Below are 72,089 nucleotides of genomic sequence, written 5' to 3'. Positions count from 1 at the left end.
GGTCGATGTAGCGCACAGCTGTGATTCCGCCTCCTCTCCCTGGACCAAGGTTCTGGAACACCACAGGACCCACTCTCTGGTTCAGGCCTATTCCACCCCATACCATAATGCTTGCACCTCCCCATGAGTCTCTTTCCATAACACATTGGTCCGAGTAACGCTGGCCACGTCGTCGCAATATTCTTGTTCTGCCATCTGCAGTTGATACGCAGTACCGACTCTCATCTGTGAACAGAACAGTTCTCCATTGCCTGTAGCGCGAGTTTGGTGTTATAAGGCAAACTGTAGACGTTCACGCCGATGACGAGGGGTGAGGATAGGTCCACGGTAAGGTCTACGGCATTGGAGGTTCCCGCTGTTAAGACGTCGGCGTACTGTATCAGTACTGATTGGTCTTCCGTGTGTTCCCACTGTCTGGCGTGCTGTTTCGGATGCCTGCATGAAGGGATTCTGTACATGCTGTCGCACAACATGGCGGTCTTGTCTTCTTGTGGTCACCCTTGGTCTGCCAGTACGGGAGCGATCATTTGTAGTGTTGGTGGCCTGGAAACGTTGCTGCAGTCTGCAGATGGCCCGAACGTTGACCTGGAAGTGATTGGCAACGGCTTGTGCAGTGTGGCCAGCTTCAAGTCTTCCTAGCGCCTAGTTTTCAAGTCTTCCTCTCAGCTGTCGTGAGTCGCGGCGGCATCCTGCTGACGTTGTACATAATGTGAATGTTTCAACCAGGTTTTGGGGTGCATTTTATAGGACTGATCCTTGTGAAAAGCACGTGCAGCATGAGATGCATGAAAAACATGGAGAACACCGTACCATCTCCGAGATCAGGTTGCAGTTTTTGAGACCATTTCCTGGGTTCCATTCTGGGGAAGGAATGTCTTTGCTCAGGTAAGGTTGGAGATGTTGTCAAAAAAATACAAAAACATTAAATGAGTTTACAGTTATCCGTTTCTGCGAAGGGAAATTCCAAACTGACGTTTCTTTTGCTGCTTAGTATATCTATTATGAATAACCTATTGCATAAATCTGTCTGGTTTTTTACTAGGACACTCTACTGCCTTCCAATTGATTGAAGTATACAATGACATTGTCTCACCTGTTGATAACCAGGGATATTTCCGTACTGTATCACTAAGGACTCTTTCATAAACTTGAAATATATGGTATAACGGGTAAACTATTCGTACTATGGTTGGAAGAGTATATAAGAGATGGGAGACTAAAGGTATTTGTAGATGTGAGCTTGTCATCGGTTAAATTTACTAAAGCTGGTGTCCCACAGGGCTCAGTCTTAGGTCCTTCTTATTTTTGCTTAAAATTTCCATCAACGATGTAGAATATTCTCTTCGTCTTATTGCAGAAGATACTTCAATTGGCGTGTCATCCTTTCACATCCAAACGATGGAACATAGAACAGGCAATGTCCAGTTGAAATTTGATAACAGCTCATTTTCTACAGAGTTAGAAAACATATGTTGTAGACAGAAAGGTTTTAGCAACTCTTTATCATACTGAATATCACCCTGTCATCATTTTCTGTTTAAAACAAAACAAAACAAAACATATCCACATTAGGTTGCATGACTATATTTATACATATATTCGCGTGACTGCCTTTTTGTGTGCGTGCATGTATGCGTGACTATGTGTGTTTAATCATATGCAGATTTATATATATGTGTGTTCATGTATGTGAGCATGTATATATTTGTTGGTGCTCTTGTGCATTTATACATAAACGAGAATAATGTGTTAAAAAAGATTAGATAAAATAAGGGAATTTGTTTACATCTGAGTGAGCATTAATACATGTATATCAAATAAATACATGAAAACATGATCATAATAACATACAAATGTAAAAAAAAGCATGAGAATGGAGAACGGTTATTCGACCAAGAAATTGATAATGGTTCAAAAGACATTTTATAACGCTTGGATTTGCAGACGGCCAGAGGGTAAAAGTTCGTAATATTCATATAAAACCCGAGATGGATCAGTGATATTTTTGGTAGCTAAAATTAGAGCCTTTCTTCAATGACGTTCATTTATCCTCTAAAAGATACGATTAGTAATTTTCTCTGCTGGTTTTACAATCTTGGTTACAATATCTGATAGGGTTTGAACACTTTACAGTATTTGCTAAATCAATCAAGGATAACTGTTAATACCCCTAAGCTGCTGGGTGAACGGGAAGACCCCCAATTGTTTAGTTTGTTTTTATACCTGAGTGAAAGGGAGCCGAACTAACACTGAATAGAGAACACGAGGATGGATTGTACACAAGTTTTATAGAAAAGTTGAGTCAATGTGAAAAGATCGGAGTTTCCTGAGGAAATGAAGGTGAGATTGACAACTACTGTAAATGCAATCGTTTTTTCTAGAGAAATTTGATTTACTGAAAGTTAGTTCCAAGATACTTATAACAACTAACTACTTCGACGGCATCCCCATGGATAACGACGGGATGATTTGCTGGTCTATTTCTTCGAAAATCAATGATAAGTTCCTTTGTTTTTGACACATCAAGTCCGAAAAGGTTTTCATTACATCACTTCTATCTATGTGTACGCATTGGCAAAGAGTAGACTGCTGATGGCTCTATGCATCAGCGAAAGTAAATCTAGAACAGGTTTGTTACACAATCATTACTATACAAAGTGAAAGGTATTGGAGACAATAAACATCCTTGTGGGGCACTGGTATTAATAGATACAGCCTTTGTGTTTCGTTATAGAACATATATGAAATTTCATGATCTAACAGTATAATGAGCATAGTTTGAAATCTAAAAGGATGTCAGAACAGGGTTTTTTTAATGTACAATGTAACAGTGTGGATATGTTTCAACAGGAACAGTAGCAATCTGACTTACCCAGGAACAATGTGCTGAGCGACTGTGAGCTGGGTTGGTGACGAATACAGTTACATGCGTATCTATGTACAGCCCTGAAGCATGAACAGGTTGTATTCTTTCTGTTCCAGTGAACACCGAAAAGAATATAGTAATTATAAACTGTGAATGTGATATGGTAAAGTCATTGAACCCAACCACTATTAGATTGTGAGTTTAATTTACGCCGCACTCAGCAATATCAAGAAACTGTAAATATCGAGTCTGGACCAGACAATCCAGTGATCAACAGCATGAGCATCGATCTGCGCAATTGGGAACCGATGACATGTGTCAACCAAGTCAGAGAAATTGACCACCCGATCCCGTTAGTCGCCTCTTACGACAAGCATAGTTGCCTTTTATGGCAAGCTCATGGGTTGCTGAAGACCTGTTCTACCCCGGATCTTCACGGGTCACCACTATTAGAACAATCTAATGGGTTTTAATACTGCTTTGTTAATGACGTCGCGGTCCAATCATTAGAGAGGTACAAGAGAGATGTTTAAACTCTGATATAACTATTTTATTATAAATAATCTATTGCATAAATATGTGTGGTTTTGTACTAGGACACAATTCTACCTTCCAGTTAATTGAAATATACTATGACTTTGTCCATATAAATATGTCTGGTTTTGTACAGTTGACTAGCATATGTTTATGACGGGTGCCACCGGTGGGGCAAGATAAGAACACCAGGTATCATCGCTATTTCATAGTGATTCATAAACACATAATCTGTCATCGTATAGCATGGTGACAATCACTGGATTGTCTGGTCCGGACTCGATTTCTTTACATGCAGCTGCAATACTGCTGAAACAAATATATGCTCACGATATACCGTATTTCCTCCAATAAGAGCTTATTTTTTCAACGGACTTCGAGACTTATTAGTGGCCCGGCGCTTTTGCGCTTATCTCCCATTTGACAGACAGTCGATTGACGGACACTGAACTAAAAGGTTAATTGGGGTAACACCAACGGGTATGATGGAACAGTCCACTGTCTTGTGAGTAGATTAGGGTGAGCCTGAAACAGGTTCGTTACTGAGAAGTTTGATTGCGTGTAAATAGGACAGTTTATGTCTTTGAATAGTATACAATGGACACTCAAGGAAGCAATGAAAAACATTCTCACATCCATGGCCACATTGACATAATGCGTCATTTTTTTTAATTTATTCTAAATTAATCATAATTAAGTGTACTCATCATATATTTTAATCTTGTATGTAAAACAGTTAACTTCCTTATTCCATATGAATAACATTTAGGTGCTCATTTTCTTTCACGTGGATATAAGATTTAAATAATGCAACAGAGTCGCAATTTCTAATAGGAATGGGAATATCATTCCACATTTTAACTGCCGATGGAATAAAAGATGATGATGAGTAGCTCTGTCTTGTACATAGTTGGCTTACATTATTGGAGTTTCTTAACTCATAGCTTGTCCAGTTGCCTACTACAGGTGGGAGTAAATCCTGAAGAAAAACTTGTGTTGTTCTATTTAGTAGGAACTTTAATTTCTGAAATGCTCCAATCATTTTAGATGTCTTTATGACAATGTTTTCAATATGATGCCACCAACTCCCGTTAGACGAGATGGTTAAACCCAAATGTGTATGAAAATCAACTATTTTTATATTGCAGCAATCAATATTCAATTTTAAGTCTTTAAGGCCATCCTTCAAAGTAAATAATATAGCTCCAGTTTTTTTTCTTGTGTATTTATTTGGACTATTCCATTATAATGTGTAGGTAACCGGTAGTAGCTAATCTGTTCATTGAACCGTAAATGTTGTTGTTTTAAGGCGTCTGCGAACTGCCTGTCTGCAGGACACAGGGTGAAAATGTTAGTGAGCTGCTTTACCCAAACCCCCATCCCACCCCAAGTCACCCCACCCCTACCCCTACCCCCCCCACCCCGGCGATTATTAGAGGAAATACGGTACTCACAGATTTGATGCAGTGACAAAAATGATTGCGGTGTCAAAAAACACATACACATGATACAGTGAGAATTGTACCATCCACTCTTACGGAGATTTTTTACGGGTGTGAAAAGGGTTTTGTCGTTTCCATTAAAAAACTACTGTAACTCAATTATATGACAAATGTTGGTGCAATGCTCGAATAAATTGCATCAGAAACCATTATTAGGAATATAATATCCCTAATATTGTTTTATGTTAGTTTTTAGCATTTGTTGTGTATATTTGATCATAATGTAATCATGTAAATGTAATCATTAATGGAAACAATATGGAATGATATTTTGGCTTTAAACTAATATAATAGATTTTAAACATTAGTCGTGATGAATATTTTTATGCAGGCCTGTATAGTGGTATGATTAAATAGACACATGTTACCAATCACTAATTTGATGTGGAATGCTAAAACAAACGTGTTGCTGCTGAAAGTGGGGCACAATACTGTGTATATGCACTGTTGCTAATTACAAATCACTGTCCAGATTCGGAAACCTGATTCCCGGATAAATGAAGCTATTTATGTTGTACACTCTTCAAAAAAAGAAACGCATAAGTCATTTTGAGAACGATTTGTGTTAGGTTTAGAGAAATTATTTCATGTAATTTCAGTGGTTAAAAGATGACCACCATTGGCAGCAATTACTGCTCGGTACCGTCTCGGCACAGACTTGATAAGTCGACGAAGTCGCTCTTGTGGAATTCTTCCCCACTCTTCCTGCCATCCGATGGCCAGTTGTTGAAGTGTCTGAGTTGTGTTTTAGCGTTGACGTGCACGTCGGTCGAGTTCATCCCATAGGTGTTCTATCGGGTTTAGATCTGCTGATCGGGAAGGCCTTTGCAAGACATTGACGTTAGTATTGGCAAGGTAGCGGACCGTGACGCGTGCTGTATGTGAAGTAGCGTCGTCATGCTGGAACAGCTCCCTCTGTCGGCCCATAATCGGAAGCATGTGACGTGCAAGGACTTCGTTGACAAAAACGAATGACAAAAGTAACACAACATTTGCCTTTTTATAGTGATCGATACCGCATGGTTTTCCGCTTACTTGCACATACATTTTGCTTTGCATGTTTTCTTGGTGACGTTTTTGTTAATATTTCTTCAAACGCTTCTAAAACCATGGAAAAGTTAACATTACCGCGTTTTGGCGCTGAAGTTGTTTACAATCACACACAAAGATGACGTTTGGAAAGAAATAGAATATTTGTATTGTTTCTTGCCGCAGATGGATGAGTCCAATATTTTCAAAATCACCTATGCGTTTCTTTTTTTTAAAGAGTGTATGTATTTCTTTTCACGTAAGTACCTTTATATATATAGTTGTTCATATAAGTGTGTTTCCATAAACATACACGTGGACACCATGATGCCATACCAAACAAAACCACGAGGACATTAACATTCTCTTATTCCTGATTCAGGATCAGGGTGTCCCACAAGGCGGTATTTTGCTTGTGACCTTATTTAGCATTAAGTTAAACAGTTTATCCAAGGTTTTACATGATTCAATCGATGGATCACATTTTGTGGATGATTTTGATATTTCTTGTCGCAGTAAAAATATGCATATTATTGAACGGATATGCGTCGGCGTTACATTCCGAAAACGGTCCATGGATATTATTATTCACTCCGCAGCATATGTACATCATCCGACAATAACATCATAAATAATTTGGTCAAGTTCTTAGAACATGTTTATTCTGCTCCTGTTAGCGTTGTTGTATGAAAATGGTAACCAAAATCACTATTGTACCACCTTGTACGATGGGTCGTATGGCCTTTATACAAAATAGACCCTTCTTCTTCTTCTTCTTCTAACTGCAGGTGTGTTTAAATAAAATAAAGATATGGTGTTTTGAAAACGGCTTTAAATTTTCTGAGTCGAAAACTAATTGTATGCACTTCTGTAGTAAATATAAACCGCATAAAGACCCAGAACTGTGTTTAAATGGCACTCCCATCAAAGATGTCAAGGAGGCCAAGTTCTTGGGTCTAATTTTCGACTCCCATTAAACTTTCCTTCCGCATATCAAATCTCTAAAAACTAAATGCCTGAAGGCACTCGATTTATTAAAAGTCGTTTCTAATTCAAAGTAGGGAGGGATCAAGCAACCCTCCTACGCCTATATACATGTAGATCACTGGTCCGCTCGAAACTTGATTATGGCTCCATCGTATATGGTGGAGCCTGCAAAACTACTTGATTCTGTCCACCACCAAAGTCTGAGACTTTGTCTTGGGTCCTTCAGCACTTATCCTGTTGACAGTCTCTACATCGAGGCAGATGAGCCACCTCTTACACAACCCCGTATAAAATTATCTTTACAATATATTACAAAACTATATTCTAACGAATCTAACCCTGCATTTAACTGCGCCTTCAATCCCCTCTAAGATGATTTATACAACAAGAAACCTTCTCTTGTTCCGCCTCTTGGGCTCAGAATTAAACCCTTCATTTCTGCTGCAGGCATTGAGATGGAGAATATATCTCCCTCCCGTCTTCTTTCTTCTCCTCCTTCGCAATTGGTTAGGCCACAAGTTGACATAATATTAACCACATTTAAAAAATCAGAAAATAATGAACTACAGTATAAACAAGAATTTAGTCAATTAAGAAATAAATATAATACATAGAAATCATTATTTACAGATTGGTCCAAGGATGGTGGCGCAGTGGCTTGTGCCACTGTCATTGGATCCAGAACAATATCTTCTTGATTGCCTGATAACAGCTCTATTTTCACAGCAGAAGCTAACTCCATATTAACAGCCTCAAAATATATTTAATAAACACTCTAAATATTAACAATATATAATCTTTTCAGACTCTCTTTCGTGTCGTCAGGCTATTAAAACTCTTTCTTGCAAACATCCACTTTAAATTGAAATCATTGAATTATATAATGATCTTGCTACTGGCTAATACGACATCATCCTCTGTTGGATACCCAGTCACGTTGGCATTTCTGGTAACACAATGGCCGATCTTCCTACCAAGGCATCACTCAACAAATCTGTGACACCACTTCTTATTCCATACTCTGATTATAAAGCTACCATTAGATCTTATATCCGTGATCTGATGCAGAAGAAGTGGGACACCCAATTAGGTATAAATAAATTACATGCAATAAAAACTTATATTGGTTATACCTACTTGGGTTGTCAGTTTAAAGAAGGTCATCATGCGACGATGTCGTATTGGCCACACAAGATGAATACCTATTGAAAGGTGTGAATCCTCCGTTTTGCATCCCTTGTGATGAAAGAATCACGATCAAGCATGTTTTGCTTGACTGTGTCGAAGATTCCATCACAAGGGATAACTATTTCAAATCACGAACTATGAAGGATATTTTTAATAATATTAGTTCTCATTTAGTTATTGCATTTAAAAAGAAATGGATTTGTTAAATGAGTTGTAAATAGATAAATATTTTATGATTGGAAGTTTAAATTAGTAACTTCGATTGTTAGTGGCTGTATCCTCAAAGGAGGCTAAAGTACTGTAAAATTATTGTCCTCCTGAGAGGTTCGTAAGTCCCGAAACATCCAAAGTAAATTAAAACTTTCCACTTTATTAATCGTAGAATATGTGTCTTTTTAATATATGGCTAGATTGGCTAAATTGCTGACGGCTGAAGGGATGGTGTAAATCCGACTAGGGTCCATGCAGGTAGCAAAAGCAATGTAAGTCCCCATGGTCCCTGGTATGGTGATCTACCTTGTTGTTGGCGATTTATAGCCCATCTTTATACTGTTTTGTCATAATTTAGAATCCAATTTTAGAGAGAGATGCTCGTTTTATTTCTTGATACTATGATATTCTAGTCGGTTTTACTGTCCTTCGATGACAGGTTTTCATACTTTACATGTATTTATGGTGAATTCTAAACTTGTTTTAGTCACGATATGGCTGAAATATTGCCGATCTTACTTTAAATATTAACTCACTAACTCAATCTGATACGATAGTAGTTGAACAGTAATTTACCCAATATATTCAAGGTCACTGAAGATGAAGGTCTTGTCAAGGTCAAATCCACAAGCGATGATTTCTTTGGCGTTCTCATGCGCAAGGCGGTGTGCCTCCTCCAGTTCCAGGTCCCTCCACAGGAACTTCTCGTCATCTGTCATCTGGATCACCAACGGAACTTCGAACGTATCCTGCAGCCATCTGGAATATTGTCCAGTCAGCTATTTAATTTATCTCTCAGTTTAGCAACATCATTATACCATCCATTTGACATATATAAACCTAATAGTACATACACACAACAAACAAACTTACTCAAATTTGTTAGTTCTCTTTCTGGGCTTTCTGGAGTAAGCCCACAGAAATGCTTCCAGTGATAATCAACGGTGAATGTGTTGAGACAGTGTCATGCGTAAACTGATGACTTTTAATGAAAACCCATCTGTGATGTCATCATTTTATGCAGCATTTATTTGGAGTATTTTAACATTTTCCTTCCATTGTTGGTACGGGTCTCTCTCAGTTCAATTCATCTCAAATCTAAAATATACAAAACTGTTAACATTGCAAGTAAAATCGCTGGAGTCAGATTTGAATGTTTATCATCAATATATGAGCTGCAAATCGTGAATCAAGCTGTTGAAATTATATCTGACCGTACTCACTATTTAAATTCGGAATACAACCTCCTCCCTTCAGGCCGCCGCTACAAAGTTCCAAGTGTGAAAACTAAGAGAGCCCGTACATCCTTTATTCCAAGTACCATATCTCTCTTAAACAAATGTGAAGATACCTAAATCAATGAATTTATGTAAATATGTTTTGTATCTCTCTGATGTGTCAGTAGCTCTGCTGATGTAACACAAATTCCTGGAAAGACATTAAAGTATTATTCTATTCTATTCTATTCTATTCAACCAGTGACGAATGTATGACTTATTATTCATCCCACAAATATAACCTATCATAAAATAAATATGAGTGATACATTGATAAAAGCTGATATATGTCATGGTGATGTAACATACTTAAGTACAAACTCACACAGTGGAGAAAAATAGCGTAAAAGTCATCAAGGGCTGATATAGGATTTTACTGGTTGCAGAGGTGCTGACATCTACGATTCACCAAGGACATTTCTGGTTGAACAACATCACTAACCTGAGACGCAGAGATCCTACTGATGACTCATTCGTTCTATGTGTCATGTATTATTGACTCACTCTCGTGAAGATGAAGGGAATAAGTTGTCCCAGGTCCATGCCTGTGGGATGAAGGTCCTAATTGTTGACAACTACAGGTGATGGGCTGCTTCTTCATTACTGCCCCAGCTCTCTGTGTGTGGATAGAGGACGTTACTTGTTGATTTGTTGACAACTCTGTGTGTGGATATAGGACGTTACTTGTTGACAACTTTCTGTGTTGAGATATAGGACATTACTTGTTGACAACTCTCTGTGTGGGATATAGGACGTTACTTGTTGACAACTCTCTGTGTGGGATAGAGGACGTTACTTTGTTGACAAACTCTGTGTGTGGGATATAGGACGTTACTTGTTGACAACTCTCTTTGTTGGATATAGGACGTTAGTGGTTGACAACTCTCTCTGTGTGGATAGAGGACGTTACTTGTTGACAACTCTCTGTGTGGGATATAGGACGTTAGTTGTTGACAACACTCTATCTGTGGGATATAGGACGTTACTTGTTGACAACTCTCTGGATATATGTGGGATATAGGACGTTACTGGTTGACAACTCTCTGTGGGATATAGGACGTTACTTGTTGACAACTCTCTGTGTGGGATAGAGGACGTTACTTTGTTGACAAACTGACAACTCTGTGTGGGATAAAGGACGTTACTTGTTGACAACTCTCTGTGTGGATATAGGACGTTACTTGTTGACAACTCTCTCTGTGGGATAGAGGACGTTACTTGTTGACAACTCTCTGTGTGGGATAGAGGACGTTACTTGTTGACAATTTGTCTGTGTGGATATAGGACGTTACTTGTTGACAACTCTCTGTTGTTGGATATAGGACGTTACTTGTTGACAACTCTCTGTGTGGATATAGGACGTTACTTGTTGACAACTCTCTGTGTGTGGGATATAGGACGTTACTTGTTGACAACTCTCTGTGTGGGATATAGGACGTTACTTGTTGACAACTCTCTGTGTTGGATATAGGACGTTACTTGGTTGACAACTCTCTCTGATGGGATACTTGAGGACGTTACTTGTTGACAACTGACTCTGTGTGGGATATAGGACATTACTGGTTGACAACTCTCTGTGTGGGATATAGGACGTTACTTGTTGACAACTCTCTGTGTGGGATATAGGACGTTACTTGTTGACAACTCTCTGTGTGGATATAGGACGTTACTTGTTGACAACTCTCTGTGTGGGATATAGGACGTTACTTGTTGACAACTCTCTCTGTGGGATATAGGACGTTACTTGTTGACAACTCTCTGTGTGGGATATAGGACGTTACTTGTTGACAACTCTCTGTGTGGGATATAGGACGTTACTTGTTGACAACTCTCTGTGTGGGATATAGGACATTACTTGTTGACAACTCTCTGAGAGTGGTAAGATATAGGACGTTACTTGTTGACAACTCTCTGTGTGGGATATAGGACATTACTGGTTGACAACTCTCTGTGTGGGATATAGGATTACTTTACTCTCTTGGGATATAGGACATTGTTGACAACTCTCTGTGTGGGATATAGGACGTTACTTGTTGACAACTCTCTGTGTGGGATATAGGACATTACTGGTTGACAACTCTCTGTGTGGGATATAGGACGTTACTTGTTGACAACTCTCTGTGTGGGATATAGGACGTTACTTGTTGACAACTCTCTGTGTGAGATATAGGACGTTACTTGTTGACAACTCTCTGTGTGGGATATAGGACGTTACTTGTTGACAACTCTCTGTGTGGGATATAGGACGTTACTTGTTGACAACTCTCTGTGTGGGATATAGGACGTTACTTGTTGACAACTCTGTGTGTGAGATATAGGACGTTACTTGTTGACAACTCTCTCGGTAAGATAGAGGATTTTAGTTGTTGACAACTCTCTGTGTGGGTAGGATATAGGAAATTAAATCTCTGTGTGGGATATTGGACATTAGTGGTTGACACCTCTATGTGTGGGATATTGGACATTAGTGGTTGACACCCCTATGTGTGGGATGTAGGACATTACTGGTTGACAGCTCTTCATGTGGGACATTGAACCTTGCATTTTGTCTTTCAAACCTTAGCCATCCCGTCGAGGCCAATCCATAATCCGATATTTTCATAGATAATCACCATACACTTGACTTAAAAGCTGTATTGTTTGCTGGCCTTTGAGAAACTTATTATTTTGTATCCTAATTCATTCGCCCGATGCTCGAAGTAACAAAGTGTCTTTTTCAATAGCTAAAAAGTATAGAAACATAAAAGGTGTTTTGTGGTGATGTATTTTTAAAAAAGCCATACTGGTGTGAGAAGAATATATCCCTGGTGAAGAATCGATGCGGCTCTTCACTTTCGAGCGCTCAATTCTTTCGATGATGTCTTCTCCGATATTCTTACGCTGCCAAACTTGTCTGGTCAGATCGAAAACAACTTATTTGCATTATGGTAATTTCAAAATATATTCAGAACACATGGGTATCCATTATCGCCTAATTATAAATTCATAACCTTAACTCAACGATTCATATATAGTAAACTACGCTTATATCGAAGTCAAAGGGACCCCTAATTTTAGTTCGTGATAACCGTAGTTCGTTATACGCATTTTGACTAAAATATACAAATGGCCTGGGCCCCAAAATTCAGTTTGTTTTATATGTCAGTAAGCATGTTTGTTATAAAAGTAGTTTATTGTATATATGATCACGAAAAAGACACTATCAAGAAGAGAAATAATAATTCTACCATTACTTCAGTAAACACTGGATTGTGATTGGTTAATTAAAGTCATTCAGGGGTATATAATCACGTTATACAGGCCTCTGATTTTCCGTGCGCAATTATACATGGTTTACGGTAATGCACTATTTTTTGTCTGCCCACCAACATGGCGGACACCAAACAACCTTCCGATGCATCGATAAATTACGGCGATTTTGCTGTCAGAAATTACACATATATCTTAAAAGATGGATTTAGCGATAACGGGCTCGACTCACTACTTGCGTAAATCACGCGTTCGCGTTCGGTTTTAAATGAAATTTAGAGCTATTATAATTTCATTATATACCTCTGATTTTCCCACACAGTATGTTTATCTCCTAGCATCTGACAGAAAATAGAACGTCAACGTCAACGTCAGCGTCAACGCCACCGCTTTTGGCCATTCTGAAACTAGGCGAAGGACGAAACATGTAAAGCATTAACTGATCACCAATAATAAGCGATAACACCTGCAGGTGTTCGAGAAAAGTGTAAACATTTCCTTCCCTAACCGTTAGCTCACATAATTTACATAAAGAAGTACTAAGTGTTTATCTGACGCCTCATGCAGTTAAACCCACAAGGGGGCGACCTATGAACAAAACAATGGACTAGAAAGTCCAGTGATATGATGACACTTTAACTGACGCTGTTTAAACTAAAAAGGATTTTTAATTCTAAATTATTCTGTTGGTAAATGTCTGTATAAAAATTATCAATAATCCTCAATACAAGGAAGAACTTTCTTCATACCCACAGAACCTACGTTTAAGAGGAAAGCGGAATAAATTAAAAATTAAAAAAAATGCCCCATTATATTATATGTATTTTTATTTTTTCATTTTGTACAGCGCTATCCTAAACGACAAACATCAATCATTGATGCATGGGGCATTTGTTTCTAACCGTGGTGAACTCAGACAAAGTCAAATCTATATCTTCAGATGAATTTAAAATGTGTGTACAATGTGTTCAAGTTTATTGAGAAACCAGTGTGTAAAAAGGTAGACTTCCTCATGGATAGCGTGTACAAAAAAAAGAGGGATAAGACGTTCAGACAAGCTGTAATTCCCATGGACACCGACTGCCTGTTCTCGGGATAAGATAAGATATTCCCTTAATTGTATACATTACTCAATATACGGGCAAAAAATTAAAGGCATTTTATCCAGGAATTGTCACCCCCTTCAATTTTATTAATAGGCTGGGGGTGACAACCTTTATTGGTATGAGTATATTTGATACTGAGTGAGTGGGTGAGTCAGTGAGCGTGGGTGTAGAACATGTTACATGCCGCGTTTAGCAAGTATTCCTGAAGTATCACGGACATTTGATAGTAATTTTCACCAGTCAAACGTATATGAATGTTATTGATGCCACAGTCAAGTCATGACATTCCATTAAGGACAGGATAATGAAAGTGGCTCTTTTTTGTCCAACTGTGTTTTGCGACCGCCTCCGTGGTTTAGTGGTTAAAGCGTCCGACGGAGAGGGGAAGGTCGTTGGTTTGATCCCCGACCGCGTCATGCCAAAAGACGTTAAAATATGGTACTTGTTAGTCCCTGCCTGGCGCTCGGCATTAATGGGTACAACAAGGACTGGTCGGCTCGGAGTCAGTATTATGTGTCTGAGTGGGGTATTCATGCTTCACTGCGGCATGGTATCTCAGTGGGCTAGCACTATAAAACCAGCTTCAGTCTGGGCTAGTACAAGCAGCCGCACATACACATACACACGCATGCACGTCGTCATATGAGCGAAATATTCTCAAGTACGACGTAAAACCCAATTTCACCTCGCCTCACCAGCTGTGTTTTGCCTATAAAATATGAGTAAACCAACTAAATTTTAAATATTTCCCCGTCAATACACCTTGTTGCAGCATTCCAGGATCGACATAAAAATTACGCATTTTTTAAAAATAATTACTTTTATGAAAAATGTATAGTCTAGGAAGACCTGGTCGTTTCATTGGAAATTGTTCGTAAAGGAATGTTCAGGAAGCTTTCGTATAACTCATACAGCCAGCTTTGGAAAACGGTAACGAGGTGTCTAGATCACGAACAAAATATTAATCTATTTTCAACACTGTTCCGGAGGATTTGGGTCAAACTGCCAGTCTTTTCACAGGATGTAATATTATTTTTCATTATTGATAGGGTTAATGGGAATAGACACCTGGTTGGACCATAGACGATTTAGCACACGATTACAATAATAGGTGACCACAAGTGACATTACATTTCACACCCAGCCCTAGTCTGTCATACCAGAGACCATATAATAGAGGTCATACACACCCTGAAACAAATACATCCAAGAGACCCCATGCAAGTCTAGAAAATGTAGCAAGTCTAGATTACCACAGTTTCTGATAATGAAGAAAGTCTCTGGGCTATTTTTGTTATGTTTTATTATTATAATTTAATAACTTTTTTTCTGTAAAATATGTTTATGAGTAGATGTCAGTCTAACCCAGCCTGACAATACAATACAACAGAAGTTGAGCCGACATGGTATCTGTCCTACACAGCTGTACAATATACAGATTGCAAGCAACTTCGTAAGTACGATGTTTCTTACTATCGTGTCAAGTACCTCAAGGATCTGTGCTGGGTCCTGTGCTGTTTGTGCTTTATACAACTAGTCTTGGTAGTGTGATAGAAAATAATAAAATGGGCCATCAATCTTATGCTGATGACAGTCAACTGAGTAACAGCTTCAAACCCGAGATTGTTCAGGAGGCCGTACAACGTACTACTGATTGCTCAACTGATGTCAAGTCCTGGATGTCATCAAATATGTTGAAGCTAAATGGTGAAAAAACGGAGGTTTTGTTGATAGGCACTTAACATGATTTGCGTGACATTCCTGTCACCTCTGTTGAAGTTGGAAATACTTCAATCCCTTTTGCTGACCATGTAAGAAACCTTGGCGTCATCTTTGATTCTCAGCTTACTATGGAACTGCAAATAGATAAACTTTTTAAACTTGTAGACTTGTGCAAATGCTTGTTCATTCTAGACTTGACTATAGTAACAACTTACTGATAGGAATCAGTAAACGTCAGCTGTATAAACTCCAGAACACTGCTGCCAGGATAGTGACGAGAACACCAAAATCATCGCAAATAACGCCAGTTCTTAAGGATTTGCATTGGCTTCCCATAGAAGCGAGAATAAACTTAAAATTCTGTGTATGGTGTACAAATGTCAAAATGATATGGCACCACCATATCTTTCTAATATGCTATAGTTTGTTTGCAGTGAAAACGTACCGGTGAATTGCACTTTTAACAAAAATGTAAATCGAATAAAGTGAAATTAAGATTGCGAATCCTCATAATTCTACCTTGCCAATTGAACATTTAAATCTTAGATTTTTATTCAACGAGCGAACGCTTTAACCACTAGGCTAATTCACATATACTATTGCTCATAAGACATTAGGAGTTAACTACATTGTAACATTTTGGTACATTTTGTATAATCGTTAATTATAATTATTAAAATTAAATTTTAACATTTGCTTTCCCGTCTCTGCCATTATACACGATATACTGCATATTTTCTGTTGTCTCGGATATGTCACATTTATTTAAAAGATTAAAACGCATTCCATCATAAAGTCGCAGGTAAAGCATGACGTGACATATGTGCTATAGACCTGTTTTCGTTATCTTAATTATTAATAATTATCTGCTTCAGGGTAACAACCGTGAAGATCCGGGTTAGAATTGATCTCCAGCAACCCATGATTGTCGTAAGAGGCGACAGGGTCGGGTGGTCAGGTTCGCTGACTTGGTTGACACTTGTCTCAGTAGCGCAGATCGATGGTCATGCTGTGGATCACTGGATTGTCTAGTGGAGACTAGATTATTCATTACAGCTGGAATATTGCTGAATGCGGCTTTAAACAACAAAGGAAACTTCAACTTCACGACAGTGAAAGATAGAGCTGCATTTTACATGACGAAGGACATCAGGCAATCTAACCACAGATAATAACGCACAGTACAGTCCACTGTTTAAAGCGTCTTGGAAAAAGTATATTGTATTTCTCTATTCAGAAGGTAAGAGACAAGGGGTAACTTATAGGATAAGTCATAAGAATCACGGACCGTTAATCATGTTCTGTGGTCAGGGCAATTAAAATTGACACGGGCTGTAAAGTCAAACCTCCCTTTAAATGAAATTAGTGTTATTATGGTATTAGTTCACATGTACTCTAAGCCATAAGTGCGCAAGAATTGTAACCGATTGCCTAAATTCGCTTCAAGATATAGTTTATGCAGTGAAACTGGTTGGTTACCATTGAAAGTTAGACGAACACAAAGAAAACTCTGTACATTCTACAAAATTGTTAATATGCAAGCTCCTGATTACCTGATAGATTTCCTTCCTCCTTTTACTGAAACCATTTCCGGATACAACTTGCGTAACAAATCAGATTTGGCTATTCCTAAATTTCGCACCTCAGTTCTCCAAAAGTCATTTATTATGATTCTGCAAGTTTATGGAATGCTCTCTCCTCTACAACAAAATGTACAAATTCATTATCATTGTTTAAATCAAAGTTATCTGAAAGTTCCAAAATATTGTCTATTTGGTGAAATAAAGACAAATATACACTGGCCCAAAAAAGAAACGCAACTCGACCAGAGATCGTCCTAGGAGTGGGAGACCAAGGGTGACAACTCCAGCGCAAGACCGCTTCATCCGGGTGTTTCATCTGCGAAATCATCGGACCACATACAGGACCTGTTCTGCGACACCACCTTCGTCGTGCACGTCTTCAATGGAGCAGGAACGTTCGGCCATGGACCCTCTTGAACTGGAGGAGGATCTGGTTCAGCGACGAGTCGCAGTTTATGCTGTATCGACATGATGGCAGGATGCGGATTTACAGGCGTCGAAATGAAAGATATGCTCGACAGTGGTTCGTGAGGTCGACTGACACGGCGGCGAGGGTGTAATGATGTGGGCAGGCATATCTGTGAATGACAGAACAGAGCTGGTGCATGTCCAAGGGAATTCGTGATGAAATCCTGGTACGTCATGTTATTCCCGTAATTGACGCTAGAAGAGAAATTTTCCAGCATGACAACGCAAGACCGCATACAGCACGCATTACAACAGATTTCCTTGCCATCAACAACATAACAGTTCTTCCATGGCCTTCAAAATCTCCGGATCTTAACCCAATTGAACATTTGTGGGACCAATTGGATCAACGTGTACGACGCCGACAGCCGCAACCACAGACACGTCAACAGCTTGTCGGTGCGTTGCAGGATGAGTGGAGATGAATCCCACAACGGCGGATCCGACGTCTTATACAGTCTATGCCCAGGCGATGCAGAGCAGTGATTGAGGCTCGTGGTGGTCACACCAGATACTGACTTTGTGACCGTGCCATCAAAAACAGAGACTCTCAATACCACTGTGAATGACTGTATGTTTTTGGATACACATGTCCCAATACCTGTGTGAATTTTTATTGCTCTATTATCATTACTTTTTGTGTAATTTAAGTTATTAAAGCCTCACTGATAACGCTGGATTTTCACCTAGGCGTTTCTTTTTTGGGCCAGTGTACTACACACGAAGTTAAGACATTCTTGTAGTTCCTTACATGCAGATTTGTTTCGTGTTAATTTATCAGAGAGTAAAGCTTGCAAGTGTGGTGCTCCGGTGGAAGATGCTAACCATTTCTTTCTAAAATGTCAACAATTTGTCAGCTGCCGTTTTGATCTGAAGCAAGACTTTGAACAATCAAAAGTTCACTTAGCCATTGATACCATTCTTTACGGCAACCCTGCTCTGCCAAATACTATTAATGAAAATATCTTTAGACATGTGCATAAATAAATTGTACGGCGTGCTTCGATTAATGAATAATATGTCTTACTATTATTACGTCCATTCATTATTGTTCATGTTTCTGAGCGGTAATAAGTTACATAACTTGTGCCCAATCCCTTTCAACATTGAATAAAATATGTTCAAACAAACAAAAAATAAGAACTCTGACATTGATGGCTTATTAGAGGAAATTCCAGGTTGGATGTCGCATGGCAGGACCATTTAACTATCACTTTCGCCAAATATAAATACATTGTACTCTGGAATTGTGGTTAATCTGGCTGTGTGTACTGGAAAATGCACCAGATAATAACCATCCGAAACAGATGGCGTATGGTAAAATAGAAGTTAATTATGATTATTAAACTTAAAATTATTTTAAAATTGTAATCAAAATCATTAAATAGAAAGCTGTAAAATCAATGGTGGGATCGGGTATTTAAGAAGAAAGGGACATGGTGCATATTAAAACGTAGCAGTTACTTGGGAATATTAAAGGAACACATAATGATATATATTAAGCTTTTAATGCTTGACACTACCAGGTTCCAGAGAATGGCTGCGCTGTTGAGACCCGGGTACACATAAACACGTCATATAACACTAAAGATTGATTTCATTGTCCCATGCAGTGCAAGGGCACAGTGACATACGCAGCTGTTCCTCGAAAATCGCATAAAATTGATCCATTAATACCTAGTGCAGTGCCCGCGGATAGAAGCTGAAGCTGATTGATAGTATACTCTCCCCAAAAAGAAACGCATATAGGAATTTCAACTGTATTTTTATGTTTATTTTGAAACATCTTGTAGGCTTTATGAGTCAATGAAATATAGCGAAATTGCACACTGGGAGTGCAGACTTATCCGTCTTTGGCACCAACTCGAGGAAAGTCAGATTGAGTGTCACATGGAGACGTGTGGTGGCGCTGAAGTCAATACCTCGTGTGACCACCGTGGGCATCCAGAACTGCACGGCATCGCCTCGGCATCGAACGAATGAGTCTCAGAATCTCGTGTTGCCAAATCGCAGCCCACTCTGCCTGTAGTGCCTGTGCGAGTTGCTGAAGTGTCTTGGGCTGAGGTTACGGCGTCGCACCCGTCTGTCCAGGGCATCCCACAGATGTTCGATCGGGTTTAAGTCCAGTGATCTTGAGGGCCTGGGGAGCTCATTGATGTTGTGGTTCTGGAGGAAGTCTCAAGTGTGACGTGCTGAGTGGGGCCTGGCATTGTGCTGTTGAAACAACTCCCTCTGGCGATCAATGATTGGAAGGACGTGCGGGCATAGGATTTCGTCACAGTACCGTTGAGCTGTCAGGTTGCCCTGGATCATCACCAAATCACTTCTCCTACGGCAGGTGATCGCTCCCTACATCATAACACTTCCCCGGCCGAATCTGTCCACCTGGGGAACGCAAGCGTCGGCGAAACGCTCACGCCGACGTCTGTACACCCGCATTTTGTGCGTTTTGTTGTGATGTTTCAAAACATAAACACCATAAGACTCATAAACAGAGCAAAACCTTTTGTAAAATGAATCACGTTTTAATTCATTGCTACATGAAATTGCTATTTTCACGATGCGTTTCTTTTTTTGGGAGAGTATATGTGCTGCGGCCTTTCCAAACTGAGACAAACTTGTATTGACAGGGCCTAGGGCTTATGTGGTGATATTGGGGAGAACTTGTTATTTGTCATTGTTTGGATTTATTGATGGTGGTGATGATGATGACGACGACGACGACGGTGGTAGTGGTGGTGGTGATTATGGTTATGATGATGATGATGTGATGATGAGGACGACGACGACGATGATGACGACGACGACGGTGGTTGTGATAGTGATGATGATGATTATGGTTAAGATGAAGTCGACAACGACGATGATGATGATAATGATGATTTAGAGATTTAACTGCGCTTTCCGACATAATGCGTATTTCGCACAGGGGCCCGCTAGGACATTTAGTGTTTGATGGGAAAAGGGGTGATTTGACCAAAAGTTTGAATATTGAGATTTCACAGAAGTGTTTGGGGGGATGGTTTGGTTGGTTTGGGTTTACTTGTAACTGGGCATATGACAGACAGAGAGACTTTATTGAAATAGAACATGAAGGCCTCTGGTCATGCTCTGTAACATTTTACAATGATCAGTTATCAGGTGGTGAGGAATGGCATCTAGATGATTCGTTAACTGTAGTTTCTCACCTGGAATGATTCATAAATATACTTGCCTCATAGCCTTTGTTTTGTAGCATGTTTGGTTGAAATCAGCTGTACAAAGATATATATTTAGTGGGGTGTATTATAATACGGATTGATGTAATGGTGTCTTAAAAGGGAATATGGACATTGAATGACTTTGTGCATATCCTTGCTTCCTATCACTGACTGAGTTTAGTTTTACGCCGCTTTTAGCAATATTCCAGCAATATCACGGCGGGGGACACCAGAAATGGGCTTAACACATTGTGCCTATGTGGGGAATCGAACCCGGGTCTTCGGCGTGACGAGCCAACGCTTTAACCACTAGGCTACCCCACCGCCCGCTTCCTATCACTACCATGGCAGCAAGTATCAGTATATAGTGAGAGGAATGGCTTCATAATCTACTCATAGCACATCTATATTTATGATTTAGAATATTACTTTAATACGATTCGAAGCTTAAATTTACTTTCAATTGCTGATACAAAACATACGTGGTGGAAATTCTTAATTCCTGCATCCAGTGTTTGATATATTGATCCCGCAATCGTTGTTTTAAATTCAGGGACATGTAACGCAAAAATGTCATTAAAGTATATATTGTCAGTGAAGGGGCCTTAGTACTATCCTTCTATGCAGTGTTAAGATCCCTTCAGTGATAATATATACATTGATGTCAGTTGCTGTTTTTTATTGTTTGTTTTGTTTTGTTCGTGTGGTTTTTTTGCGCTACAATCCCCTGTGATTTAAATGTTATAACTAAATTGTTTGAAACACTCATGTGATAATGGTCCATAGAAAAAAAGCATCTTGTAGTAGAATATTAGATTTATTATATCTGAATATAACCACATTGGTTTTATAATTACTAACAGAAAGTCCCCAAACATTACTGTATTCCAATAAACTATCAAGCTGGGTTTGCAAGCCAGTAGGCGATTTATTCACAAGGACCATGCCGTCCGCAAAATCGAGTACAAATAACATAAGGTCATTTATATCTATACCTGCTAAATAATACGGGGGATAAAATTTCCCCTTGTCGCAGACCGGTATCATATGTGAAATTATCCCTATATTCAGTTTCTGTATGTTACACATGATTTCACATTGTTGTACATTGCTCGACAGATGTTAATTCATTTTTTTTCCTAATACCTTGCTTAATCAAATTCAAACGCTTTTTGGTAATCACTAAACGAACAGACTAATTTACCCTTTTCTTTAAATACAAGCTCTATTAATGTATCCAAAAGGAATAGATTGAGTAGCCTAGTGGTTAAAGCGGTCGCTCGTCACTCAGAAGGCCTGGGTTCGATTCCCCACATGAGTACAAAGTGTGAAGGCCACTCCTTGTGTCGCCCGCCGTGATATTGCTGGAATGTTGCTAAAATCGGCGTAGAATCCAACTCACTCACCAAAATGAATATTGTGTCTGTTGTATCCCGTCCTTCCACAAAACCAAACTGGTCATCTGATATCAAAGTAAACCTATCTGCCATCTTGCATTTAAAATCTTTGTAAATAATTTGTCATAACCACTCAAAACAGTAATTCTCTGAAAGTATTATGTTCATCTACAGTGTCATGCATGTACAACTCCAACTTCCAAATCTTGTCCAAATACACAGAATCTAATATCCTGTTAAATCTTCTAGCAATGTCTCCATAATCCCTAGTAGAATCTCCACATATTCTGACAGAATCATTTCCTGGAGACTCTTCTTCACAGTCTTTACAGTTGCCGTTATCTCGTTAAATGTTATTGGTGTGTTTAATGTTTCATAACAGTCAGCTGCTGCTACAGTGTTCAAGAATTCTTCTTCGACTGCGAACATTCTTTATCACATCATACAACTGTTTTGCTGTTCCCAAATGTACCGTGTTTACGAGTTTGCAGTTGCCCAAAGAAAGGGCGTCATGTCTCTGTACAGTAAATGATAGAATCCTCATAAACGTAAAGGAAGTGTCCATTTCAGTAGATCGAGTTCTTTTACAGGTACTTCTTTAAATAGGCACCTATATTGTTCACATTCCACTTCACAGATGTAGTGAGTGAGTGGGTTTAGTTGTTTAGCAATATTCCAGCAATATCACGGCGGGTGACACCAGAAATGGGCTCAACACATTGTACCCATGTGGGGAATCGAACCCGGGTCTTCGGCGTGAAGAGGAACGCTTTAACCACTAGGCTACCCCATCGCCTCTCACAGATGTAAATGGTTCATCGTCAACTTCATCGTTTACATCTTTATTTTGAATGTCACGAAAATGGGACCATGGTCAGAAAACTCACTGGAAAGTGTGATGTGAGATAAAATTAAGCCCCTAAGCAGGCCCGTCTCAAAGCATGGGCACGCTGGGTGGGTAGTTGCCCGGGGACCCCACGAACATAGGGCACCATGCTAATATGTTTATGTTATACCTGTGGGAGGCTCTGCAGGTAAGTTCATGATTATGGTTGTACGCCGCTTTTAGCAATATTCCAGCAATATTCCAGCAATATCACGGCGGGTGACACCAGAAATGGGCTTCACACATTGTACCCATGTGGAGAATCGAATCCAGGTCTTCGACGTGACGACACGTTCACAACGATTCTACCCCAAGGCCCCGGCTGCGCCCATTGCTAAAAGGCCCTACGCGTAAGCTAAATAGGTGGCACATTCAGCAAGAAGAGCCAAGTGTAATTATTACTAAATATAGAATGTTCTACGGCATGTAATATCAAACATATCCTAAGTGGAATCAATCTGTGGTATGGTCTACTTGAGAACATGGTGTTGCCGTTCGGGTTACTTTTGATGCTTCAAGCTGTCATAATAGTTACGTAATTAAGGAAGAATGTTTTCTTCTTTTGTTTTGTTTGGACTTTTGTTTTGGGGGGTGTGGGGTGGGGAGGGCAGGGGGGTATAATTCACATTGTACATGTTCCCCATAAAATCATCATTATCAGACGCGCGCGCGCGCACGCACGCACACACACACCTAGCCATAAATTATGAACGGTTCCTAAAGTGCAGGTTATTGTACTTCTTGGGTTCAGTCCAATTTGGTATTCGAACTCACACTCTCAAAAGTAGGCCTAGATGTAAAAAATCTCCAGCTCACAAAGTCAGCGATATATACCACAGGGAATTGTATTGCTGAAAATAATACGTCCTGGGCCCTACAAGCGTACACTGACTGATATACATATACATATAAAGAAGGTCCTTCCTTATATGTATATGGATATCAGTGTACGTTTGTAGGACCCAGGACGTATTATTTACAGCAATACAAGCCCCTGTGATATAACCCACTCAGACACTCTTTTCACACAGTCGCTCTATGGCTGAAATATTCCGATGCAACGTTAAATGTGACCTCACTCACTTTTTCCGTAGATCTTGTCGAGAGTAATTTATACGTCTGTATCTGTATGCATTGATCAGAATATGGGGAAGCTCCGCACAAAATCATGCCAGCACAATCGGTGTATGGAGCTTCGTTAATTTTAACCAATCCAGAATAGGCTATGCCTTTGCTGCAAATCTGTATTGTTGTAGAAACGAAAAGATGGCGGCAGGTGCCTGTCAATTACTTTATAAATAATATTGCTCTCTCGCCATCACTCAAACACAATGCTTGTTAACGCAATAGAGCATTCAGATGTGGAACTGACTAAAGAACACATCATGGAAATTGGTGATTTGCTAGAGAGCAATCAGCTCAGAGTAATTTCCTTGAGAAATTGTAAGATATCAGATGTGAACTTTAAACGATTAATGAAAAGTAGCGGCCGCAGTAAATCTTTGCTACAGATGTCCCTCAGTGTTGGAGTCATCTCCGACCAGCAAAGAATAGAACTACTTGCACAGGCTTTGAGGAAGAACAAGCTGCTGAAATCGTTACAGTACGTAACAACAGTGACTGCCCGTAGTCTTCTTAGTTTCTCAAATAGCACCTTCAAAAATATATATAACCGTAAATGTAAACACATGTTGAAGTCAATTCCTATAAATATAGTAGTAAACAAGAACTTCAGAAGTTGCTTGTTTTAGGATTACCACAGAAACTGGATATTACAAAATCAGTAACACCTTTCAGCACAGTAATGCATCACAACCACATCTCTCTATTATCAACCATTCCAGCACTATACCTAATATAAAGCTATCTGCCAGCTACTATTCTACAGCCTGAGTTTGATGCAATTTCATCTTGTCTTGTATTATCACATCATGCTTAAAATACTCCTGAAATACATTTTCAAATAAGTCAACTTGAAAGAATGGCAGAGTAATTTTTCCTTCGCTGTTTGTTGTACTATTAACTACTTAGTACTTTGTCAGTCCTATGTACATGTTGTCAGTCTAGAAATATTTCATGAGTTTAACTGCCTGTTTACTCTAGTATCCATGGTAACCCTATTGGTGATGAAGGACTGAAGGTGATAGCAGAGGCGCTCTCATACAACTCCCATGTAACAACCCTGGATGTTGGTGACTGTGACTTGGGAGATGCTGCTATACAACATCTAAGGCTTTTGCTGATGCCAACAGCAGAGCAAGAAGGTGGGTCAGCCGAAAGCAGAGCCTTGTTTGCCAGAGCTACAGAAACATCATTCGCATCATTCATTAACTTATATATATTAATGTATGATGTTAAACAATAAACAAGCATGAAATAGGTCTTTGAATGGCATTTAGAAGTGATCATTTAGATGCTCCTTAAGCATGAAATACAATTGATTTACCAGCAGCTTCTTTGGTACAAGAGCAGAAGTTTAAATACTGCATTAAAACACAGGATTACATCAATATACATTGTATTTGTTGTACTAGCAAATGCAGACAAAAAAGACAAATTAGTATGATAAGAGTTATCTATTGAATTGTTTTAAAATCTCCTGTGTATACTATATATATGCTAAACATAGCAGCATCTTTCACAAATATTTGCAAAATGCCAGCTTCCCTGATATTGGGTAACCCTATATTCTTCTGGATGTCAATAGAAAGCACAGGACCCTTTGACACAACCAGTTTTTGGAATTCACTTGTGCCTATGGTTTGCACAAAATTCATATTTGCATCTACAACTCAAGGATTTCATCCCACAAATGAAATACTGTTCAAAGCTACCCTGACTCACCCACTTACCCACCCACCCACTTATTTTTTCTCCTGAAGGTTTGTCTGAACTGGGCCTGAGTGCCAACACAAGGATCAGTGAAGCAGGATGGGCAAGTCTTGCCATGACAGTTGCCCACTCTCCAAACCTGAGGCGTATCTTCCTCGACTACAACAATTTGGGGAATATTGGGGCCAGCAGCCTGGTGGTGGGAGTTGCAGCCAACCAGCAGATAGAGGTCCTCGATCTCGAGGGCACCGGAGTCACAGAGGAGACAGCACAGGTACACTAGTCCATGTTAAACTCCAATGAACTATTTTGCTTCAAGGTCAAAGGAACTTAAAAATGTCTGTTGGAAAACTTTTTTGATTCAACTCATGAATTATCACCGACAGTGAGAAGACCAGATGTCTGTGATGTAAATCCTCAAATTTCAAGAACTTTGTTAAGTTGGAATAATTCCAGCCCTTCTATGCTAGAATCATTACATCACTTTGGGCTGCAATAGAATCATCTGAGTTCCAAAAAATATCTGCCATCTACTAATTCCAAAATGACAGCTACCTTAAATTGTGCAAATATATTATCGTCTCACTGTCAGTATTGCCTAAAAATAGACCCTTTTAAAAATGTTGTGATTTAGAGTAACATAATATTCCTTTGTAGCTGTATATGACCTTCTCAGTATCGCCTAGCGAACCTAATAAAAAAGTCTCAGATAAATATTAATTGTATCCAGTGTGCGAAATAGTTTCCAAATTTTGCTAGCCAGTCGGGCTAGCTATGCCTGAACGTTACTAGGCCACAAAATGATTCACTAGTCCAAAATTTAAATGTAGACACTGATTTCCTCATTAAGCTGCTAATACGATGAACATTTTTATAAGGCCATAATCTTGCATGATTTAAAAGTGTGTTATAACTTAACAAGTTGGAGAAAGTGATATCTTTACAAAATGACCCCATGAACATTTACTAGCCAGTCAGGCCAGTGTCTATGGAGATTTACTGGCCCGCCTGGATTTTTACCACGGGCTAGCAGGCCAGTGGTTATTTCAAACACTGATTGTATCAAATAATTTGTGTTTTCAGCTTCTGTTGGATCTAATGCAAAACTACCCTGGTAAATTACGAAAAATAACCCTTAGTGAAAATAAGGTGAAGAAGAGCACTGTTGCAGCCATCAAATCAATCCTGCGTATTAATGTTCCGGATGGTGCCAGTACTGATGCCAGTGAGGACGACTTCCTGTCTACCACTGCCAGTGTGAGCTCCTCACAGGGGCCCATTTCCTGTACCAGTGATGCGATGAGTGAGACCAGCACCTCTGCAACTGAAGTAACAGACACTGAGGACAGTGTACGAAGTGAGACAAGTACTGTGAAGGATCTGGTGTTGACGGATATCGAAGATCCAATTGAGAAAACACAGGCGGAGAAAGTTGATGCTTCTAAGAAGAAGAAGAAGAAGAAAGTGAAAGATGAAGAAGACGAAGATCTTGGGGAGGAGCTGAAGGAGGTGCCAGTATTTTGGTGATTTTCCTTTCAGGATTTGGTGCAGTTTGGTAGCTTAGTGGTTAAAACGGGGTTGATTCCCCACATGGGTACAATGTGTGCAGCCCATTTCTGGTGTTTCCCACCATGAAGCTGCTTGAATGTTGCTAAAAACATTGTAAAAGCCAGCTAACTCACTCACTTACCTGGATTCTGCCAGCTTTTGAACTTACTTCTGCTGATACATATTTTATCAGTGTCACGAAGCAAGCATTTTCATGCAAAACATTTATCTCAGAATTAACACGACATATTTTCTGGAAGTGTCTAATCACTTTATGAAATTGTACATGTTTCTATGCTACACATGCTGTGTAATATGTCTAAGGAGGCACAATGTCAAGCAGTGCTGAATATTGTCAACACAGAGATGGTGTTGCTGTGGCTCTGTAACAGGATTATGGTGTGTTGATCCTCATATTTATAACACATCAGGTCTTATGTCACGTAAGCATGTAATTCTTCCATGGTTGTGTATGCATAAATATGTACATTTAACATTGAATTTGAATCAAATCAGTTAGAGAGTTGTCAAATTATGATACAATGCCTCTGATTCAGATGACCAATGTGGTGACCTTTTTGCTTCCAGCTGTACTCCCTTGACATATACATAGAGAAATAAACATGATAAAGGAACACAGGAAAATTCAAGCGTTCCTTTATTAATTTCCAGTTTTCATCACCACAGCGCTATTCAAAGCTGGTGATGAAAACATTAAAGGAACACTTGAATTTTCCGGTGTTCCTTTATTTGTTTCTCTACGTATATTTAAGAGCAACCTCAACACCTGTATCTTTAAGACTTTCTGTAACTTGGGAGCACCCCTGAAAAAAGCTGCCAATGACTTTTTGCTGTGACATTTTGTTTGTAGCGCCATGAGCAAGCACTCTATGCCTGGAGTTTGGTGCAGTATAAGTGCACATATTATTATTCATTCTACAACTCGTCTCACAATTTTGCCTTGAGGCCAAGTGTCAGAGTAGGCTACATAGCTTTAAATACCTACCTTTTTTCTAACATTCTGTGAGAATGTTTCCTAAATGTAGGAAGGCTGACAAATATGTCTAATATATTACAAATCTTGTAAAAGGTTTATCATGTTTGTAAATTTATAACAACAAAAGGTGTTCTGTATTTCTTTCACATCTATGCTTTGGTACCACTTTTGCAGTTCTATGAATTGAGAGCAAGAATGAATTTAATTAGATCTGAACCAGATAATATCTGAACAATCACCTCACTGCCATGTTGTCTTCATGTAAGATTGTGTTCAGTCAAAAACAGGCCGATACTTCCAGCATTCACAGTATATATTTTTTACAGGTTTTTGGCCAATTATCAGAGGCTATTTTACATGTTGACTTGCACAGTTGTTGCCTTAATGTTGTGAGATGTTTGAACCACCATAACAGCAGCACAGTACTTACCCAGCCATGTTCCATGGGAGTTGTTATTATTCAACAATTCTTGTGAAATGATCACTCTGTAGAACAGGGTCCTTACAATATACACTGATATTTACACTTCATATGATGGTGGTTGTTCTGTTATTTAATTGAGGAGCATGGTTGTTACCGTCACATCACAGAGGATTATACACTATGCAACAGCTAAATATCAAATATGGCTCTTCTCCCACACAAGACAGATGTTATTAGAATGTCTGAATAACATGTAGTATTTGTTCATGTTTACTAACTTTAGTTGTGCCAAATTATTGTTATTTCTTACGTTTTTGTTTAAATACAATGTCTTTGTATATCTATGTTGATATATCAGGGACAGAATAATTCTGTTCATACATCTTCTCAAAGTACTTTGTAATCTTTCTGCAGATAAAACTGTGTCCATATTGATGTTTATCCAGACTTGTTTTGGAGACTTTTATCTTTAATCTACCAACAAACTGTACATCTCTGTTATCAATGTTCCTTACCATATGTACAAATATTCCTCTCCCAGGTCTAGAAGTGATCATTAATATTTCATCATCTGATTTACATCAAGAATTCACTTACTATGATTCTTTCGTCATTATGAGACCTTCTTAAAAATTCAATGGTTCCACTGAATCCTAAAAATTAAAAAGGGACAAAAATGTTATAAACTGTATTGATTGTAGTTAAATTAGCAAATTCTTGAACTATTTGTGTACTTTATGTACTTTAGTTATAAGATTTTTAGTTTCCTTTCTTTCACAGATGGAATAAATACTCATGTTACAGCAGCAAATGTTTGTTGATTTGACATCGGTATACCAAATGATGAAAAATTCCATTTTAGCTTGCTATGCATTAGTTGCATAATGTTCAGGCTTGCTATGCATCAGTTACTTAATGTTCAAGATTCTTGCACTTAAATAGACATGTGTGCATTTACACTAGTCTATACTAATGCTGGTGTTGGTCCACTAGAAAATCCATACCACAGTTTGACATAGATAATCCATGCTGATACTGTATACTAATTTCCAGCAGACCAGTCCCTGTTTAGTCTGCTTACTGCATACCTGTGAAGATCTGGGTAAGAATTTGTCTTCAGCAACCCATGCTTGTTGTAAAGGCGACAAACGGTATCGCGTGGTCAGGCTCGCTGACTTGGTTGACACGTCATCATATCCCAATTGCATAGATCGATGCTCATGCTGTTAAACACTGGATTGTCTGGTCCAGAGTCGATTATTTACAGACCGTCGCCATATGGCTGGAATATTGCTGAGAGCAGCCGGCAAAAACAATGGTATCTGAAAGCGTATTTTATTCATATCTCTTAAAAAAACTAGGGTCGGCACCAGAATTCAAGGGTCCGGTCAGGTAATAGAACCCCAACATTTGTTTTTTCGGCTTCAGTATAGGACCATGGTGAGAAAGTCAAAGTCATGAATTGGATGTTATTGTGTGGTCAGTCTAATCTCGTCGCAGTGTCTGATAACACAAACAGTGGAGATCCTGGCCGCAGTGCAACACTGAAACATTTGTGGAGATATAATTATACATGCTATCACATCTGGTATGTTGATATGAATCGGAAACAAAGCCATGTTTACAAAATGACAGAGAAAAGGATGTTATTTATTTTGTTTAAATTTGGAGTGATAAATAATGTGGAGAATCATCATTTTGGTGTACCCTCCATGTTGCCTACAGCTGTTAGGTGTACAGTTCCCAAAAGAGGCAGGTGTTTGGCCACGTGTCTTGGAGGAGCTGGTGTTGAGTCTGTAGTCCCTGGAAAGGCTGGTGTTGGGCCAATTGTCCCTGAAGACGCTGCTTTTGGGTCTATTGTTCAAGAGGCTGGAATTGGACCCAGAGTTTCAGTATAGGCTTGTGTTTGGCCTAATGTCTCCGGAGAAGCTGGTGTTGAGGCTATAGTCACAGAAAACCTGGGTGTTGGGCCTATAGTTCCAGAAGAGGTTGGTGTTGGGCCTATTGTCCCTGAAAAGGTTGCTTTTGGGCCCATAGTTCATCAAGAGGTTGGAAATGGGCCCAGAGTTTCAGTGTTGAGTCTATATTATCGAAAAAGGCTGGTGTTGGAACTATAGTTCCAGAAGAGGCTGGTATTGGGCCTATATGCCCAGAAAAGGCTGGTGTTGGAACTACAGTTCCAGAAGAGCTTAGTGTTGGGCCTATAGTTCCTGAAGAGACTTGCACTGTGGAATAAGTGCAAACACCACATTCCCCATTGTGCCCAGGCAGTGAAAGGAATGTCACCAGTTATCAGAAGAGTTATCTCCCATTTGTTAGTTGCCAGACTGAGGTGGGTGACAGCACTACACACTTGTAGTAACAGATATATAACAGGACATAAGATTTGCATATGCCATACTGATAACCTTCATAGATTACTTTCATTGAAGTTTGGATTGACAATGTCATTGTTCCCCAATAAACTGCCCCTCGAATGTACAAACATGTACAAACAGTAAAATGTTATCCCACACACAACAAAAACCTTCCCATTTCACTGATTCATCTCAATAATATAGCATGGTGACAAATGTTTTCTAGCATCTGACATAGCCTAAGTCTTCCTTGGTCATACCATACTAACATATATTGGACTGAGACAGTATTCTACATAGGTAATCAATTACAATGATTGGTTGATTTTAGCTTATTGACAATGGCATGACTACAATATGGGAAGATACCATCCCTAATAAATATTATCGATATAATCACATTTTAATTTTTGTCATCAATATACAATGACAATTTCAATCAGTTCATGTTTGTGCATTGTGTACATTGCGCAACTAAAGTGTCAATAATCATATTTGAGCTTCCGTGGTTTCATAAAGAGCTTAATCTCATCATCTGTGATCTTGGCCCTCCTTTCTCGATGTTCTCCAATAATTTTCTGTAAAAGTGTGATCAGCTCTTTTTTCAGTTCCCCTGTCAAAATCTGACCACTTGTATAACCCTGAAAGAGGAAACACCATTGTCAAAGTCATTCACAAAATCACATTCCAATTAATTAATATATATGTTTATGAAATAAAAGCAATTATACAATTCAGTAAACCTCATTATCAATGCATGTCTACTCAATGTCACCAACGGCCATATTCTACACTTTGGCAAAGATGTTGAAGAACACTTGATTCGGACAATAAACTAAAGTAAGATGATGGAATTGGGTGCTCAGGGTTTTACCTTGACTTACAAACATGGGAGTGAGTGAGTGAGTTTAGTTTTATGCCACACTCAGCAATATTTCAGCTATATGGTGGCGGTTTGTAAATAATCGAGTCTGGACCAGACAAATCCAGTGATCAACAACATGAGCATCGATCTGCGCAAATGGGATACGATGACACGTGTGAACCACGGTTCACAAACATGTCAGTCCAAGGACCCCGAATTATTAGTTTTAAGGATCCTTGCAGGCAATATGAGGATCCAGTGAAGTAACAGTTTAGAGAACTGTATGTTTTGATAATTTCTTTAGAGCCTGGAATGAATCATTGATCATGTGGACTGATGGATGAAATGATGCAAGTAACTGCTTTGAAAGAAACAACCCAACACTTAGTAAAGTCAAAGATGTGTTGGGGGTACAATGAATAATATTGTGCGTCCCTCCGGACATAGTGAATTTTTTTCTGCGCCCATTCTCTACATTTATGCATACTGGACACACAACCCCTACCTTCTTTTCAGTACTATGTACAAAAGGGCTTGTAAAGAATCAAGTCTGGCCAAACCAGTGCTAAACATGCTCAATACATTCAAGCAGTATTTATCTACACAGTGGCCGCTGAAGCCACACAATCCAAAATGATCAGTCTGCTCCTTAAACCATATCAATGGGGTTGGACACCATTGGGGTAGCCTTGTGGTTAAAGCGTTTGCTCGTCATGCCGAAGACCTGGGTTTGATTCCCCACATGGGTACAATGTGTGAAACCCATTGCTGGTTTCCACAACATGAATATGCTAAAAGCATTTCAACAAACAGAGAATTGCAAATATGCATGTCAAAACCAAGGATACTTACTTGTTTTATTTCTTCTAGCCTGGCATCATCTTCCATGAAGAATGTGAGGTACTGGTAGGACACATCAACACTGCAGTCGCCTCCCTTTTCTCGATGCTCCTCAACAGTTGTCTGACCTCCAGAGAATGCATACTTGTTGATCTGTTCATGAGGAGAAAACAAAACCATTTACAAAGTGTGACAGCAAAAGCAATAGATTATTGAAACTCAAGGAGTTCTATCTAACCATGCTAACAGTTATAACGTACATTGATTTTTTGGCATCAAAGTGGTGATTTACATGTCAAACAGTTAGGGCTGGCCATCGATATGCTAATCGATTATCGATAAATATCGGAGAAGTAACACTGAGCAAAAATCTAAAATAAATCAACACAATTCACATCAATGGTGAGAGGTGACATATGTAGGCTTGGATTACCAACATAACGCCATGCTGGACATGCATTGTAGGAGCAGCCCATGAATAAAGAGCTAACTTTGTATATTTTCTGAGTAAATTCATAAATTATTTCATCACAATAATTCATGTACAATATTATCGATTATACAATTTTCATATCGATAATCATTCCCATCAACGATATCTCTGATTATCAATCTTTTTAGCCAGCCCTACAAACAGTAATAACATTGTTCCTCAGTGTCATGCTGTATGAGAATCTCCAGCCATATTTAATGATATTTTCAGATAAGGAAACACAGCGTCAATTTCATGAGGTTCTGCATTCTGTCATGCGACTAAGTGTAGCTAATCCAGTAATGTGAATATGGATTTTTAGATGGATGTTTCGTTGGGGCAATGACATTGTAACATCACCAGTTACCTTTGTCTTGATCTGTTTATCTGTGTCAGTCAGGAATATCGATGAGTTGGTGTCACTGGCACTCATCTTGCTTTGAGCTCCTTGCAGTGCAGGGAAGAAAGTGGAGTGCATCAGAGCTGGCTTCATGCATCCCATCCTTGGTGCTACATCTCTTGTCATTCGGAAATACGGATCCTGGCAAAATATTAAAACATTTTGAACTTCAAAGGATGATGCTGGATAAGGTTCACATAATGAGAGTTGTGGAAAACTGGAAATGTTGGAATACAAATTGACTACTAATGATTGTTGAACTGTAAAGTTGAACTGTTATATCTACATCTATGATCAATCAGTTTGGGCAACAAACATTTGAATATCCTCAATAAGTCAATAGCACAGTGGATCAGAAAGGGAGAATTCACTTGGTCAATAGCACTGGGTCAGACCTGGAAGATTCACCCGGTCAACAGCCCAGGGTCAGACACAGAGAATTAACCTAGTCAATAGTCCAGGGTCAGATATGGAGAATTCACCTGGTCAACAGCCCAGGGTCAGACCTGGAAAATTCACCTGGTCAACAGCCCAGGGTCAGACATGGAGAATTCCTGGTCAATAGCCCACGGGAATCAGACAACTGTTGAACTCACCTGGTCAATAGCACAGGGGATCAGACAGGGGATGTTGTTCCTCCCATTGAAGATGTCTGGGAAGGAGGAACTGAAGCTGGGTGCAGCCTGGATGGAAGGGAAGCAGATCTTCCCAATGCAGTCGCTGTCACCAAAACCAAAACAGCCCTTCACCTGGTTGAATGTCACCAACTTTTGAAACTGACACATGTTCTTGTAAAACCCTCTGCTGTTTCTGTGGAAGAGAAATTATATACATTTGAATTGGTTTATCAACTTGAGGGACAAAACGTGAATAAATAAAACTGATGCCATGACCTTGAAAGAAATTTGACAAATTTATACAAATCCAAGACCTTTCTTACAAGTGAACACAGAATCATCACACATCGATACAGGCTACTACGATTCACTCACATATTCAGTGAATCAAACTGTATTCTTTCTTGAATTCAATTTGATTTTTACAATCACTGGAATTGAATACTAATGATTTTTTTTAAAAAGTGTGGTTTTTACTTCAATATGTTCAATTTGTCTGTCTTTTATAAAAGCCATATATGCAAGATGGAACATATCAAAAACAGGCAGGAACAATCAACACTTTTCATTTGAAAGAAACATGGCCAAAACATATATAATTCATTTTGTTATTTTTTTCACTGAAAATGATGAATACACCATCAACTGGATACATTTTATGGCATTCATGAAAAATATTAGCTTATTTGTGATATGTATTGCATTTGCCTCATTATGGATTCATTGCAGCCCTAGTGTATGTTGCATCTTGTTCAAATCCCATGTTATGCACTCAATAACCTTAAGCTAACATAGCAGTTGACAAAAACAAAGAAACTCTTTCATTATAATTACTAAGCAGGCGAGGTGAGGTGAAATGGGGTTTAACGTCGTACTTACGATTATTTCACTCATATGACGACGTGCATGCGTGTGTATGTGTGGCTGCTTGTACTAGCCCAGACCTAAGCTGGTTTTATAGTGCTAGCCCACTGAGATACCATGCCACAGTTAAGCATGAATACCCTATTCAGACACATTATACTGATTCCGAGCTGACCAGTCCTTGTTGTACCCATTAATGCTGAGTGCCAGGCAGGGACCAACAAGTACCATATTTTAACGTGTTTTGTTATGACGCAGTTAGGAATTAAACCCGCGACCTTCCACTCTACGGGCAGACACTCTAACCACTCCACCACAGAGGCGGTCCATTTTATTACTAAGGAGTATAAGGTAAGCACAATTACCCAATGTACTCAAAATCACTGAAGACAAAAGTCTTCTCTGGGTCAAATCCACAAGCTATAATGTCCTTTGTGTTTTCATATGATAGCCTGATCGCCTCTTCAATTGAGAAGTCCTTCCACAGGAACTTCTCATCATCCGTCATCTGTATGACTAACGGGACATCGAAAGTCTCCTGTAGCCACCTAAACACACAGAAAACGAAAGAGTGATATCCAAGCAAATGTAAGGGGATGGGACATAATGATTGGGCTGATACAAATAAATATAAAAAAGATTAGGTTTTCAATCTATCACATGTTAATTGGGTATCTCAGAAGGTCATCAAATCCAGACTAGCAATACAAAACAAACACCTTAATAAACCACTATGCTACCACCCACACCTGAATATTATCACTATCATATCAACAAAATGAAATAAAACAGCCCTTGGTACAGGTACAAATTATCCACTTTGAATTATCCAACTGTATGAGTGAGTATGGTTTTACACTGCTGTATGAAATTATAGTTTATACTTACTTTGTAATGACAAATGGAATAAGATGTCCCAGGTGCATGGCCTCTGAGGAAGGTCCACGACCGGTGTACAGGTAGAACGGCTGCTTCTTCTCATACATGTCCAGTATTTGGTGCAAATCCCTGGAATTATGAGATTATACATCTTAAACATTCACGAATACTCTCAAGCATCCAATGCTATTTTATAGTTGTTTTAAATCGAACAAAGTACATATGACTTACGTATAACATATATATGTTGTCAATTTTCAAATATGATATGATTTCTGAATAACAATGGTAAGATGGTAATTTTATGATAGCTGTAAGTATATAATGACCATTGTGGTCGAAAGAACTTCCTATCAGCTGATTGATAAAAAAATACACATACTATTATGACGACAGCAGTTGCCATTCGTAATTATAAATTACTGGGACAAAAAACATGTGCCAATCTCTTGTTATGTCTATGATTAAGAATAAAACATTTCTGAGTATGTGTAACAATGGATGACATATATATTTATGAAAATCTATCATCAGCTGATCACACATCCTGAGATATCTGCTTTTACCTGTGCGAGAAAAAAATTCCCCTTCGTATAAAATGATGGACTGGCTTCCCAGTTACTCTCTCCATTTTGTCAAGGAGTGCCTGGTCAATCTTGGAGCTTCCAAATCTTACTGCAAAAAGAATGCCATTGAAATAATCATTTAGAAGAAGAAGAATTCACCAAGTAAATGGGAAACAGAGCAGATCTGTAGCAAATATCATTACAATTTTCAAAGAGTAATTATAGAAAAAACATTCCATGTTGATATACTACACCAAAAACGATTAGGAATCACAAACTTTCGGGGGTACATGTTTTGTAGTGTAAACTAACTAAATAATTTCATAAAAATATCCCCCAAAATATCTGTAAAGAACTAACTTGTTTTATGACTAATCATGCTAATACTAGTAATAGCTAACATTATGATAAGTAAATATAACCTCTACTGGCCTGAACATATGTATAACAAGACAAATAAATATGAGTTTTCATGATTCGTTATATGTTACTGCATTGAACACAAAATCAGAATACAATGTTTAAACACTGAATTTAGGAAAATACAACTTTAAATTAATACCCTCTTTAAAAAAAATAATGACTGTTTTCCAATTTGCTTGCCCGGGGCTCTTAGTATAGAATCCTGGACAAGTCTATGTCATCGAATACACCAAGATACTGTAGTAGGACATGTGTGGTAGATACCACATTACTGGTCAGATGACGTGTGGTCCCACATGATCACTAAGTCTCTCTAATCATGATCTCTCATTCTACATGTTCTAAAATGACTTCAGTAAATACTGGATTGTGATTGGTTTATTAAATTCATTCATAGGTATATATATAATCACTTTATATACCTCCGATTTTCAACACAGTATGTATTTTTTTTAAATCATAATAACGTGGTTATGGTAGAATGGAGACAAACATACAGTTGGAAAATAGCAGTATATAACAAAATTACGCGTCAAATTTCGAGCTATTATAATTTCATTATATATCTCTGATTTTCCAACAGAGTATGTTTATCTCCTAATAACATAAGCCCCCATAATTCTTATGGATTCTAATAGTCAGTTTGGTAAACTGAACAATTAATAATAACATGACAATTCAAACAAATCAATAATTTCTTTTTTTCAAACTGACAGTCTTCCTAATTTACTGTACTCGTTGAGATGGTTGGAAAAGTGTTGGTCATTCTGACACAAAACACGGAACCCCTCTGGATTTTGACTGTCTATGCATTCATAATCTAAAATGTATTAAAAAAATAGGATGTGCCATCATGTGGTCTTTTCCGGTCCTTCGATTTCATATCCTATGTAAGTATGTTAATGCCGGTTTGGATATCAATGTATTATAATAACTCACCTATCAATTTATCATAATCGATGCCTTTCGCAGATGAACTTGCAACATTCCACGGATCAACAAAATCCTCTTCTTGGGTCTGGCCATCACCAATACTCATGTTCTGAACAGCTGCGGATTGTTCATCAGCCATATTGGCTTTTTGCTCACGCAAACAAACTAAACAGTCTTTTCGGTATGAGATATAAAAGCGTAGCTCACTTTCTTTTCACAACTGTTCCGATCATATATTGAACACCTGTCTGATTCATTTATATCATTTCCGATGTTGAAATAATGTAGGAAGTATACTTAGCGAACCGGTACTGACATATCGTATACACGTGTTGCATCATTCGTGCAGACGATGGCGACGCCTGTAACACGCACTGTGATTGGTAGGTCACGCCTATGAGATTTGTGAACTGTATCATCATTGGTTATTAATAGGCGGATTTTCAAAATGGCTGCGCCCATGATGTTTCTCATTTCACGTGTAATGATCACGTTTTAGCACGGCAGTTTGTAACAAGGACGTATATACGTCTTTGGTTGTAATCAATGATGAAACTTGCTGGCAATGTTTAAAACCTCAATCGTAGGCAACAGTTTCAATCGATATCAGCTGAGCTTTGTTTTCGAAAGTGAGTGTCCATTCGCTATATGTTACTGCATTGAACACAAAATCAGAATACAATGTTTAAACACTGAATTTAGGAAAATACAACTTTAAATTAATCCCCTTTAAAAAAAAAATAATGATTGTTTTCCAATTTGCTTGCCCGGGGCTCTTAGTATAGAATCCTGGACAAGTCTATGTCATCGAATACACCAAGATACTGTAGTAGGACATGTGTGGTAGATACCCAATTACTGGTCAGATGACGTGTGGTCCACATGATCACTAAGTCTCTCTAATCATGATCTCTCATTCTACATGTTCTAAAATGACTTCAGTAAATACTGGATTGTGATTGGTTTATTAAATTCATTCATAGGTATATATATATAATCACTTTATATACCTCCGATTTTCAACACAGTATGTATTTTTTTTAAATCTTAATAACGTGGTTATGGTAGAATGGAGACAAACATACAGTTGGAAAATAGCAGTATATAACAAAATTACGCGTCAAATTTCGAGCTATTATAATTTCATAATATATCTCTGATTTTCCAACAGAGTATGTTTATCTCCTAATAACATCAGCCCCCATAATTCTTATGGATTCTAATAGTCAGTTTGGTAAACTGAACAATTAATAATAACATGACAAATCAATAATTTCTTTTTTTCAAACTGACAGTCTTCCTAATTGTTAAATAATAACTCACTACGGTACTCTCGTTGAGATAGTTGGAAAAGTGTTGGTCATTCTGACACAAAACACGGAACCCCTCTGGATTTTGACTGTCTATGCATTCATAATCTAAAATGTACTAAAAAAATAGGATGTGCCATCATGTGGTCTTTTCCGGTCCTTCGATTTCATATCCTATGTAAGTATGTTAATGCCGGTTTGGATATCAATGTATTATAATAACTCACCTATCAATTTATCATAATCGATGCCTTTCGCAGATGAACTTGCAACATTCCACGGATCAACAAAATCCTCTTCTTGGGTCTGGCCATCACCAATACTCATGTTCTGAACAGCTGCGGATTGTTCATCAGCCATATTGGCTTTTTGCTCACGCAAACAAACTAAACAGTCTTTTCGGTATGAGATATAAAAGCGTAGCTCACTTTCTTTTCACAACTGTTCCGATCATATATTGAACACCTGTCTGATTCATTTATATCATTTCCGATGTTGAAATAATGTAGGAAGTATACTTAGCGAACCGGTACTGACATATCGTATACACGTGTTGCATCATTCGTGCAGACGATGGCGACGCCTGTAACACGCACTGTGATTGGTAGGTCACGCCTATGAGATTTGTGAACTGTATCATCATTGGTTATTAATAGGCGGATTTTCAAAATGGCTGCGCCCATGATGTTTCTCATTTCACGTGTAATGATCACGTTTTAGCACGGCAGTTTGTAACAAGGACGTATATACGTCTTTGGTTGTAATCAATGATGAAACTTGCTGGCAATGTTAAAAACCTCAATCGTAGGCAACAGTTTCAATCGATATCAGCTGAGCTTTGTTTTCGAAAGTGAGTGTCCTGTGGCTAGTGTGCTTATCCCCCAGATAGCATTCGGACGTTGGCAATGTTGGCAAAACCATTGCCAACGTTGTATTGGGCCAACGTCTGAATGCTATCTGGATCATTGTCACCCGTGAAGATCCGTAAGAGGCGGCTAACGGGATCTGGTGGTGAGAATCAAGTCATCGTATCGAACTGCGTTGATAGATGCTCATGCTCTTGACCACTGGGTTGCATGCCCTCGATTATTTACAGACCACCGCAATATATAGCTAGAAAGCTGGTGAGTGCGTTGTTCAACAACCAGCCAACCAACTTATTTACATTCCGTCCCATATAGCAGGAATATTGCTGAGCATGACATAAAACAGAGACCATATACCGATATCGGTATATGGTCTCTGCATAACACAACAAAAAAAAACAACACTACATATGATAGAAAAATCATTAAGTGACACTTTTCTAGTTTTCTATAGGTGTTTGCCCCTATATATAGCAGGAATATTGCTGAGTGCAATGTTTAACAACAAACAAACAACACTAGATACATATGATAGAAAAATCAGTAAGTGACACTTTTCTTTTCCATAGGTGTTTGTGAGAGGCATATCATCACCAGAATGGAACTTCTTCAGTCATATGATGTCAGTTCTGGAGAGAGTGAAGAAGATAACGAAAATGTCAACAATAATAAATTAAAGTGTGAAGCAGAAATGAAGAAGGGCAATGTTCAAGAGATTCAAAAGGATACCAACTATTTTGGAATAGAACACAATAGCAGCTACAGCGATGACAGTTCATGTGATGGCAGCAACAACAAAGATGGAGAGTTGGAGATTGGTGGATTGAGAGTTGAAATACCTGATAGTGATTTCTGGAGAGAACTTAAAGCTGAAGATGTCAAACAAATAAAGTCTGATGCAAGCAAGATACTGTCACATCTACCATTAGAAAAATCTGAAAGTTCTCCTGCAAAATGGAAACAGGTTGGGTTGAATAAAAACAGTCAGACAGTACGTGAACAATCTTCAAAGGAGACAAAACTGGATTATTCCTCCAAATCAAATGAAACTGTAAGCTTGCAAAGAAAAATATTTTATATTCATTCAAAAATCCAACCCAAAATGCATACCCTGTCATCCAATTTCCCCCCAGAAAAACTGGACCGACACATTGATGCTCATGGGGGTGTTGTAAACAGAGTGAAGTGGAATGTTCCATCATTTAGTCACCTTTTCCTGTCAACAAGCATGGATTCCTGTGTGAAGATCTGGAATGCATTCTCTGCTGAAAGTGCCTGTGTGAGAAATCTGATGCATCATGGGAAGGCAGTAAAAGATGCAGAATGGAGCCATGATGGTCGGAGCATACTCAGTTGTAGTTACGATAGAAGTGCTGTCGTCACCGATGTTGAAACTGGTAAATATGAAACTTTTTTGTTTAGGATTATCAGTTCTCATGGAGCATTTGTTGTCAATTTTTGGTCTTTATCTTCAGTATTTAGTTATCAGTGAATGAGTTTGGTTACTATCATTTATTTGAACAGTATTGAAGTCATATCGTGTCATTCTGTGTGAGGAAAGCTTTGATGATGCAGGTCTTAAAGTTTTACCATTTTGGTGCCGACAAACCTAAAAATATAATCAGGCGAAAGGGAATCGAACTGGCAATCGTATATTTCTGGTGTGCCCATGAAGTGACAGCTCTGGAGAGGAAATAGCAAGACTTCTGATAACTGGACCACCCATGACCTCCAGTGAGTTATTAAAAACATGATCATAGTTTTAGGTCAGTTAACCCCTCAAAATTGTCATAATGGAATTGAGTTTTGAGAAGTTCTTTTCTCTTGCAACAAAGGTGATGCTCTTCGTCCAGACACCTTCATGATTTGACCTTTGACCTGATCACAAAAAGTTGATTGGTTGTTGATATCATCCTCATATTAAACACTTAGAGACTAAATATATAAAGATTCCTGCATCTGCTTCTTGGCAAAGACCGAAGACCAGCATATCGTTTCTTTTTCTTCTGCACTGAGCTCACTCTTACTTCACTGAAAGTTTGAAGAACTTATTCTTTGACATAAATACAACATTTAGTATGAATGTCTTCTGATCTGAGATTTTTTTGGCAAATCAGCTGGTTAGAGTGATTGCAGCTTCATGTACCAGATTCAGTTCCTGATGTATTCTCCAAGGGGAGCTGAGAATGAATAACCATTATAACTATTGTCTCCGGTTATAATAGTGTATGAGTACCAGGAATATTCAACATGAACCAGTTCTTGAAAGACATTGTAGCGTTGATGTTCCTGAAAACTGACTCTTTGTATCAGATCCTACTTTGCAATTTCTTAATACTGTACATAATTAAAAGAAAATATCTCAGTTTATTACTCTGGTGTTAGTCTGTCTCACAGTCCCTGAACCATATCATTTTCCCTACAGCCTAGCCCTCCCTGCAATGCTAAAGCCCTAAATGAAGCAAGTATAGAATTTCTCAGGTTCTGAATGCCTGGTCTCCCTGGAGCTTAACACAAATGAGTGTATTTGTTGGGTGTATTTGTTACTGTCAAAATTATATATATTCAGAGACTAAGCGTTAGTCTACTCTGGTGTACATATATTCAATTAATATTTTGACAAAGTCTTGAAACATTTGGGGGATGAGTTCTTGTTCATGAGTTCTGATTGGTTGTCAGGGAAGCAAGTGTGCAAACTGGAGCATGCTGGGTATGTGACCTGTGGGAAATTCAACCCTGTGAGGAGAAGTCAGGTAGTTACTGGCTCGACCAACAGTCTACAGCACTGGGACATCCGAACTCCTCACACTGCATGTAAGAACTTCCAGTACCATGATGACTTGGGGCAGGTACATATATTGCATATTACAAATCATGCAGTACATTTTTACTTTTCAGAAATATTTAGCTAACTGATAACTTTACACAAAGGCTCGCTGACTTGGTTGACACATGTCATTGGTTCCCAATTGCGTAGATCGATGCGCATGCTGGTGATCACTGGATTGTCTGTTCCAGACTTGATTATTTACATACTGCCGCCATGTAGCTGGAATATTTCTGAATGCTGCGTTAAACAGCAAACTAGCCAATCCTCTTGCTTTCACAAAAGCCGAATAGTGGGGATAGTTCTTGGATAGGAAACAGTGGACTGTGGTACAAATGATTGTTTATCTTTGTATTCACATAGTTTTGTTCAATTTGTGCTTGTTGGAGTATGTGGACATAATGGAAATTATCAGGTGATGTTCATTGTTCCTTTTGGAAGGCGGAAGGTGGGGTAGTCTTATTCGTTCATCACGTTCACATCAGTTTTGATTCCCCACATAGGTACTGTGTGTGAAGCCCATTTCTGGTGTACCCTGCCATGATATTGCTGGAATATTACTAAAAGTAGCATAAAATAAAAACTCACTCCTTATTGATGTGTTATTTATTATTCTATTCTCCAAGGCAGATGTTACCTTCAGTTAGTGACTAAGGACATTTGTGCCACTGTTATCTATAGAAGAGTTTTGGACAAGTGAATGGTTTGACCATTAGGTCCTTTCGAGTGTAACCTGAAATAACAAAAACATTGTCTTTCTCAATTACATTCATACTACTACCTTTTCCTGTTCTATTTTATCTCACTCAGGGATAGAAATACTTTTTTTTCTAAGTGTGCCTTAGGGCACCATGTAAATATTTTAGGTGTGCCTTTCAGAAATCAAGTGTGCACACATGTGTTTAGAATAAATGACTGTAGCAAAGATGATGATCTTTTGAAATTTATTGTCAGAAAACAACAAATGTAACCAGTTTTCTGTTATCACTGATATGTGTTCTGTTTAAGATGGCTTTCTTATGTTTCATTTGTTCTGCTTTCCCAGCACCTTTAATAGCTAAGAATTGTGTGAGAGGTTCACTTTTTTCAATATATCTAACATACACAATTTCCTCTTCAATAACTGAACTATCAGTACTCCCAACACTCTAAATGAAAAAACAACCAGATTTCTTTACATGAACCATCATAATTCCAGTGATTTCCTGGGCGATAAAGTCAATAAATGGTTTTACTTGGTTGTCATTTGCATAAAGTGTTTTGTTTGGTTATTAAGTGACTAAAGGTGTGTTATGTCTTAGGCGTGCCATAAGGGCACCGAGAACATTTTTTATCTGTGCCATTTTGATATTTACCGTGCCATGGCACGCTAATATATGGGGTATTTCGAACCCTGTCACTTTAACTTCGCCATCAGCAGCTAGCATGAGCGTATTGTGTTTATATTTCTTGATCAGTGCCATGGTTTGACTGCCATGTCCATACCTGAATGTGTATGACACTGTGTGCCTGGTTGTCTCCAGATGCAGGATGTACTGTTCACTAAGGATGGGAACCAGTTCTTCTCCTGCAGCGATATGGTGACGCGCGACTCTGCTGACCGCAACGTTATGGCCTGGGACTTCAGCTCGGGAGTACCCCTCTCAAACCAAATATACCAGGTATGGAAGTTTGAAAACAAGACGTATTACAAAGATATTATTGATAAAAATTAGAAAATAATGTTCATAATCTACTGAAGTCTACACTGTAGATTTCATGTTCATATTTTTACATTTTTAACCAACATCATGGCAGGTTCGTCCATTAAAAAATATGGAAGCTATTATTTGTTTGCTAGTTTGTGTTTGTGATCTGTAGGAGCGGTATGCATGTGTTCGACTGAAGCTGCATCCTACAAGTAGCCACTTCCTGGCCCAGAGTCATGGGAGATACGTGGCCATATTCTCTACAAGCAGACCCTACAAGATGGTCAGATCGAAGAGGTTTGAGGGACACACCGTAAGTCATCCAACTTAAACCTGTCTACTGTCTAGTAATAGTTACAGTGATTGCTACTTGGGTTTGTATAATATTCAGTGTAGAAATCATTTGTCTATGTGACCAATCCAAACAAAGTATAATATTTCTATGACCCTCAGAGACATTTTTACTTTTGTTTTAATATTTTGGGGTGATTCTTTCCTGAATCCATCTTGACACCCCACTTCAACCACCGAATAAATTATTGCTCCCATTGAGACTTTACTATAATTGACTGAGTAATCTTTATGCATAAATTCCAGATTAAACAGTGTCCTATCTAACAGCCACATACTGTTTTGTTTGTTGGGATATGACATGAGTCAACCAAGTCTGCGAGCCTGACCACCCGATCCCATTAGTCGCCTCTTACAACTAACATGGGTTGCAGAAGACAACATACTACATACTGATGATTATTGTACTTCTCTTTCAGTTGCTAGGATACAGCATAGGGTTTGATGTGAGTCGTGATGGCAGCCTTGTCGTCAGTGGGAGTTCTGATGGCAGGATTCACTTCTACGACTACCAGACCGGCAAGCTGAAGAAACAGCTCACTAGTGGCCTTGACGTGTGTATGGATGTGATGTGTCACCCTGTCTTAGCCAGCACAGTTGTGTGTTGTAGCTGGGATGGAGGCATCAGGATATTCCATTAGATGTGACCAGATTTATCCCATTTTATCATGTTGAAGACATTAGAGGTTGCAGGGAGCTCTCAGGGAATGAACAATGGCAAAATGTGGACTGAATATGTTGAGAATCTCTCCCAATGTCTTCTGAGATCAAATATGTCAAGAAGTGTGGATAGAGGTTGCAGACAGCTCTTAGGGAAATAGCAATGGCAAAATGGTGAGAATCTCTCCCAAATGTCTTCTGGGATGTGAAGAAGTGTTGATAGAGGAGGTTGCAGACAGCTCTCAGGGAACAAACAATGTCAAAATGTGGACTGAATATGTTGAGAATCTCTTCCAAAAGTATTTGGGGATCAAATATTAAGAAGTGTTGAAAGTTCAAATATGCAAGAAGTGATGAGATGCCTTCACTCTTATCAATGAGTCTATTGTATTTGAACTTGGAGGACGTTGGGATGTGAGATTCTGTTTATAATCTTAGTCATGGCAAAATGGTGAGAATCCTCCAATTCTTTGTAAACTGTAATCACCATAATCTTCAGTGTGAATAGTGCAGCTAGACTGTGAATAGTGCAGCTAGACTGTGAATAGTGCAGCTAGACTGTGAATAGTGCAGCTAGACTGTGAATAGTGCGGCTAGACTGTGAATAGTGCTGCTAGACTGTGAATAGTGCTGCTAGACTCTGAATAGTGCAGCTAGACTGTGAATAGTGCTGCTAGACTGTGAATAGTGCAGCTAGACTGTGAATAGTGCGGCTAGACTGTGAATAGTGCAGCTAGACTGTAAATAGTGCGGCTAGACTGTGAATAGTGCTGCTAGACTGTGAATAGAACAGCTACAGCTTCGGTGGCCGAGGGAATAGTGATGTCATTTCATTGTGATACCATGGCAACTGATGATGTCACAATGGTCAGTTCAGCAATGTCTCATCCTACAGATACTGTGGATGCAAGTTTGGAATATGACATCATTCTAAGACATTCTTCAAGATCAAAAATATATTTGCAAGTCAACAGGACTTAACTCAACCTGAGGACAGTTGGGAAGGTTACAAGTTAAGTGTTCACCCATCATACCTACGACGTGGGTTCCATTCACCACTTGAGTCCAGTAAGTAGTTACAGTTTTTGACATTTTTGGTGCAGTCCCTGCAATGAGATTTCCTATATACTGTATAATTGTCAACCATCCCCGTCAGCCACCTTCCGATGACTGATGTCAACTAGTCTATATTTAGATATAATCGATACAGAATGCCTCTGATTGGGTGAAATTATAACTGAAAACCAATTGCTGTGATGCCCCCTCAGTCACATGATCATTTTGGACCAATCCGCGGATGCCAGGTTTTAAACAGAGTCATCCGATTGGACTTGGATATTATAGGATATGTTATGCTTTGGGGAATGATCCGGATATTTACACGTTTATTCTAAGCAAGAAATCATCGAGGGTATCTATTACTCAGACAGGCTAAAACACTCTCTCATATTCCCGATCAATGACACCAACGATATACATTATATACATTTTATGTTCCAAGTGCATGCGGAGGGAATGTGGGTTGGGGATCTATCCCACGTTCACTCTTACAATAGATCAAAGAAATATATATATATATATATGTACAATCACAACATTTCACAAAATCAGATGCTTTAATCCAAGAATTGAATTTCTTAGGCCAGTGAAGCCATTTACCGTAATGTTGTTCATTAGGTCCTTTCCCCTGGTCTTCAGTATGGTCTCCACCTTTTGAAGTTTGGATTGGTAGAAGGTGCCCTGAATTTCTTCATTACTATAATCTTTGACACGGTAGACCGGTAGCCATCCACGTAATAGCTTCAGAGATATAGTGAATATTTCCCCAGTCCATTTCTCATCATATTCTCTGCTAAAGATGTTCCTGAGATGACTCAAACAAAACAAAATGGTTTAGTCTCTTTCACAGCCTGTTGCTTGGGTTAATATGTACGCCATTAAATAGTGGTTTCTTTGCCTTCGGTCACTTTAGAGGGTGTTATACCGATGGTTCTGTATGTTTCATTATAACTTTCGGCAAGAGTCTGTAGTTTATCTGTATACTCGTATGACTGTTTGAATGAGAAATATCAATGCAGCCTCATTTTTATCATCTTTAGAACACGTTCAACCACTGTCACTTTGGTTTCATTGTTGGTTAAGAGATGCCGAATATTTCCATCTTTCAACACTGTCTGTACTTCTTTAGCTCGAAACTCTTGTCCTCGATCAGTTCTTATTCTGGTGGATTGTCTCCCTTTGCTGAATATGTCTGTAAAATTTTGGGCTATGGTACAGCCTTGTTTTTCTTTCAAAGGTCTTAGCCAGAGGTATCTGGAGAACACATTGATGACTACCAAGATATAAGTGATTCCACTGTTATATTTAGGACACTTGACCATATCCATGTGATCAGCCGACCACTGATCGTCTATACCAGTCACGATGATTCTGTTTCTAGTGAAAGTTCTTCTCACAGGACATTGAAGACTAATCTAGCTTGTTTGTGAGATTTCCTGATTTCTTCTATTTCTTCAAGAGTTGATTGTCTCTTCAGTTGGTACTGAAGTGTCTTTTTGTCCTTTCTTTGTTGTTCAAGGTAAGTTTCATACATGCTTCTAGCACAGGAAGCACTAACAAGTAGCTGACTTGTAATTGTAATTGGCACATTCATCACTCAACCTGCATTTTTCACATGATCACAAATTATTCTCTGGGCTACTACAGATTGGCCATGCAAATTTTCACATTCAAGCTCTTTGTTTACAGAAAAGCCTCGCTCTACTGTAGCTTGCCCATGAGACAACACAAGCAGGATCTTTACAACTGTGAACAGCTTCTCATACTTGGGAGTTGACATATATTTCATGTAGAACTCATCCAGTCTGTCTTTGTACTGCTCAAAGTTCAGAAAATGCTGAGCCCATGACTGGTATCGCATCAACAAACATGCCATATTGATTCAAGATGACATCACAGTCACCTTCATTGACCCTTTTCCTTTCGAACAGAAGTCGAATGAGCTTTTTGAACCTGAGGAGGCCAAGAATCTGTGAATATTGTCTTGGATAAGATAGCCATGCAATGTAGTACACAGCTAGCAAATGGAAGACTGACTTTCTGAATGTTGGGCATGATGAGAGGTTCACATTATCAGCTTTTACAAGAGCATGTGTTACTGCATCATTGTTCACAAACACCATCAGACGTGGGGATTGTTTGTTTGACACAGTTTACAGCTTTGTCTACTTCATCAGATGAAAGATCCTGAAAAAAATGATACAAACAATACAACAACCCCAATGAGTTTGTTTGGCATAGTGTAAATTTTCCAAAATATATAAAGCGTATATGTATATATTTGCTTTCATTATTATGACCCCTAAATGAGATTCTAAGTGTGCCTCAATTTGCTGTGCAGAACTGTATAGTTCTTAGAACACAAGAATTCTGTGGATTGTAATCTGGATTCACACTGAATACATTTCTAGGTTTGTCAGCCCCAATCCGTGCTTTTGGGTTTAATCCTACTCCCGAATTAATCTGATATTCCCTTATAATTCGAATGCTGTTCAGCATGGGTTAAACTCACACTCTTAAATATGATGGGTCATAAACGAGACAACAGCTGAAGTATATTATTACTTACGCGGTGGACTGTTAAAATAGAAGCAGTTTTTCTTCCCTTTCCCCGGTCATATGCAGTTTCTTTTTCTATCCAAAGAAATGAAGAGATATCTGCCTTCAGACCCTGTGAAAGGAAAACGTATTGCCATTTAGAACTTTTAACAAGACCATGGGATAAACACATTACACGACAATACTCACTGCTAAGATGTCCCATTACCTATCTCCATTACCTATCGGCTAAAAGGAATAACCAGAATGTGGCGATCTGATAAAAAGTCTGATTTTCCTTTTACCATCAAGTTCATTATGATCATTACCTTTGGAGGTGCTGAGCTACTGATTTCATTAACTTTCGTACATTATACAACACACTTTTGACATACCTCCTTTTTATCTCCCTTCTGAAGTGACCTAGTGATATCAAATAGAGAGTCCAAGTTTTTCTGGGCATTTGTCCATATAACATATCTTCCATGTTTTGTTGAAACATATTCAATGGCTTTTCAGTTCTCCAGAAACGACACCTACCCAATTTCAGCAAGGTCTAACTTGTTTCCATTCCAACAGGGAAAAATCAGATTTTGAAATATATTCCAAACACGCAAGGGCACCACGTCAGCCTTTGTTAAATGTACCATGTTTGCATGAGAAATCTGTCATGGTTTCAAGTTGTGCTTGAAATCCGTGTGTCATGTCCAAGTCGTTTCCATATAAATCAAGGAAGCTAGCAATGCCCAAACTCTCTCAATAACAAAACGCTTCAGGTTCTCTTTGATATATCTTACAATTGTTTTTTTGTCGAAATAAGTAAAAATAAATTAATTATGCCCTGCCAACAACATGATGACAGATGCACTGACGTAGGGATGGAAACTTGCAGACACAGACGAGGTGTTCACTGCATCCCTTACATTATATAGTCCATCAAGTTATCTGTCACTCGTCATCAACAGTGGTGTGTACTCCTCTTCCTGGAACTTGACTGGCATCAAATTCAGTGGACATGCATTCCAGGTTTACTTCTTCATAGGGACCGCCTCCGTGGTGTAGTGGTTAGAGCGTCCGCCCGGAGAGCGGAAGGTCGCGGGTTCGATCCACGACTGCGTCATACCAAAAGACCTTAAAATATGGTACTTGTTGGTCCCTGCCTGGCGCTCGGCATTAATGGGTACAACAAGGACTGGTCGGCTCGGAGTCAGTATAACGTGTCTGAGTGGGGTATTCATGCTTCACTGCGGCATGGTATCTCAGTTCGCTAGCACTATAAAACCAGCTTCAGTCTGGGCTAGTACAGGCAGCCGCACATACATGGTAATTATTCATTATTATTATATTAATCATGCATACCCAGCAAGATGTCCACCTAGGAATCATGTATTGATTCAACATAAATACCATAAAAGTATTCTTACATCATGTGCTTTAGTGTCAAATTTTCAAGCCTCTTGTCCACTTTGCATTTGAAGAGTCGTAACATCCCTGAATATATCCTCCTGTTTGAAAAAAGAAATCCAATTTTTACATAATGGTCAATTTTTGGTTGCATGTGTATGTACCATGTGGCGAAGAACATAGGTGATACGTTGTGATAGTGTCCCGGTTGTGTGTAACAGCATTCAGGGCTCCAGATAATTTTTCATGATCAGGAATACGCACTCCTTATTTTTTCAATATAGGAGTACTGGAAAACCTTAAAAGTACATTTAGAGTACTGGGCCTAGATTTTCGAAGCTCTCTTATCGCTAAGATAGTAGTAAGTGCCATACATTAACATTAACTTACGACTATCTTACGAAAATCTAGGCCCTGAATGGAATTTAATGGATTATCAGTAATCTTGTGTTTCGTTTCATATATGCACCACAACATTGCTACTCTTGTGTAAACAGGTAAATAAACAATGAAACAATACTTTTTCAGATAAATACATCTGTAAACGATTCTAAGACCGTACACCATTGCTGTAGTGCGTATCTGCTACGTTTTCTCAATTATTTCCTACCGTATCATGTATATTTTTAATCCAAACATTACGCCGATACGGCCCTTATCTGGAGCCCTGAACATTTATTCAGTCAATCCCATCATTGCGCTTGAATCACACAAACAATATCTATCATGGGTAGAACACTTTATATGTAATAGCAGTAATACTACCAAAGTTTCTTTTATAAAAAGCAGATATATATCATTTGCTGTGAAGCCAAATACGTAATCATGTTCATTCCTCTGCGATATCCTGTTAAAAGTAACACAAAAAGAATGCTATCAGGAATTTTGTGTATGTCACAGAATATATTTATTACCGTGTATCTTTCAGCCTTGTTGATGTTAAAGTTGAAGTCAGGTACAGCAGCATCTTTGATGCATCTGAAAGAGCAACAATATATGAAGGAAAGGTTAAAAAAGGTAATATGTATGGCAATGACAGAATTATATACATAAATAGCAATTTCCTATAGTCTTTATGTTTGAAGCAGAAAGTAATTCTTCCAGTTAAGGGAAATAGAATGTACCAAAACATTTCCATAAACATCACAAATATCTACACACAAGTGTAATGTGTACAAGTATTACAATATAAGAAGCATGTTATGTTAATAATCACTATCAACAGACAGTCTTCATAAAAAGAGGAGCATATCTCAAACTACATTGTATTAACAGTATACCGGTATGTCACAATAGGCTTTTCAAACGTTACAGTGTGATATCAACACCTACTTTCATTCCCTCTGAAGCAAACAGCAGACATACCTCTGAAGTTTTCCATTGTAATTAATTCAGCAAACAGCAGACATACAACTACTTTAATGTAAAAATAATACAATACAGAAACACTCTAGTACAGAATGTAAGGAAAAATGAATTTCATGATACAGACAGTAACAATTGACTAATTTCTTTTATCACAACCATTACAGTTATTTTTAGCTAATTCACGGTTCGCATGAAGCTCTAGACTACCAGGATATTGCATGCTGAATTCATCATCTTAACCACCATGGATTTTTATGTGATATCATGAGCAAAGTTTGCAGAACTTCAACAACTGATCCACTTAGTCTCCTGGTATTGCTTCCGTGTGTTAGTTTCAATTACACTTCAGTATTATCTTGTGTAGAAGACACATGCTGACATGTATCAACCAAGTCCACAAGCTTGTCAATCACCTCATTCTGCTCGAAAATGCTGCTGTGTACAATTTTACTTTGGATTTAGGAAAATATGAAGTCTTTGAAAGCCACTTACACAGGCACAGTTCTGAGAATTCAACATTTTGAGAGAGCAACTATAAACCTCAATTAACATCAATCCAAAGTCGTTGAATAGTTTGGCAGTTTGAAAATAGATATTGGTGACGGTAAAAACAGGTGTTTCTTTCCTTGGAGTGATGCAATGCAAAAGGAAAGTTTGTCACACAGTAGGGAATTGGTTTCCTTGCACTGTTGCAGTTCCAAAAGAGTTGCAATAAGAAGCTGAATCACATAACAGTACTTAGATGTTTTATAATCTTCACCTGCTGCTTTCTTCAACTTTTCAAGTGCATATCTCTTCTTATCCTTTTCGCTGTTGAGGGCAATAGATTTTTCACTAACCAATGTGAGGATGTGCTTGATCATTGGAATCAGTTCAGGTTTTGAAATGTGAATACTTTCACCTCGTCTGAGGACATCAATAATGGATTCTGTTTTCTTTAACTGGTCCATGAATTCTTTGTTGCGTTTTTCCAGAGTGTCGCCCTTTTCTTCCATGCCAAGCAGATCAATATCACCTTTGTTCTTTGTGAGACCTGGTGTGACCTTTTTGCCATCAAGGGAAAGGCAAACACTGGTATCACTTGTTCGTTGGGACAAAGTTTGTGCCACCTTCTCTGAAAATCCAGTTGGTATCTTCTGTGGCCATTCACCATTATATGGGTCGAATTCTCGCAGAGTGTCTTCGCTGGGAATTGCTAATATGATATCTGCCAAGTTGGTGTCGATATGACCTGATACAGAATCTCCCGTCAGCAGTGACACCATACATTTCCAGCTGCTTAAAAGCCTGATAGCCATTCCTCCGCACTTTGTCAAAACTGTTTCCAAAAGCATTTCGATCTCCACGAATATCTCACTTGGTTCAGAGTACTTGATGACAGTGCACTTACTGTTTCAGATATTATTGCATAAGTTAGTCCTTCAGTAGGAAGCCTATCTGAAAGAACAGCAGTAAAAAGATTATGTAGGAAGTCGGAATCTCCCTCATGAGCAAGTTTTTTCTGAACTTTGAGAAACATGTCAACCAAATCATTTACATCAGTGTCAGGAGGGGCATTTTCCTTTGCAGAATCAATGTCAATTTCCACATGTTCAAGTGATTTCTGTACGCTCTCAACTAACTCACCACATCGGTCACAAATTAGGGTTCGACTCAGGTTATGATGTTCACATAATTCAAAGTTATTGTCATTCTTCCCACATTTTTGACACAGCATGTATCCAAACAAATTTCGAAAAGAGCATGATGCGCATGAAATGTTTGTTTCCCCAAAGGTATGTTCTTGAGCTTCTACAATGTTTGAAATTGACGTTTGATTGAATGAATATTGTCTTTGATGGGTGATGCATCAACTTCACTGTCACTGTCCACTTGCAGTTCCTTCAATTTCTTGCAAGGGGTGCTGTGCTCTGGCCTTGTGTTTCCATGCACAGTAAGAAATGTCCTCTTCTGTGAGCTTTTAACCCTGTTCAGCGTCAGTCTATACATTTTACGTCCCATATTTCACAATGATAAGATCTGAAAAGGAAAAGGTATGTTAAATAAGTTTAATACAAGAGACAACCCAAACGGTACAAATAGGACTTTAACCCCCATGTCTAACTGAAACACTCATCACATTTGTCTGTACAGCACATCCCACAGCTCTTAAGTAATTCAAAATTAAAATTAACAAGATAGCCTGTTATCCCTTTGTCACCTGCAAACAGACGTAAACGAACATTCCCGATATTCCCCATCACAACTGTACTCGTGATCTAAACAAAATACTCGTTCACTGCTACATATCTTAGGCACAAAATTTTAACACTGAACAAATAAATTGGTCTACCAAATCGTGAAATGGAGAAATCACCCTCGCATCGATTACACCCTGCAACACTTCTTTCAGACAACCCTTCGAAGTTTCACTTGAGGCTGAACGACGAGGCCGAAGCATGGCGAAGGCTACCAATTTTTTTACGGTAACTGATCCAAGAAAACACGCATCCCACATCAAATAACAAATTCGGATGCATATGCATGTTGGTTGATCTATGTCGTGGATGTTAGGCATTAAAGTCAAATCTTCAACCCAGAATATACAAATGAAATGACTCGCCTCGTCGCTTTTTTGTTTTGTTCCGCCATTTTGTTGCACGCGCTGTTTTTCCGGAAATGGTGTTGTCACTCGACTGCGATCGGTTCTTGACAGATATAGCCGAAGTTATTCCGTTGCATTCTACCGAGTTTCGCATAGCGGCTGTACACGTACTCCACTAACGGCCTCTGTCAAATCTGATAGTACCTCTTTTTGTTCGTATAGTAAATGCATTAGATTGCAATACGGAAGTTATGCTACCAATGTGCCATCATTATAATCCCATTCAATGCTTTTTCGTCAAATAGATGAGGGCCTGTATATACATACATTGTACCAATAAAATCTGTCTGTCATATGCCTGTGATATCTCTGGTTGTAGTGAGTGAGTGAGTTTAGTTTTACGCCGCACTTAGCAATATTCCAGCTATATGGCGGCAGTGAATAAATAATCGAGTCTGGACCACACGATGCAGAGATCAACAGCATGAGCATCGATCTGCGCAATTGGGAACCGGAGACATGTGTCAACCAAGGCAGCGAGCCTGACCACCCGATCCCGTTAGTTGCCTCTTACGACAAGCATAATTGCCTTTTGTGGCAAGCATGGGTTGCTGAAGACCTATTCTATCCCGGATCTTCATGGGTCTCTCTGGTTGTAACAATGTGTTGCAAATCAAACATGATATGTACAATGTACAACCTTTGTACAGAAATACATGAGCATGATGGTTACTGTTCAATTGTGCACCCAAAATAATTATAGCAAGCCTTGCTTAACTTACATAGCATGTCCATATTGATAATTCTGCACAACCAACAGTGTTGGACACTGACCAAAACTTGTCTGTGGTGTCCAATTGACCAGCCCAAAGAAAAGGTATATTGGTCCTGCTGGCCAAAAAGGCTTAGGAAAGATTTATGCTAGTAGCCGCCATATATTTTTTAATCATTCTATGCCTAAGAATATAGGCCTACGGTTTTCATAAAAACCTAGCTCTAACCCTAAACCCTCAAAATAATCATAACAAGAAGACAAAGTCATCAATATCCCCCGCAACGGCAAAATACTCTTTATGAATATGTCTGCTAGTTATGATTATGTCAAATGTTTTGGAGTGTATACAGCAAAGTGGCAGGAGCGTATTGGAAGGGTTTTTAAGATCTGCTCCAGAAAGGAGCACTACCACCAAATTCAGTTGAAGCCTTACTTGTTGCCATGGAAATGCAACAAGATGACATCGTAAGTCATGTTTCCATGGAAACCACAAAAAATATAATCCATATCTGTGTCTAACCCCCAAAAGGCTCATCTAGGGGTCATACTTGATATGTGTACCGAGTTTGATTAAGCTAGCATGTATAGTTTGGAAGATCTGCTCCGGACAACATGACATCCTCATAGCCACAGTCTAAGTCATGTTTCCATGGAAACCGCAAAAAAAAATATTCATATCTGGGTCTAACCCCCAAAAGGCACATCTAGGGATCATGCTTGATATGTGTACCAAGTTTGATGAAGCTTAGTAAGCATGTGTATGAAATACACAATTGCCATTTTAGAAAGTGATGAAATGTAACATATGTTATATTTGGGATTACACTTTAGTAAAGTACAGATTCTACTACTTTTTGGGTTGAGTCCCATCCGGGATTCGAACCCACACCCTCAGAGTCGGGCACCTAATCGACAGCACACAAAGTCAGACGCCTAGACTGCTCAGCCCTCAACATATTTTGGTGTTTGGTAATCAATGCTTGGTCTGTGTCATGTTCTTTAGCAATAAACTTGAAATATATGTGTGCTTATACAGTAAGCATAAGAAGCTATGTATACAGGATACATTTAGTTTACCACAGTTTACTAAAGGTAAAACATACTAATGTGTTCATGTGATTTTTAGACATCAGACGTTTAAGTAAATGTTTGGTACATATTTATAAAATATAAATAAAGTGTGAAATGAGAGGTACAGTGAAGCCCCGTTAGTCCGGACTCCGATAATCCGGAAGTCTCGCCTCCCGGGCGATTTCAGCTTGTTACCAATCTATGCCTATATAATTTGCCTCGATAATCCGGAAATTCGGTTTCCGGAACCGGACGGTAAGTAGCTGTCACCAATCAGTAAAATAAACAGTAAATTGCTTCACAGTCCGGACACTGTAAGTCGTGTTCACGAACCGTAACAACACCGCCCGGCGATGTTTACTTAATTAACTGGCCAACTGGGTTGTTGTTTTAATTAGACATAAAAGCTCCGACTGAAGATACTGTACATTTACACTTTGATTGACACCACAATACAAAGGCGTGGATGACAAGTGAACTGTTTTGTGATTGGTTAATGTACTTTGACAGACAGATCGGTCCGTGGACTAAAAGTGATTTTGCTTTACGACAATGCTGCAAGTCACAAGTGTGCTTAAGCTAACTTTGCGAAATGTAACCAAATACCCGTCTCATATTCAACCGATGGATGCAGGAATAATTAGGACATTCAAGGCATACTACAATAGATCGCTTGTTAGACATTACCTCACCTGTGCTGAGGAAGGACGTGATCAGACACGTCGGATCAACATGCGGATGTCACTCGGTAAAATTATTGATGTGATGAATTAAGCTTTACATTAAATGCTTATTTGTTTTATCCAGATTCGTGTCGTTTTTGTAATTCTTAGGGAAGCAACTTGGGTCTTGATTCAGTAGTCCGGACTATTCGCAATCCGGACGAATTTACTGAGAAACGCAACCGTCCGGATTAACGAGGCTTCACTGTAGTTGGTTAAGATGCTTCTATCAGCATCATGCAAGTCACATAACAATCAAGGGCATCCACTGTACACATTTGCATAACTTAGGGACTCAAACCAATATCTGTCGCATCACAAGCTAATCCTTGTAGCACTATCCACTGCCCTGCATTTATGTAAATAGATACATTATAAAAAGTATTACAAACATTTATGTTTGTTTACATAATTGAAGATGAAGTAGATTTCACATTGGCTGTTAGTATGTGAAATATAAGGTCACTTTAGCACATTGGTGCAAATGTGATGAACTCTACCAAACTGAATATAGGCATGCATGTTCAATGTGTTCATGTCACAGTGCATACTTTGTGTCAAGTCCAACTATACAGATCCGTGGAATCCTGGTGCATTCAGCTTACCAGCAAAAACTGCACATTGTCACATTTCCTCATAAAATAGGTAAAATGACCAACCGTTTTTTTGCTGACTTTTTAAATAAACAACATAATAAACATTTGAAAGTCAACTTGACACCGGTACAGTGTGATATACAAATTTGCTTGCCCGACAGAAACAACACTGGGCTCGGACGTCGGGCAATGGGTTATTTCCACCCCAGCAGCAAGTAGCAAAAAGCACTAGTTAGGTTATATATGTATAACATATCTTCCATGTTTTGTTGAAACATATTCAATGGCTTTTCAGTTCTCCAGAAACGACACCTACCCAATTTCAGCAAAGTCTAACTTGTTTCCATTCCAACAGGGAAAAATCAGATTTTGAAATATTCCAAACACACAAGGGCACCACGTCAGCCTTTGCTAAATGTACCATGTTTGCATGAGAAATCTGTCATGGTTTCAAGTTGTGCTTGAAATTCATGCCTCATGTCCAAGTCGTTTCCATATAAATCAAGGAAACTAGCAATGCCCAAACTCTCTCAATAACAAAACACTTCAGGTTCTCTTTGATATATCTTACAATTGTTTTTCGTCGAAATAAGTATAAAAAAATTAATTATGCCCCACCAACAACATGATGATAGATGCACTGACGTAGGGATGGAAACTTGCAGACACAGACGAGGTGTTCACTACCTCCCTTACATTATATAGTCCATCAAGTTATCTGTCACTCGTCATCAGCAGTGGTGTGTACTCCTCTTCCTGGAACTTGGCTGGCATCAAATTCAGTGGACATGCACTCCAGGTTTACTTCTTCATAGGTCTTGTTCATCACATCCATCAGAATGAATATGATTGCTTCCTTCACCCCTACATACATCAAGTAATCTTTGGCATCTCTGAAGTACCAAAAAATATATAAGTGTTACTTTTTGTTCTTATAAAACAACTCACACAGCATCATGAATCAAACTGCAACTGCAACGGTATTGTATATTAAGTACAAATTGGAAGTGAAGCATAAATTGACTTGGAAGCACCAAGCATATGTATGGTCACTGGAACATTTTCATATATTTTATTTCATTACAAATCTTTCCCCCCCCCCCAAAAAAAAATGCACTATCAGAAACCTGGATACAACAGAAAGGGGCGTCACATATTGTACCTATGTGGGTGGTGTGTAAAGAGTAATTTGATTTGGTAGAGGTAATACACAATGGGACAGTTAGTGAATGAGTATTGTTTTATGCCTCTTTTAGCAATATTCAAGCAATATCACTGGGGGTGGGGGGAGACACCAGAAATGGGTTTCACACATTGTACCCACACATATTACAAATACTATATAACAAGTTGCAATTGCTTGCACACCACAAGGTGAACTACCACATATCTTTCACCTGCACAAACCTTTTTCTCGGGCCATTGGAATCAGTGTCACATAGTGCAGTTCACAAGGTGTCCGATGCTTGTTACTGCCATGTTGTCTCTCTCTTCGGTTGGTTTAATGAAAATGGGTTCATTTGCAATTGTTGTGATTACCCTGATGGTGATCTTATACAGGTCGGCTGTTGCCTGTAAAATGATATTGTCACCCCATTCTCCCTCCATTTTCATTTTGGTGACGTAATCCCGGAATGTTGGGTAGTGCTTCTTATCCAGAAAGTTTTTGAATGTACACCGCTTGCCCTGCAACAAGTTCAGTTAGTGTGAGAAATAGGCGAGTACTTACAGTCTTTTACTTCACTACATGGGGCGGTGGGGTAGTCTAGTGGTTAAAGCGTTGGCTCGTCACGCCGAGGACCTGGGTTCGAATCCCCACATGGGTACAATGAGTGAAGCCCATTTCTGGTGTCCCCCGCTGTGATATTGCTGGAATATTGCTAAAAGCGGCATAAAACCAAACTCAGTCAGTACTTCACTACATTCAAACATACACAGCAAGTGCATTGTTAATGTTATCACACATGACACAATTTTGTGTTATATGTTCTGTCAAGTTTTACTATTTATCGGCTTTCAAGTAAAAGGAGCCAGTTGAACTACAAATGACACCAAACACTGACACTGTCACTAGATACTAGTTTGCATAAAGTTCCTTTTCTATAATGCACACATAAAAGTACTGGTATTTAAATGTATAATAGCCATATGCATACATCAACATTATAACTTCATCTTCATGAGTGAAACTGTGGTATACATCAACTGTGATATATGACTCAATGGTTTACGGTTTGTCAAACCCTGGAAGCAGTCAGTTTCAAGGAGATAGTAATAACCTATTTTTTAGTCATTACAAACATAAAAACAGAAATAGTGAGTCAGTTTGTTAATATGTTACAGTGAGTGGGTGTATTGTATTTTACGCAGTGTTTAGCAATAGTCCACCAAAATCTTCAATGTATCAACCACAAAGAAAATTGTAAGCATTCCTGATCATTTACTTACCTGCACATACTGCATAACCTTCTCCCTCAGATGAATGTAGCTGATTGTCTCAATATCATGAATTTGGAGTTGTTGGGCCAGTGCAATGAACATGCAGTTACCCTCCCCTTCATTGTTTACAATTTTCAGATCGTAAAACGAGGCCTCGAGCTCCAAATCTCTTAACGTTGGTGTCTTGTGTCCTGCAAGTACACATTATCATAGTGTCACCAATATTCTTCAGTGCATGTACAAATGTAGCATTTACCAACTGCGACAATTCAGAAATAGATGTGAGGAAATGTCATGTCTTTAGCTGTGTGAGAAGCTGACACAACCTAATATGGAGCATTTGCATACCAAGTCATTAGTATTCATCTTTATGCAGTTTATGAGTCTCATATATTATACCAATCAGCTAATACCTTTCTTGGTTTCATTGCCTCCACTCTTGTTTGAGGTTTGCTCTCCCTTTCAGGGGTGGAAATAACTTTAAAATTGCTAGTGTACTCCGGTACAGTGGCACAAGTAAAATCACTTGCCCTGATAATTTTTCCACTATATTGGCCAATTTTCTTGTTGATTTTTTAAAAAACAACATAATTACCATTAGAAAGTCAACTGGACACCAGTACAGTGTGATATACAAATTTGCTTGCCCGACAGAAAAAAACACTGGACTGGGGCGTCGGGCAATGGGTTATTTCCACCCCTGCCTTTCCTGTAAAGTAGAAACAATCATCACCAAGTGCAAACATAACCCTTTATCATAAAGGAATGCTTCACATTAGGCTTATTTTGAATTTGGCACCTTACTCCTGATCTAAGATTTGTGATGGTAAAATATACATATAATTTCAGTCAACAAAAATGCTTTTGGGAAAATTCTGTGTATACATAGACCCATTTCATTTCCTAGTTCATGAAGCCACGAGAGTGAAAACATGTCATGTTTTGGACATTTACTATGTTAAACAAGTCATCAGAACATCACAAATCCACCGTCCCCAACAAGTTCGAAAGAAGAAATCATTTGACAGTTACTTGATGATCCAATGAAAGGCACCAATTGATATATCTGCCTAGTCTTGTATACAAATATTTGGCGGTTGTATGGATATTGGTATGCCCTGAAAAAATTCTATCCTTTTTGGAGACCAAATTATTTCCATGTGAATTGATAAAAAGAACTATACTAAAAATCTGTATAGAGCCAAAGGTACCAGGTTCTTTTTTATATATCCCCCAACATTTGTTGAAATATCTGAATATATGCTCCAGAAACGACATCATGATGCACAGGCAGACTGGCACTGACTATATACACTATAAAAGTTTCTCAGATTGTAATACCTTTTGGGTCGTGTGTTTTCCCTCTTTTGGCTGACCTCTCTTCTTTGGCATCTGGCGTTGAGTGTGCTAGAAAAAACACATGTGAAAAAACATTTGAGATATCATCAACCAATCAATCTTCTTTTTTGGCTATATGAGTCGAAAGTGCTACTATTAATCTGACATTCCCTTCTAATTGAATGCTGTTCAGCATGGGTTAAACTCACACTCTTAAATATGATAGGTCATAAGCGGGACAACAGCTGGAAAGTATATTATTACTTACGCGGTGGACTGTTAAAATAGAAGCAGTTTTTTTCTTCCCTTTCCCGGTCATATGCGGTTTCTTTTCTATCCAAAGAAATGAAGAGACATCTGCCTTCAGACCCTGTGAAAGGAAGCGTATTGCCATTTAGAACTTTTAACAAGACCATGGGATAAACACATTACATGAAAATACTCACTGCTAAGATGTCCCATTACCTATCTGGCTAAAATGGAATAACCAGAATGTGGCGATCTGATAAAAGTCAGATTTTCCTTTTACCATCAACGTTCATCATCTTAACCACCATGGATTTTTATGTGTAGATCAAATATAAAACAGAATTTTAATTGACTTGGAAGCAGTGTATGGTCACTGGAACATTTTCATATATTTTATTTCATTACAAATCCCCATCATACACACACACCCTACCCTCTCGAAAAAGCACTATCAGAAACCTGGATACAACAGAGGAAGTCACATATTGTACCTATGTGGGTGGTGTGTAAAGGGTAATTTGATTTGGTAGAGGTAATACACAATGGGACAGTTAGTGAATGAGTATGGTATTATGCCTCTTTTAGCAATATTCCAGCAATATCACTGGGGGTCGGGTGAGACACCAGAAATGGGTTTCACACATTGTACCCACACATATTACAAATACTATATAACAAGTTGCAATTGCTTGCACACCACAAGGTGAACTACCACATATCTTTCACCTGCACCATAAATATGTCTATTTAGATCACAAACCTTTTTCTGGGGCCATTGGAATCAGTGTCACATAGTGCAGTTCACACAGGTGTCCGATGCTTATTACTGCCATGTTGTCTCTCTCTTCGGTTGGTTTAATGAAAATGGGTTCATTTGCAATTGTTGTGATTACCCTGATGGTGATCTTATACAGGTCGGCTGTTGCCTGTAAAATGATATTGTCACACCATTCTCCCTCCATTTTCATTTTGGTGACGTAATCCCGGAATGTTGGGTAGTGCTTCTTATCCAGAAAGTTTTTGAATGTACAGCGCTTGCCCTGCAACAAGTTCAGTTAGTGTGAGAATAGGCGAGTACTTTCAGTCTTTTACTTCACTACATTCAAACATACACAGCAAGTGCTGTGTAAATGTTATCACACATGACACAATTTTGTGTTATATGTTCTGTCAAGTTTTACTATTTATCGGCTTTCAAGTAAAAGGAGCCAGTTGAACTACAAATGACACCAAACACTGACACTGTCACTAGATACTAGTTTGCATAAAGTTCCTTTTCTATAATGCACACATAAAAATACTGGTATTTAAATGTATAATAGCCATATGCATACATCAACATCATAACTTCATCTTCATTAGTGAAACTGTGGCATACATCAACTGTGATATATGACTCAATGGTTTTTGGTTTGTCAAACCCTGGAAGCAGTCAGTTTCAAGGAGATAGTAATAACCTATTTTTTAGTCATTACAAACATAAAAAAAAAGAAATAGTGAGTCAGTTTGTTAACATGTTACAGTGGCGGGTGTATTGTATTTTACGAAAGTGTTTAGCAATAGTCCACCAAAATCTTCAATGTATCAACCACAAAATTAGAAGCATTCCTGATCATTTACTTACCTGCACATACTGCATAACCTTCTCCCTCAGATGTATGTGGCTGATTGTCTCAATATCGTGAATTTGGGTTGTTGGGCCAGTGCAATGAACATGCAGTTACCTTCCCTTCATTGTTTACAATTTCCAGATGCCTCGAGCTCCAAATCTCTTAACGTTGGTGTCTTGTGTCCTGCAAGTACACATTATCATAGTGTCACCAATATTCTTCAGTGCATGTACAAATGTAGCATTTACCAACTGCGACAATTCAGAAATAGATGTGAGGAAATGTCATGTCTTTAGCTGTGTGAGAAGCTGACACAACCTAATATGGAGCATTTGCATACCAAGTCATTAGTATTCATCTTTATGCAGTTTATGAGTCTCATATATTATACCAATCAGCTAATACCTTTCTTGGTTTCATTGCCTCCACTCTTGTTTGAGGTTTGCTCTCCCTTTCAGGGGTGGAAATAACTTTAAAATTGCTAGTGTACTCCGGTACAGTGGCACAAGTAAAATCACTTGCCCTGATAATTTTTCCACTATATTGGCCAATTTTCTTGTTGATTTTTAAAAAAAACAACATAATTACCATTAGAAAGTCAACTGGACACCAGTACAGTGTGATATACAAATTTGCTTGCCCGACAGAAAAAAACACTGGACTGGGGCGTCGGGCAATGGGTTATTTCCACCCCTGCCTTTCCTGTAAAGTAGAAACATATATCACCAAGTGCAAACATAACCTTTATCATAAAGGAATGCTTCACATTAGGCTTATCTAGAATTCAGCACCTTACTCCTGATCTAAGATTTGTGATGGTAAAATAAACATAATTTCAGTCAACAAATATGCTTTTGGGACAATTCTATGTATACATAGAGCCATTCATTTCCTAGTTCATGAAGCCACGAGAGTGAAAACATGTCATGTTTTGGACATTTACTATGTTAAACAAGTCATCAGAACATCACAAATCCACCGTCCCCCACAAATTTGAAAGAAGAAATCATTTGACAGTTACTTGATGATCCAATGAAAGGCACCAATTGATATATCTGCCTAGTCTTGTATACAAATATTTGGCGGTTTTATGGTTTTTGGATGCCCTGAAAAAAATCTATCCTTTTGGAGACCAAATTATTTCCATGTGAATTGATAAAAGAACTATACTAAAATCTGTATAGAGCCAAAGGTACCAGGTTCTCTTTTATATATCCCCCAACATTTGTTGAAATATCTGAATATATGCTCCAGAAACGACATCATGATGCACAGGCAGACTGGCACTGACTATATACACTATAAAAGTTTCTCAGATTGTAATACCTTTTGGGTCGTGTGTTTTCCCTCTTTTGGCTGACCTCTCTTCTTTGGCATCTGGCATTGAGTGTGCTAGAAAAAACACATGTGAAAAAACATTTGAGCTACCATCAACCAATCAATCTTCTTTTTTGGTTATATGAGTCGAGTGCTACTTTTCCATCTAAGCTTTTGCTCAAAGATTAAGGTGCAGTTAACTACATCACCCTCCCTTTCAATATGGTGCCGAAAATCACCAGAAGTGAAACTGTAAGACAATACTTCATTAAAGAGTACAAATGACATAATTATCAGTGACACTACACCAGTCACCTGACTCCCTTCTCTGAAAGATTTCAATTCCTTGCAATGCCATGTATGAGCAATTTACCAAGTCTTATGAGCCATTTATTCCTTGGAATCTATTTCAACCATTAAATACAACACAATTTTGCCTGTTTGCCCAACTTGCTACAAAAATTTGCCAAATCAAAACACCCTGAACAGAATATGTACTGGTTCACACCCTGACTGATGTGCACCAAAACATTCACAATAACATACATGGTATCTAAACCAAACATATTGTACCATTCATTTGAACAAAGGTCTTTACCATTATTATCATATCTACCTTCTGATGTCTTCTTTTCTCTCTTCTTTTCTTTCTGTCTGGTCAAGGATCATTCTCGAGGGTATAATCTCTAGGGTATACATTACAATCACTCTCCATTATACCCTGGATGCATCCACGGCTTGGGGCGATGATTTTATTACCTCCCTTTGCTGGCTTTTATCCAGTCAGGTGCCTACGTGAGGAAGTTGAGCGTAATAAACATGTGAACTGTCTAACACATTGATTCACTGAACATTAAAGTGACAAACATGTCCTCAGCCCAACATATTGAAATAATCACAAACCTCCAATGATTCCTGTCTGATATCAGACTATGGCATATCCTGTTTGGAATTTTAGATCAATGAATGGTGGTACCAAGGATTCCAAATTACATCAAGAATATTTTTCTTCATATCAAGCATCTGGACCAGGCATCTGCATCTGTCACCATTACCTTGCACATGAGCTTTATAAATCACACATCATATTTTATTTACATTTGTCACCTACCTTTCCTTGCGATTGGGGATGGTGAGCACTTTGTGGACTTCCCCATCCATATTCGAAATATAGTCTGTGGAGTTCTAAAGCAACTGAACTGGCACTTTTGCTTTGAAGTGGGTGAAGCCATAGAAATCTTGTGAACACATCAATCACTGACAGCACGTATAGAAATGTTTCCCCATCAGTTCCAACACATCCCACTGAGGTCAACCAGGTCAACCTGGTGCCGCCCCATCGGCATTTTTGACAAGTCTTTATCCGATCTGTCTTCACGTGTCATCTTCTTCCTGGCTTTGTCTTTTTCTCTATCTGCTGACAAGTCTTTATGTGATTTTTGTTGACGTGTCAACTTCTTCCTCGCTTTGTCCTTTTCGCAGTGTTTACACTCTTATGTTGCTTTTTCTGGGTGTTTTGTTTTTCTTGAAACATGAAATAACTGTTCATTTGGTTCTCAGATTGTTTCAAAACACTAGCATATGTACGGTATGGAGTAGACAGAACAGGTGGCAATCCTGAAAAATCTCCTCCTAAAGTTCCTTCATACAGATACTGACGCAATCGGGGTTGATCCAGTGTCACTGTTGTAGGTCTTTCACCTGATAATACCAGTATGGCATTGCACATTGCAAAACAAGCACAGTCGGCAGTAGAACCTTGAATTTGTGGGACAACATATCTGATACTGCTTAAATAGTTGGGGTTATTTCTTAGCCTCTGATATGTTAATAATAGCTGGGATGAGAGTTGTGTCACTCGGTTTGGATTCAGAAGAGAATCAAAGACAGTTATACCACTTGCACTTTGACTAGACATCACATAGTGATCATTCACAAAATGAAGTTGTACAGCAGTTTCTTGAACTGGTACAGTGTCACTGACAGGCAAACATCTGTTGCCCTCTGACATTGCAAATAAATATGAGGGATTAAAAAGCCCATAATGTTGATTAAAATGAACACGTATCAGTGTTGATATATAGTCAATAATGTTTATATCTATATATCCAGACAACAGATTCTCTGGTTGAACATCTAGTCCATGAAGTGGTTGACTATCTGTGACAGAAACAGCCGTTGACGTGATCAATGCACATCTGTTCTGGGAGGTGGATACACTTGTCTGTTCACTAGATACAGGTGTGTTCTTGGAGGTGAAAGTGGAAGTACATGTTGCAGCTGTCCTATGACAAGTTGCAGGTGTGCTTGTGGAGGTGGAGGGGGGTGGTTGTGCTTGTTCTTTAGGAGGTAGTGTTTTTGCATCTGTCCTTTGATGGGCACCAGGTGTGCTCTTGGAGGAGGTGGTGGTGGTGGTTGGGTCTGTCCTTTGATGAGCACCAGGTGTGCTCTTGGAGGTGGTGGTGGTGGTGGTGGTGGTGGTGGTGGTGGTCTTGGGTCTGTCCTTTGATGAGCACCAGGTTTGCTCTTGGAGGGTGGTGGTGGTGGTGGTTGCATTGTCCTTTGATGGGCACCAGGAGTGCTCTTGGAGGAGGTGGTGGTGGTTGGGTCTGTCCTTTGATAAGCACCAGGAGTGCTCTTGGAGGAGGTGGTGGTGGTGGTTGCATTGTCCTTTGATGGGCACCAGGTGTGCTCTTGGAGGAGGTTGGTGGTGGTGGTGGTTGCATTGTCCTTTGATAAGCACCAGGTGTGCTCTTGGAGGAGGTGGTGGTGGTGGTTGCATTTGTCCTTTGATAAGCACCAGGTGTGCTCTTGGAGGAGGTGGTGGTGGTGGTTGCATTTGTCCTTTGATAAGCACCAGGAGTGCTCTTGGAGGAGGTGGTGGTGGTGGTTGCATTTGTCCTTTGATGAGCACCAGGTGTTCTCTTGGAGGAGGTGGTGGTTGCACTTGTCCTTTGATAAGCACCAGGTGTGCTCTTGGAGGAGGTGGTGGTGGTGGTGGTGGTTGGGTCTGTCCTTTGATGAGCACCAGGAGTGCTCTTGGAGGTGGTGGTGGTGGTTGGGTCTGTCCTTTGACGAGTGGCAGGTGTGCTCTTGGAGGTGGTGGTGGTTGCATTGTCCTTTGATCGGCACCAGGAGTGCTCTTGGAGGAGGTGGTGGTGGTGGTGGTTGCATTTGTGCTTTGATGAGCGGCAGGCAGTAGAGCCTGTGGCGTGGGAGGAGAGTACCTTGCCATAGAAAGCCACAGGCGATGGAGGCCCATAACGGCCGACATCATTTGGCAGGCCGACGACCTGATAGAGTCGCGCGCCAGATGTGATTGGACCTCCATCAATTGTTTTGCCAAGGTGGAGGGAGACAAATCTTCCTCGACCCCACCCACATCCAGTAGTTGTCTCTGCAACACTGAGATGTAGGCGGAATGTATAGTAACTTTGAGGCACTGAACCGTGTTCCGGTACTGCTCCTCAAAGGAGGCGATAGAAGGAAGTGCCATGGCGTTGGCTGTGAGCAGCGGAAGCCTACAGCCTTGCTTGGCTGAAGCCAGTGGGTTACCAGGCTAACCCCCAGGGCAACTGGACGATAGACACAATCGTCTACCACTGGGGGATTATATAGGCCAACCTCACCCATGAGGTACCGACAGTCCAGAGGCAGGACCGAGGCAATACGCTCCCGTACCTGTCTCAGGGACGCTCCGAGTGAAACCGAAGGTGTACCCAACCCTCCCGACCCCCATCCTCCTCCATAGCCTCCTCGAATCGATCCTCCAGGAGCGAGGTCTCTGTAACCAGAGAGAGCTCTGAGGGATCATCCGAAGGGTCTACTGAGAGGGTCAGAGGCTCGAGCAGAGCCGAGTTGCCTGGCACACCCGACCCCCCGTTGCGAAAAAGAAGGAACCATACATACAGGATTTGACTCTTTCTCACTCATTTTCTCTATCGTAGTATCAGGCGAAGACGTGTCTTCTCTTGACCATGCACGACCGAATAGGTCAACGACAGCATGAAAAGTGAGGTACGAGGTACGCAGCCAGAGTTACCTGTTCTTGGCTGTAGGGGGTCCTGTGAGGGGCCCTATAGGAGTGGTCTCACTAAACATAACGAGTTTTTTGTTTGGTAAAATATTTTATTGAAATATTGTTACAACTGTCGTAGGTTTTTAAAATGGACATTTTAGTGCTTATATGTACCCCAAGGAGGACTTCTTCTGAAAAAGAATTAATATGTTCGGCTATGCCAAGGATCAGAAAAACTACATGTAAGGTAAAAAGGACAAAATCCACCCCTAATAAATTCCACCCTAAGAAAAAACAAACTAATGACATGTTTAGTCACAGAAATGAATTTTATTCATATCAGTCATTCATAATCGATAACAAAAACAACCAAAATACATATGTGAGCACATTTTTGCATATATAAATATGACAATTGCACATTTTCACATTTATGAATCTTTCATGCATCAATACATATATAAATATGACAACAGCATATATTTTCACACATTCAGACATATCTATGACTAAACATCTTGCCACATTTCAACAACGCAAACAACGACCGACGCCGTGGAGAAAGCCCTCGAGTGTCTTTGTCCTTCGCTGCGTAGGTCTTGCACAGACCTTCAAGGCGTTCTTGGAGACGTTTGGTGGTTGTTCTGGTTCTTTTCTTAGGTGGCTGACCTCTTTCAGACCTGTAGATGGCTGTACACGCCAGACCGTTGTCTTTTCTCAGACCATGGTAGGCCATTCCATCCTCGACGTCGCTGACAGGCAAGAAAGCAAGCCCATCGATCATAGCACAGAACTCTCTTGCGTCTTCATTGTTGCGATAATGGGAAACTAGACCTAAGGATTGTATCTTACGCCACGTACTTTGGGTGAGATGATAGAAACACCCATGAACATTTACATGCGAACCTAACACAACAGATACAGCATTGATGGCAGCCAACTCAAAGTTTGTTACCATAACTGAAGGATCTGGTTCGAAACCGAGTTCGTTACATTTATCTACAACTGCTTGAAGTACTTCTTGGTAGCTAGTTTGAGTCTTATCGCACACCCTTGTTGTTCCGTATCACTTCCATGATGTATGGTGAATTTGCATTTTTGACACAAACTATATATATACTATAGAAGCCTTTATCTTAAGTAGATGACCTCAGACTCATTTAAAATAAACAGGATGATCTCAAACTCATTAAAAAGTATGTTCTATCAAAACATGAGCATAAAGGGCTCCAATCAGGTTTGAAAAACATCTTAATTCTTTAGGGGGATTACGTAATGATCAAAGTGTGAGACTACTTAATGATACATGTGTAACAGGAGGATGCTGTTTCAGGTCCTCAGGTCCGCAGGATTCAGGGGTTTAAAGTCATAATGACAACCAAACAGAAGATTTTGCAAACCAAATAAATTAATTTCCAACTCAACTAATATATATCATAAAATCAACAATAAACTAAGTTAAATAAACAACAAAAATAATAATGCCTCCAAGGATCCTGTGAAAAGTGAAAACCCTATTAAATATACCTATACTATTGCCCCTTATCCCAACTTAATTCCCCAAAATAATGTTCCCTGCAAAATAAAATAAAAATTAACTACCTAACATTATCTAACCAAAACTTTATTTCTTCTTTAAACTAAAACTTTAGAAACTTAAAACCCTGTTTGCCTAGTCTACTGAAACAATAGTGAATTTCTCACTTTTCTTGCCTCTGTAAGACCCCAGAGTGCAGAGGAAAAAATAATCTGCCCTTTTATACCCCTAACCTATAACTCTTACCCAATAAAAACCATGCTCTGAAAATTACCCAATAAATGCCTACAAAAGAAATGTTCAGTGGACTGATCCCTCTGCTCATGAGATGCTCATGCACTTGCCCATCCCATTGCATAACAATAGGGAAGAAGCATACTAGGCACTTGCCTAGCGGGTCCTTACCCCTCAAGAGCTAAATGGACCAGCCCACTGAAGGCGAAGCCTGGTGTGTTACTTTTAGCCCAGCCTATGCCTACCTGTCCCCACCCTAAAACAAGCCTAATTTCTACTAAAAAAAATAACCCTACCATTACATTCCCCCCTTCTTAAGATCTTTGAGAAAAACCACAACCAACAAAAAAACAAACAAACGAAACAACAACAAAAACAAAAGCAACTGGATTGATAATTTGTTTTGCTTTTCTTTTCTTTTTTCAAAGTCTCTTCTTCATTTACCACATCCACTCCTCATATTCAAGATGGAAGTAGTCTTGATCATAGGGATTAACAAGGGGAGGAAGAGGCGGCATTCTTCGCACAATACTGATGCACTTATCAGTTCCATCAAACAGAGGTCTAACCTCTGTGTCCCAGGGTGTCCCAGGCCCAGACGGGGATCAAAGGCTGATCCCTTGCCTTCTTTGCTATGTCCTCCCTTGATAATCGAGCTACTTCTCTAGATGTTAGGTGACGGTTGACTTCTACCTCTGCTGTTTCTTTCTCATTCGTTTGGATGTTATGCTTGAGCTTCAGGTGCCGATGGAGATCTGTTCTTGCCGAAATCTCCTTCCACATTCTAGACATGAAAACAGATGAACAAATGTTGCGTGATACTTTTTCACATGGCCCCTCCGGGCCCTTGCTGAAGGAAATGGTCCAGCTTTGCAATCATCACAAGGTCGGGAGTCACGGTCCCCTTCAAGCTCATCAAGCTCTACTTGAGTTACACCAATATCTAGGATGTCGATCATCTGTAAAGAAGGGATGGACTTAACACAAGAAATTATGTCACGGGCATTTCTTATTCTGAACACGAAGTTCTATAATGCTATACCCCTTATGAAACCTGTTTCAGTTTCTCTACATGAAGAAGGGGGCAAGAACTAGCCCATAAACGTTGTGAAAAATAAATCAAGAAGTTGTTATCCATAAGATTTGTCTTGTATTACTACACCAACTTCTAAATGCCTTTGAAGAATTTAAAACATAAACTGTTGTCGTCTTCTCATTAGGTGTGCTCTCATCCGCATAATCCGGATTATCCTCTTCTAACAACTCGTTGATCCTTCATTGTCCTCGTAATCCTTTATTAATTGGCA

At 39.1% G+C, this 72,089-nt stretch overlaps 3 protein-coding genes across 5 annotated transcripts; 2 read left to right on the top strand and 1 right to left on the bottom strand.

Moving 5' to 3' along the window:
* The first annotated feature begins 24,466 nt into the window (after window positions 1-24,466).
* LOC124273709 (leucine-rich repeat-containing protein 73-like) lies at window positions 24,467-29,808 on the top strand. The gene is made up of 4 exons (XM_046708994.1): window positions 24,467-24,807; window positions 25,308-25,468; window positions 26,087-26,310; window positions 27,120-29,808. The coding sequence occupies exons 1-4, from the start codon at window positions 24,536-24,538 to the stop codon at window positions 27,561-27,563; spliced, it is 1,101 nt and encodes a 366-aa protein (XP_046564950.1). The 5' UTR covers window positions 24,467-24,535; the 3' UTR covers window positions 27,564-29,808.
* An 826-nt stretch (window positions 29,809-30,634) lies between these two features.
* On the bottom strand, window positions 30,635-40,104 carry LOC124273708 (tryptophan--tRNA ligase, cytoplasmic-like). Of its 3 annotated transcripts, XR_006897720.1 has the most exons (9): window positions 38,228-38,573; window positions 36,866-36,974; window positions 36,309-36,428; window positions 35,786-35,968; window positions 34,536-34,749; window positions 33,907-34,080; window positions 33,080-33,220; window positions 30,964-32,003; window positions 30,635-30,838 (listed from the first exon to the last, which is right to left on the bottom strand). XR_006897720.1 is itself a non-coding variant. In XM_046708993.1 (8 exons), the coding sequence occupies exons 1-8, from the start codon at window positions 39,889-39,891 to the stop codon at window positions 31,845-31,847; spliced, it is 1,233 nt and encodes a 410-aa protein (XP_046564949.1). In that variant the 5' UTR covers window positions 39,892-40,104; the 3' UTR covers window positions 30,635-31,844. The 3 variants fall into 3 exon arrangements, 2 of the variants coding, with proteins under 2 accessions (XP_046564949.1, XP_046564947.1); XM_046708993.1 differs by lacking the exon at window positions 38,228-38,573 and adding an exon at window positions 39,759-40,104 and having other exon boundaries at window positions 30,635-32,003; XM_046708991.1 differs by having other exon boundaries at window positions 30,635-32,003.
* A 121-nt stretch (window positions 40,105-40,225) lies between these two features.
* On the top strand, window positions 40,226-46,091 carry LOC124273670 (WD repeat-containing protein 25-like). Its single transcript, XM_046708943.1, has 6 exons — window positions 40,226-40,381; window positions 40,967-41,794; window positions 43,077-43,246; window positions 44,748-44,885; window positions 45,085-45,225; window positions 45,683-46,091. The coding sequence occupies exons 1-6, from the start codon at window positions 40,318-40,320 to the stop codon at window positions 45,902-45,904; spliced, it is 1,563 nt and encodes a 520-aa protein (XP_046564899.1). The 5' UTR covers window positions 40,226-40,317; the 3' UTR covers window positions 45,905-46,091.
* The last annotated feature ends 25,998 nt before the right edge of the window (window positions 46,092-72,089 follow it).

Source organism: Haliotis rubra, unplaced genomic scaffold (genome assembly GCF_003918875.1).
Source record: "Haliotis rubra isolate DU_JTF1 unplaced genomic scaffold, ASM391887v1 Scf183, whole genome shotgun sequence".
Taxonomy (NCBI): domain Eukaryota; kingdom Metazoa; phylum Mollusca; class Gastropoda; order Lepetellida; family Haliotidae; genus Haliotis; species Haliotis rubra.
The sequence above is the reverse complement of the archived record's forward strand: the minus strand, read 5'-3'. Positions and strand labels throughout refer to the sequence as shown.

Bases quoted from the DNA above. Each gene is read 5' to 3' on its own strand.
- LOC124273670 (XM_046708943.1), top strand. From the start codon at position 40,318: ATGTTAAAAACCTCAATCGTAGGCAACAGTTTCAATCGATATCAGCTG. The intron at 40,382-40,966 runs GTGAGTGTCCTG...TCTTTTCCATAG, and splicing joins GCTGAGCTTTGTTTTCGAAA to GTGTTTGTGAGAGGCATATC. The intron at 41,795-43,076 runs GTAAATATGAAA...ATTGGTTGTCAG, and splicing joins CGTCACCGATGTTGAAACTG to GGAAGCAAGTGTGCAAACTG.
- LOC124273708 (XM_046708993.1), bottom strand. From the start codon at position 39,891: ATGGCTGATGAACAATCCGCAGCTGTTCAGAACATGAGTATTGGTGAT. The intron at 36,429-36,865 runs GTAAAAGCAGAT...TCATAATTCCAG, and splicing joins GGAATTTTTTTCTCGCACAG to GGATTTGCACCAAATACTGG. The intron at 33,221-33,906 runs GTAACTGGTGAT...CCTCATGAACAG, and splicing joins ATAAACAGATCAAGACAAAG to ATCAACAAGTATGCATTCTC.
- LOC124273709 (XM_046708994.1), top strand. From the start codon at position 24,536: ATGCTTGTTAACGCAATAGAGCATTCAGATGTGGAACTGACTAAAGAA. The intron at 25,469-26,086 runs GTGGGTCAGCCG...TTTCTCCTGAAG, and splicing joins GCCAACAGCAGAGCAAGAAG to GTTTGTCTGAACTGGGCCTG. The intron at 26,311-27,119 runs GTACACTAGTCC...TTGTGTTTTCAG, and splicing joins TCACAGAGGAGACAGCACAG to CTTCTGTTGGATCTAATGCA.